Here is a 72,089-nt window from a genome sequence, read left to right as displayed (position 1 = left end):
ACAATTTTACAATCTCTTACACTACTGGTAAAAAGGTATCATTTGTTATGTCAAAGATCTAACCATGTGCAGACACTTGTTAATTCTTTGGTAATTTATGAAATGGTTATTTACAGGCCTTGAATCTGTAGCATAAAGAGGAACAAGGGGGTTTCGGTTTAATTGCTGTAGAGCAAAGTACACGACAGGGCCCAGGAAACTGGAGAGAAGCCAGATCCCCCCGCTGTCGGCCACTAATAACACATCACAATGACAGAGACGCGCCTCCTCTCTACCTTGCTGCATCGATCTCCCATCTTGCTGTTAATAGTGCTGTTAAACACCAGCTCCTGGCTCTTTACGCTGTCCATGCCCACTTAACAATAAACCCCCCCCCCCTCTTGCTCAGCTCTTAAAATGCCTGAGAGGTTGTGTGTGAGCAGGCACAGGGAAACTGTTGGTTGTGTTTCTACAGATGCACCTGCCTGTGGGATAATAACGTGTTCGCATGTGTAGTCTTTAAAAGTGTGTCCTCATTGGTTAAAGGCTCAAATGTGCTGCACATAATTTGCTCACATGAGGATCTACTTTTTGTTTAATTTATCTGCAACATCAAGGGAGGCAGAAAACGTGTGTTATTATGCACATTTAACAGTCACATGACAGGATGTTCAGTTTAACTAGGATTTCAACTTAACATAATGAACAGCTGAGAAATGATAGAGCTGACCTTTCAATCAGTGAAAGGCTTAAATTCCTGTACATGTATGAGAATGATAAGTCAAGTCTGTTAGGTTTTTCCATATCAATGGAAAGAGTCACTAATGCTAATGAATGCTTTTGCCTGGAACTACTGCTACAGTTTTAAGCCCTGGTAGAGGCAGGGCGAGATAGAGATGCTGTTAAGGTCATCATTCACTCTCTTCTCCACACATTTTTTTTCTCTCTTCCCTGTCCTGTCCAAAATAAAGGCAACATATATTTTAAGATGTAGTGTCTCATTCTCTATCTAACATGATTAAAAGAGATGCTTGTTTAGCAATTCAAGTTAAACATATTTTCAATGTAAATGTCTGGCTTGTTTAAGAAAAATTGGAACATGATGTTTCAAACGGCTTTACAGAAGAATTTTCTAATGTGGCGAGAAATCCAAATGATCACTAACATGAGTATCAAAAGCTACTATATACAGTAAATGAACATGTTCAGGCAGTAAAGGTACATTAGGTAACTGGCTGCTGTAGGATGAGATGGAGGCACACATAAGGCAAACAATTGCTGCCCATGTAGCAGACATCCAGAGGGAGTCCAAGTCTTTAGTCAAGGACTTGTGTTAAATTAGTTGAATGATATAAAACATGACAAAATGCCTACTCAAAGAAAATCAAAGATACCCAACCCTTCCCACGGGGATGTCTATATAGGCCAAGAGCTCCTTGCTTCTCTCTCTCTCTCTCTCTCTCTATCCTGGGTGGAGCAAAGGCATTGTTAGAAAAGGCATCTAAAAACCTCCCCCATCGACAGCAGCCATGAGCATCTAAACCAACATATGGTCACAACATTTTCCTACAATAGTTAAACACCCTCCAGAGAGGATCATCTGTACCACATGAAGATAGTTCAATCTTTTCAGTTGTTGTATACTGTATATTATGTAGTCTTAAAAAAAAAAAAAAAATTCTGCATGGCATAAAATGATTTATGATTTTAACTTGGCTTTGGCTTAACAATTAACCAGAGCTTTAGTGAAAATCTTCTACTGCTTGTGCAGCTAATCTTTTGTCGAGCATCCACTATGTAGAAAAGACAAACTGTTCACGTGTTTGCCTTGAGCATGCTGAGATAAGAGAGACAGAAAGTGATATATTCTTACAGGGGTCTCACATTTGTTTGTTTGTTTTCTGATATAAAACTTTTTTTTAGCGCAGCTCCTTTTCAGCAGAAAAAATAACATTTGAGTAACTTAACAGGAGCATAAGTGCGATGTTTGTTGTTTTTGATTTCACTGATGCCTCGGGTAGGAATTTCTAGCATTGGTGGAGAAGCTTTGAAGAGAGCTTTCTTAAAAGGTGTGCTTTTTTTTATTTATTTTTTTACCTCGTCTCAAAACAGCATTTGATTTTTATTTATCCTGCTCATGTGAGGCACACACTTTCTAAGACATGCATTATTTAGAGAAATATTAAAAACAGAATATACATGTGAGTATTGAGACTAGAAACCTCGATACATGGAGCAGAATAAGAAGTCAAAAAGGTTTTCACTGCTCTCTGGTCTTTTTTAAAACAACCTCCCTTTTTATGCTAACAGTGAAGGACAGGGCTTTTAACAAAATAGCCTTATATACACGTTCAGTACTGGAAAGATTCATTCGAAGAATTTGAATCACTTAATTGAACACATTACCTTGATTCGTCAATGTCCCTGACAGAATCTGGAGGTTTTGATGCTTCTCACCTCTGCCTGAGAACAAACTTTTTAGCTTTGGTCATTCTTGTATGATAAGTCCACTCTCATAAACAAACAGTGAAAAGGTAACTGAAAAAAACAAAACAAAAGCATACGGAAGCATATAGTAGCTTCATTAACATGCAAAGAGAGTTTCGTACATTCAGATCAAATCAGAGTAAGAAAAACATAACATCAATAAACTAACTAACTAGTACGGTAGATTCAGATGAGTGATCTAATGTGGTCAAGCAATAAGTATATAAACTAATTTGTCATCAAAGCAGACTGCCTGGGTTTAAATCCAATTTGTGGCTCCTTTTCCGGATGTCATTCCCCCCCCCCCCTCTCTCTCTCTCTCGCTCTCTCTCTCCCTCCAATGCCCTGTCTTTCATTAAAGGCATAAAAACAACTAAAAATAGATCTTAAATTACAAGCTTTGTAGATAAAACTGTCATTATCATTAACTAATAACCAGCACTCTGTACACTTATTTTCTCTCGTCCACACAGGCTGCATTGTTTGTCGGGGAAAAAAATGAGCGAGTTAATTTTGAACTGGTATTTTCAGAAAACGATGAATGCCATCTGAGTCATACTGACATTGACATCTCAAGGATTGACGTTATTTAGTCAAAGGCTATAATTGTCATCTCAAGTGTGTTTACTACTGTTATATGTTGATCATAAAATAAAGAATGCACTATCCACTTCAGTTTCAAAGCTTCTTTTGTGCTTGTCATTTTTTACTTTCTCTTTAAGCTGAAAATTGAACAGACACATAAAGGCATGATATTTGAGAGTTCCCCTTTTCCCAACAGCAGGAGCACCGTGCTTATCATGGAAATTTTATAAAAATAGAATAAGAGTTTTGTTTAAGAATATTTTGCAAAGTGGTAATGCAATGAGCGATCTCAAGTAGATGCGATTCTAATGGGAATCTTTTTATATTTGGAATTTTGGGGGCTTTCAATGCTTCTATTTAGAAATAGGACAGTAGATAGTGTAAGAAATTAGAAAGAGAAAGAAAGAGAGAGAGAGAGAGAGAGAGCGAGAGCGAGAGAGAGGACAAACATGTAGAAAAGGAGCCATGGGTTGGATTTGAACCCAGTTGCCTGCTTGGAGAACATCAACTTACGAACATGGAGTGCGCTAACCAGTAGGCCAAAGGGGCCCAAAAAGATTTTTTAATGAAACCTTTATTTAACTAGCTAAATAACCTACTGAGATCAAGATCTCTTTGACAAGGGTGACCTGGCCAAGGGGGCAGCAGCGCACTTCATCTTCGCATCAGTTGAAATTAAAGTGTATTTTTGTACCAATATACAACTCATCCATTGTATTATGTATTTCAGTGGATTTTTATTTTTCTCAAACCAGCTTTGATTCTTAGCTTACAGCTACTTTAATGACTTATAAGCTCCCCCATGTACATTAAACAACTCCCGGAGTTCTAGTCACTTCCATTGGGAAGGACACATATCTCAGAATTCTGTTGTAGTTCCTGATGGTGACCAACAGAGGTTGATAAAAATCATGATGACCTCATGTCCTGTGGAGCACATATTGATGCAAGTGCTGAACACATTAAGGTTATGTGATATTTACAGTCTGATGTGTGTCCTGCACTGCTTCCTATCTCTCTTCAGCTTTGCTTCAATTGTCTCCACTTTAATTGCTTTACTGCCCCCTGAATACCCTTCTCTTTTTTGAGCTTCTCCATCCTCTCTATCCTTCTCTGTCTCGTTTTCTTCCCCCTAAATCCTCAGCTCTCTCTCTCACGCACACACGCACGCACACATGCACAGAGACACACACACACACACACACACACACCCCTACACACACACACACACACACACTTCCTCTGGCCTCGAGTCAGGCAAGGCAGCTGCAAAAGGCCTCACCGATGCAGGCTGACGAGAAGTGACAGCTCTCTGTATCACTCCCTGGCACTGACAACTGACAGATGGATACCACTCACACACACTGCAGGGGGAGAGAGAGAAATAAAGGGAGAGATAGAGAGAGAGAGAGAGAGAGAGAGAGAGAGAGAGTGAGCAAGATCGAGAGAAAGAGAGAGAATCAGAGGTCAAAAAAGGAAAAGAAAAGTGCCAAGGAGGATGATTTTCCAGCATTATTCTCTTTTCATGAGGCTGCTTTGAGATTGAGAGCTGGGCAGAAAACAAGCTTGTCATGCCAACCTTTTTTCTTCAATGACAAATAGAATCATGGGCAAACACACAAACACAGTCAAACACTTAGAGACAACAAATACTGCATGCAGAACAAACTATATCTGCACTTGAGAAAGAAAAAGAGATTTACAAAATAGTGAGGCTACAACATTTTCCAGATTGACACATGTAGAAAGATCATCTATACCAGCCAATGGAACATATTCCCATGCGGAAGATGGGAAATTGCTTTCATGTCTTACTGCTGTGTTCCATGTTTTATGTCACAAATCTGAGCTACAGTTTTCCTCAAACAGCATCCAAATCTGGAGGAAAACAATGGTATCTGTACTTTCAAATTGAATTGTATTACAACTCCTTAATCATTGTAGCTAAAAATCATAGAATACTCTTGTTGAGATCCAATGATCCATCTGTGTTCAAATTGTTGAGCCAAATGAGCTGACAGTACCTGAACTACACTACTGTAAATGAGGAGATCAAAGTGCTGAAAAGTTAATCCACCGTTTATTCATTCATTCATTGTCTTACATGCAGAATTTGATGAGGGCAATATTGCAAATCCGGATCTTTCCATCGATCTCTCACCTGCCAGATGTTTATTGAACATGTTGTCGCTGATGAAAAAAAGTTGCTTCACTGATGCCAACACATTCAACTTGTGAATAAGAAGATATTTACACTTCTCCCTCCTGGCAGACTGGAGACACACATTGATCCATCAAGAGCTGACATCTATTTACCTTTTAACAACAATATCACAATGCTTCGTAAGATGTTCATCTGTTGACACGAGAGACACTTTTTTTTCTCCTTGTTGATATTGAGAGAGGATAATATTTCAAACCAATGACCAATATATATATATATATATCTCCATGTATACATCTGTCTGTATGGTTTAATATTTTTTGTTGTGTATTGTTCCTGACTTTACAACATTTCAGTTCCTTTTGTTGTTTATTTAGATTTGTTTTTAATAGATTATGTTTTATCCATTCAGCAAAATCCTTTGGAAAAAACAGATTATTGTTCTAAGGAGTTTTTTTGAGTAGTGTCTTACTTGAGGATAGGTACTGAGTCAGAAAATAAATCTATTTTGAACTCAGTTGTTTGAATCAATTGCCAGGTGTTTTCCCCTTTTCCCCATCTAAATGCAGCAAGAACAATAAAATGGGCTGTCGGAGGACGAGAAAACAGAAACCTTTGCTTCAATACTATGACTTTAATTCAAAGCTTCTGTAAAATCAAACAAAAAAAATGATCTTTTTCTTTGAATAACAGCACGATAAATTAACTAAACTCTCCCCACTCATCCGTCACTTTCACTGTGACTGTCGTTAAACCTCATTGCACTTTGAGAAGTCTCATTTTTACACTTAACTCTCAAAGCCACTTGAGGAGAAATCGCATCCAAGTGAAACGCGCTCAGACTTGATTTTAAGTTGGCACACACTAAGCATCCGTGCTGAATCTGATTGAACTAATAAGCTCATGCCTGAAACTGTAAGTGACACGCTAAAATAGCAACAGTGTCAAGTCTCAAATGGGCGCCGCCACACCAAGGCGATGATGACATGAGTATTGTGTATAGGAGGTGAGGAGTATGGTAATGTTGTCAGAGCACCCCGAGGCTTCACAGCCATCATACGGCGAAAAACAAGAACCCCGGCAATCTGCTGTCTCGTTACTGGCTGCCACATATTCTGTCAGTCTTCCTAATGCCAGACTGCTGCTCTGATTACTTCCTCTCCACTTCCTGCATCCCGTACAGGCTGCTTGACCTTTTGTAATTATGTAAAATGATATTTGTTTTACTCTCTTTCTGGAGGGTAAATCTCCCCAATGTGAAAACTCCTGATCATGATAGCTCGAGTCTCATGTGATCATCATAAAAACAGTCTCTCATGTGTGTTGATAGCTAACGGCAGCTTGTTTTCTCAGAGAGAACGCAGTCTGACGAGTTTGAATCACAGCCAGGAGGAGTGGACTGAAAGAGTCTGTCTTAAACCCGAAGAACGCTTCATACGCGCTCCAATTACTGTTCCTGTTTTCGCTCTTGTATCAATGATGTAACTGTTTTCTTTTGGAGATGATCTGTTTGACGTTTCTGCAACAAGAGAAAGTGTAAAGCAGCATGAAGGACGGAGGTGATATCAATGCAACATTACACAAAATGAGCTGCAACAGAAATGAGAATAATATGAAGAAATGGCTGCACTGTTGTCTGGCAGCAGTTCCTCAGAAACTTTGTTTTGTGCCTCAAACGACTTCATCCAACTTCCCTTTCTTTCTAACAAAGTCTGTTTTCTTTTTTTCAAAGTTCCAATTTGGAAAGTTAAAAGTACCTCAACTTGTGGATTGTCTGTATGTGGGGTAATGATGTCACATCACTTTGTCCTTGACCTGAAGGTGGAAAATGTGTTTTTCTTTTTATACAAATCAAAACAGACAAACTTAACAGTGGCTCCACTGCTGCAAATATCTGAAAGAACCCAGTCTAATGGAGAGAAAGAGTTCAGAAACAAGAGGCATAAAACTGGAAAGGGACGAAAGAAATGTCCCTTCAACTGAAGTGTCCTGTTTCATTCACCTTTTTCGAAAAAAGATGTTGTGAGAATGTTTTTTTCTTTTAAAAATGTTTTTTAAAAAACGTGACAGAGATGTCTGGATTCATGTTCAACCGGAGGAGCATAAAACCAATCATGGGCAAAGAGAGACTGACAGCTTGACCCAGACCACGGTTCATGGATGTGTAGCAATGAATGCCAGAGTTCATTTATTATGATTTTTTTAAGATAATGTAAGTAAAAGGATCCTACGTCCTAATGATTTTTTTTTTTTTAAAGGTTTATTTTTGGCCTTTTTGCCTTTATTGATAGGACAGTGGATAGAGTCGGAAACAGGGAGAGAGTGGGGAGAGACATGCGGGAAAGTGGCCACAGGCCGGACGCGAACCCAGGCCGCCCGCGCGAGGAGCAAAGCCTCGCAACATGGTGCGCGCGCGCTGCCACTGCGCTATCGGCGCCACCCGTCCTAATGATTTTTGATTGGAGGACCCTAATTTACCAAAAGCTTTGTTTGTTTGCTTGATTTATTTATTCTATTGGTGCAAAAAAACAACAAAACTTTATGTTGGTTTAGGTGCCAAAGCCATTTTAAAAGTTTGGGCACATCATGTCAACATTGTAACAATCCTCGGGTCAACTGAAAACCATTAATGCTTCGGTCGTGTTTAAAAGCATTTTGTTTTTTTCTTGCTGGTGATGAGACACAATCAGCTGTGGTTTGAATATTAAGCTCGTCAGATAAATTAACAGAACACATGTAACTGGTAAGATATGGAAAGATGAGTCTTTTTTTTTTAATTGATTGAAGCACAAAAAGTGCTTCAAATGATCTACATATATTGTCCTAAAGATATTAACAATCTGCATGGATACACTTCCAGCAAATCAGATTGTTGAATCTCAACCTAATCCACTATTCGATGAACGCACATTCACATATAAAGAATTATCTCCTGAACAGTACATGAAAGTACATGAGATCACTCATCAGGAGTCTGTCCTTTAAATAGCTTTGTTAAAAAGCAGTCCATTTTCAGTTTCCAAAATAAATCTCCCCCACGCATACATGCCCACACATATGCAGAAGAAATGTGCCATGAAACTTAATCACAAAAGGTCATGTTGGCGAGTGAGGAACAGATTAAATTAGCATAGTATTCGATATGGGAAATGACTTCTGTCAAATCGCACTGTAGCACAATTATAATATGTTAATTACTTATTTCATTAAGGAAGTTGATTGTGGTTCACAGATGAAATCATGCGGTAGAGACACCTGGAAAGAGGTGATGACACTTGAAACCCCCCCCACCCTCGATACCTTCCCATGTCCCTCGACATTGTTTCTCGTTTATTCTTGGTTTGGCGTTTCACGTACATATTTGTTGCCTGAGTGTGCCAAAGGAAAATGCTTCAAAGGGCTAAAGAATTTTCATATGTTCATCAAAGAGAAGATGATGAACTGTGTAAGATCATATGACCAACCCACAATCCTTCTGTTGGGAGCCAATGAGTCAGGGAGGCTGCCAAGGAAAACATCTGAAAATGAAAGCAAAGGAAACATGGACAAAGATTTGTCATTGAGCAGATGGAGTAAGGAGGATCAGATTTGAACAATTAGCTTTTAAAACATGGATTTTGTTTTCAAAATAGAAAAAGTCATCTGCGGGGGTTGTAAGTGGAGAAAATAAAGCAAAATATGAGTGAAAAGCAGAGAAAATGGAAAATATCCAGTCCGTCATCCAACTCATGGGGAAAAGATTAACTAAGGGAAATTGTTTGTGATGTTCACTCTTTCATATATATACATATATATATATATATATATATATATATATATATATATATATATATTATATATATATAATTACTGAAATCATCTGAACTTTTCAAATCAAACCACCAGCCCAAAACCAAAAGGGACAGAAAACTGCAACTAGTGGGAAATTTCGTCTAGGACAAATTTAAACCAGTAAATTGATTCGGTAAAAAGCAAGAAAAGAAGACTAAGACTACAATTTTAACTGTTTCACTATAATGTTACACACGAGTTAGACAACGTGTGTAATAAATACAGGTTTTTGTCATATTACTGATTCATGTTTGCATTTTAAGCTCGTTTCTCCTTATCTGCAAACAATTGACCCAATCAGATGAAAACTACAGGGTGCATCACACAGAAAAATACAGGCTTTGTGAAACGCATTGAAAAGACTCGATGTCAAAGGTTGATTTAAACTATCATTTAGGGATTTGGATTACTTTGAAGAGGTCAAATACAGATATATTCTGCAAACTGTGTCCACAGCAACACAAAGCTTACCTTCTGTGCACTACAGAGGAACAGAGGAGGGAGGTTTAACTCATGAACTATTGTTAGGTATCTCAAACAAGCCCACTAAAAACAAACATAAACAGTACTTTCCAGATTGGTTTGTGCATCAGCTCGATGAACTTTGACTTTGTCACAGCAACACTCCCCATGGTGTCATGTGTTTCCTGTCGCTGGTACTCCTTTCTTTCCTTTCCTTTCTTTTATGACTTTATAAATGTTCGGATAGTTCTTTCACAACGGCAGTAGAAAGGTCAGTATATGAGCTGATACGGTCATTCATTTAGAACATAAAAGGAAAATATGGTGACGCACTATTTAACAGTAAGAGACATGGGTTACTCTGTTGCACTGCTGCAGGACTTTAGTATATGCTGCTTAATCTATGGAGCCAAAAAACTACATCCACACACAACCAACTTTTCAGCTGTAAATCATCTTAAAAAGCCTTCATCTTTTGCCATATTGGACTCATTTCTAGCATAATTTATTATCTAATCAGCGGCCAGAAAAGTTTAAGCCGATCTGAACCCTCTTTGCTGATTGAAAGACTGACACGTCTTGTGTGAGTTACTGAAAGGCTGAAATACTGTGTGACGATGGCAGCGCTAAATGACATTCGCCTCTGACAAGTGGCGAATAGAGAGGATTAGCATGAGCCAGTGAGCTACAGAATGAATATATGTTCAAACCTCATTTGAAGTGGCATCTGTGACATTGCCATGCCAATTTAGAGGGAATTCAATCTGCCTGCATCAATTCTCTAAAACTGTGATTGGACTTGTGAAGAGACCAATTTGTTTCTAAATGTGAGCACTCGGGCCTCGCTGTGATTATGATACGATATCTGTATTTATTCTGCAGCTTCAACTGTATTCTTGACTCCATCAGCACTCAAATTAGCCTTTCTTATCGAGTATTTGAGTGAAGATTAGAACATAATGCAGTCTATCACTTTGAGAGGCAGGGTTAATGTCTGGAAGGATGTTTGAGAGGTTATCAGCTGTCAGTACAAATTGCTAGAAAGTTGATGAAGTCTGTGTTTCATTTGTGACCGGCAGTTAATCCAATGTACAAGATTTGGATTCTAGGATGAATTATTTTTCAAGGGCCTGCCAGTCCTTTTTTTGTCATTTTTCATGCATGTTTTACGTTCATTAAATGTGACTGTCACTGTCAGGGTTTGCCCATCTTTTCTGAACACTGCTACTTTCCAGAGTTGATATCGAACTTAACATGACATGCAACTCCTTTTCCATAATGCTGCTATACTTATATCAAAGTTATTCCAAAAAAAAAACAAAAAAAACCCCCTTGAGTTTCACCTAAAATTGAAAAGGAGTTGAGGTTATCTTGTCACATTTGTATTGGGATGACTGTCCTCACAGAAGAATATCTGAACCAGCTACAATGACTAAATGTTGACACTGATATTTGAGATGTCACGTCATTGAAAACATGAAGTATGACAATGGCTTATCACGCACAGTAAAGGGTTAGCTTGTAATCAAGGCAGTGATTCTTAACTGGCAGAGCAGGACTCAAAAGTGGGTCGTGGAGCGGTTTTTAGTGGGTTACAAAAAAAAAAGCTGTGAAAAAGCCAATGAAGCGCTTTTTAAACATTTTTGTTTCGTTCTCTTTCTTCATTTTGTATCATCGTCCAAACTGCTGAATTTTTCAATAAATACAACAGATTGGTTAAAAATATTACACACTTGGGTCGTGATTTTTCATGAAGCAGTTTGTGGTGAGTGACTCAAATTTTGATGTCCTTCACCCCTGATGCTGACTGTAATGTGAAGCAACTTTGTTTAAACCTTTGTGCTTGAATGTCACATTTTTTGCTTTACGTTTGCTTCCGTAAATGCCTATGTAAAAAATAACATATTGTCTTGTTTTTATTTGCATTTTTTATATACAAATTTAAAGAGTGGAAAAACTTGTGGGTTTATGGTGGAATAGAAGCAGTGGTTCAGGAAATCTGTGCACCCTGTTTCCAGTGCTTGTACATTTACTGTACAAACATGAAAACATCCTATCTTCTCATCTGCAAAGCCAAAAGTATTCCATAATTTAGGCTTCTGAAATGTATTCTGGCTTGTACAAAACCCCACAATGGAGTAACAGACATCCAGACTGTTATTTTCATAAAAACAGTGAAATATAATTCCTAATTCCTTCTTCACTTAAAATACTAATTTTAATGCAGTAAGCTGCATGAAGTCCTGCCTGTGTCTCATGCTTTGGTTATTGTGATAAATGATTTTCCTTTTTCTTGCTCTCTCAGGGTAGCAGAGTATGGGACTGACCAGTTTCTTACACTATTATCTCTCATCTGTTTGTGCAAACGGCACTTTAATGCTTCAGAGGAGACGTGTGTGAATAAAATTAGAATAACTAGATGTGAAAGAGGAGGTGCACTGGAGTGGGGCTGGGTGTTACAACCAAATGTGTTGTGTGTTTGGGTGTGTGTGTGTGTGTATGTGTGTGTGTGTGTGTAGAAGGAGACACGAGTGTGTGTGTGTGTTTACTTGTGTGTTCTGTGTGCAGGAGAGCTTGTGTACGCCCTGTCACATGATAAATGTTCTCTCTCTTATAATCTATGTGCTTCAAAATATGATGTATGTGAGGATGAACTTTGAATTATAACCCAAAGAGTGAATCATTAATCTTCTGACTTTGGAGGGGAGTGGACCAGAGGAATCCATTTTACGTGTTTATGTTTTATGAATAATGCAATATAGTGACTGGCTAGTGGATCAGGGCAGTCCCATTCAGACGTACAAAAGTCGACATGAAAAACAAACAGCTCTGTTTGCTTTGAGGAAAAGGAGGTGAATCTGTGTTGGCATTCACAAGGAAGGTCAAAAGATATTAAAGGGTGTCATGCAGTGTACCTGACCTTAGAGGGATGAAGACATACCATGATGATGCTAACTTTTATTGAGCACAATGTGTATTGTTTTCTGGAGAATTGGTTCATGTACATGTTAGCATGTACTAAGTGTGCTTATACAAAGAGATAAAGAATGCTGCAGGGTAAACTTATTTTTTGTAGACCAACCCAGAAGTTAGCATGGCATCCATCAACAAAAAGTCTAAATGTTTTTCTATGGGTTTGTTGGATTATTTCAGAAACATAAGCTCTTTTCACGAAAAAAAAATAATTACACATTGTGTTTATCAAGATAATCTTCATGAATTAACACTATGTTCATTATTTCTAAAGTCGACACAACGGGAAAAATTAAAATGCTAATGCTACGCTTTAAAGGAATGACACATGTTCAACTGACTTCAACGTCACCAACACAAAGATTCCAGCCAACAGATGAGTTTTCAAGTTCGGAACTAACAATACTGTAGTCATATGCTTCAAAATTCACAAGTGGGGCATTTCAAGATCTATTTTATGTCATAAAAAAAACATTAAAATCTTGTGTTTACCGCATAATTTAGGGCATCTAGAAGGAAAACACATTAAAAAATCCCAATTGAACCAGAAGTACTAAAATACAAATTAATTTCCGCGTTTTAGGACTGATTACTGCAACACTTGTTTGCGAAGAATTTGTGTAAATCCTGCACACAAAAAGTTGAGATACTTTCCATCCGTTTAGTTTTTTTACGTACAAGCTGTGCCTTGTTATAGTCATTTATGCGTCTTCTGGATCACTTATTGTATGCCATAGGGAGGACAAAAAGTGATGCAGAAATGGTCTATTCTGCAATTTTAAACAGCCATTTACATCCTCCTCCCTGTAGTGTCCTCAACTTGACAAAATGCTTCTCAAAGGGAAACATGGAAACACGCCACGTTATCAGGTGATCACATGAAGACAAAATGTAATAGGTGATTTAGTCTGAGCTGGATATGTGTCCGAGGGCATCTTTGTTTCCCTGAGGTCTATTTTGAACTTAAATTGCTTCTGTGAAGACTTGCAGAGCTTCTCATTATGCTGCCCCTCCTCTGGCTCAAACGTTTAGAGCCTCCTGACTTGTACTGTGTTCTAGTCTTAAACGGTAATGCCCTCTTTACCTCCATGTCTGTCAGACTGCTGAGGAGGTTTTATGAGTCCTACATTCCAGGTTATCATAAAAAAAAGGAAATGTGAAGAAACAACCTTTTTCTTTGAAACATGCCTTCTGTGTGGTTGCAATATATTTTACTCTTTACAGTTTTAGTGCTGAACTTTAATTATTCATTTGACTATCTGTACATTTTTACTGTTTGGTAACAATGAACTAAATTAGCATTATATTTTGGTAGAAGCAACCAGATAGTTCCATTTTAAGGTGAACTGGAAAGTGGATTTTTTAGCATTCTGACAATTTCCCCCCATGTTCCAGTCTTTCACTGGCTGCTAATAGAGCTCTATATAACACGTCCTACTGTGCAGTAGTATGCTGGCACATATTTCCAAATACTCTACTTTCCAGGCTTTTTGGCTGAGTTTATTTGAACCAAGAGGAAGAATACTCTTCATGTGCCTCAGTAAACTTTGATTTTGTGTTTGAACCCTGACCATGATTTTTAAACCTAACCCTGAACTATAACTTGTTTATGTTGCAAAAAATAAATTGACATTAGGTTTCCAATGAAACAACTTCTTTTTCTAATCACAATAGCGTACGATTTTACTGCACACAATTTCAAAGCCAGAAGAACACATGCAGCAATAACAAGAATAATATAATTTAAAGAAAGTGTTACAAATCTAAGACAAAAATATCAGAAAGTAAGTTGCTTCTTTGAGCTGCATGTCAGTTTTTGTTTGACCTTTTTATTTTACCATTAAGAGTGTATTTGGAAGAATTAATTAAATGAATATGAAAACAAAAATTGCCACCTTCACCAACTTTATCACAAGACTACTTTAAAAGATGACTTTACTGTCGCTCATCATCATCAAACAATCGTCTGCCTGCCCTGTCAGATGACTGACAGAAGTGCTCATTAGACGGCTTAAGAGCTTTATATGGCTCTGATAATTATTACCTACTGAGTTCACATACTTGAGAAACATGATAACACACGCACACACTAAATGCAAACGTGTGCCCTCACACACACACACACACACACACACACACACACGTCACACAGCATTCATCTGGAACAAGATAGAGAAGGATCTCGCTTGCAGGAAGTAAACATTAACAAACTTGTTACTGCCTCTCACACTTCCTGTGTACAGCCAGGCAGCCTATAGCTAGATGCATCACGCTCACATTACACATGTGAAGCCCGAGTATTTACTCCGGCGTGCAGCCACAGAGATTAGTTTAGCTGGAGAGTTGATTTATGGACGACAGAAAGTAATCCCTTCTTGTCCTGCGCGATGTAGTCGTGCTTCTTCCTCTGCCTCCACGCCGAGCTTACACAGTCTGAAAGCCCTTGATACCGTGTTCGCCCTAAGGTGTAATGTTTGATAATATAACTACTGCTTCTGTCACCTGGACCCACCACCACAGCAGAGCCTCCACAACCCCCACAAATACATTACCACCCCACAATGCTTTGAGATTTATGAGCGAGTAGTGGCACAGGAGAGAGAGAGAATCTGCATTGATTGAAAGCCCAAGATAGTCCCATCCAATCCCGCCCCAAAGAACATCAGTTATTTTGCATCCTGACACGGCGATTGATAACTGGTAAATGTGTGCGGGGGATGACGAATGCAGATGGAAAGTGACTCTGACAAAAATGATAACGGCATCGGTCTCGAGGGGGTGACGGAGGTGGAGGCAGGATGCTGCTTAAAATATTTAATAATTGATATGGAGGCAGCAAGATGTTGTTTGACCCTGAAGGAGTCTGAATGTCATCAGAAAATTGCCAGGACTTTGAAGTGAAATACATTAATGATGTGTGTGAGTGTGTGTGCAGTTGTGCATAAATGTGCTAGTGTTAATTTGTAGAGAAGGCCAATAGGTTACTGCCTGCAATGGTCACTATGTTCTATCACTTTTACATTCCTCTTTCAACCAATGATAAGAAAACAGATGAATTGTGAATATCATGTACACAAATTTTACAGGAAACTCCGTGCTTAAGGAACTCACTGCCTCTCAATATCAGAGAGACAAGCTCTCTCAGTCTAAAACAGAAAATAAAGACGCTTCTTTTTAATAAGGTTTTTTTTTAGTATGTTAAAACTTTGGAGTAAAACGTTGGTAACTTTACAAAATGTTCGTAAAATAAAACCAAGGAACTCTTTTGTGTAACCACATCTTCAAAGAACGTCTTTTTGCGTTTAATAATCAGACTTCAAAACACCATTTACATAGTTGTAGTTGATCAGGGGTCTCCAACCTTTCTTCATCTGACAGCTATATTTAAAAAAAATTTAAGTGGCCAAGAGCTACTTGCGTCACATCGCTTCCATTTATTTTCCCTTACACATCAGATGAATTAAGCTACTGTTTGTACACGTGTGAAACTGCAATGAGCCAATGTTATCAATAATTCTTGAATTCACACAAAAACACAAACAAAAAGAAAACTTATTTTTGTGCCACATAGTATAAGCGAAGTTATTGAAAGTTCATATCAATTTCCAACAAAACATTACAACTTTACTCTTGTTTTTATGGGCCAATAATATGAATAGTGGGAAGAGGTGCATGTTGTTGGATTTAAATTTTTTTTTTAACAGTCAGTCAATCTATAGGCCAGCTACTGAAAACCTGCCTGCGAGCTACCAGCAGCTCCCAAGCTACCTGTTGTAGATGATCTAACTTAAACATACTGATTTATCTACTGACACTTTCTTATTGATTAAAGAAGCAAAGTACAAAGCCGCAAATGTGTGGTTTTGGTTCGTCCTTGTCTCATATAAATAATCTTAAAATTAAACTTACAACATCAAAATCATTTGAAGATAATCTCATGCAATTTGAGTCGTGTGAATGATGAAATAAACATATCTGGAAAGTCCTGAAAAATGTGATTTATTTTATTATCCTCCAAAGATGATGGTGAAGGTAATGCAAAATGTTAGATTTTGGTTCCTGAGCCTTTTAAGGCAGCTATTTAACTGTCTGTAACAAAACAGTTTCAGCTCTAGTTCCAGCATCAAATTGATTCCTAACCCACTCCATGTAATACTATAATACGTCGCTGTGCTTTGGATTAGAGCAGCAGTCAAACATCTGAACTCGTCTCCATATGGTAAGACAACTCCCCTGTGGTGGAGCACTGTGGGAAGCTGGACAGCTCCAGCCCCATAAACCCCCCAAACCGTCAGCGGAACAGCCCTCAAAATCTTTATGCTGTCTAGTTTGGTATTAAGACAAATCAGTTTCAAATGTACAGAATGTGAAGCATTTCAATCCTCTTACAATTGTCTGATGTCTGAAAGGAAACAGACAATTAGGATTCTCCAATTAACAAAGTGGAGGATTAAGGATCAGTCCATTATGTAACTACAGGCAGGAAACAGAGACAGGTAAATGATGAAACAGATATATTTTAAAGCATTAGCAGTATGAGGTCAAATACATGTTGAAACGTTTCTTTTACTTGTAGTTCACCGCAGAATGAGTTCATCCTTTTAAGCTTCTAGTGCACTCTGTCTTTCCTAAAAAGATAGAAGAAAGAAGAATATAACGGCCAAACAAAAAGCCATTATCGCTGTAAACTGTGATCAGTCTTTGCCTTCATTGCATCGAGACATGAGGAACTTCAGTTGCCTAACCTTCAGCCTCATTGAGGGATTACTGATCAGGCCTGCATGGGACAGGTCGAGGGAAGCAAAGGGTAAGGGCCTCTTCCTGGCTTCACCTGTAAAAGTCTCAAACTGCATAGACACATACTGATGATGAGAAAATGTTTTTTTGTTGGTTTTTTTTACAAAAAAAGGCTAAAATAAAGAACAAAATTGTGTGCATTGAACTAAACAACTACAACAAAAACGATCAAAAAAAGGGACACCAAAGAGAACAAACTACTGCAACAGTCTCCTCTAAGGATCATTATCAAAGTCACTTAGGAAACTTCAACACATTCAGAGCTCCGTTGCCTATCACCTCACACACACCCGCACCAGAGACCACATCACCACTATCATTCACGACCTCCACTGGTTCCCCATCTCCCAGTGTATCCCCATCTCCACCGGCACACCCCCACTCGCACCCTCAGATCTGCAGGTGCAATCCTCCTGTCCCCACCCTGTCGGAAAATCTATCGGTCCTGGGGGGACAGGACCTTCTCCATTGCTGCTCCCACCCTCTGGAACTCCGTCCCAAAAAACAGACTACCCCACACTCAACTCCTTCAAGAAATCTCTGAAAATTCACCTTTTCAACAATGCCTACAATTATTAACTCCCATACTTTCCCCATACATTGATTGTTTTTTGTTTTATTTATTGTTTATTGTTTGTTTTTTTATTGTCAAAGCGTCTTTTAGTATTTAGAACAGAGCTATATAAAACAAATGTATTATTATTACCATGACACAAAAAGACTTTATAAACAACTTCAAAGAGAAACATGAAAGCTGTGTCCTGAAAAAAAACCTGACAGAAATTAAACAAATTTGTTGTTATGCCTTCACTTCAAAGAGACACACATTGGCTACAAAGAGACACAAAACAACCACAAAGCTGCAAAATGACAACGAGAAGTAAAGCTATCAAAACGACCATTAATGACTGAGAGAAAAGGAAAACAACCACAAAGAGAAAAAAAAAGTGTGAAACAACACAAAACCACAAAGAAACACACACGGTCACAAGGATGAAAAACAAACAAACCCTTCAAGGTGACAATACAGTGAGACACAATAACCCTCAGCTACAAAAAGAAGCATACAAACAAATGGATACAATATGACGACAAAAAGGGGCAAAACTACTGGGGAGAAAGTTAAAACAGCAACTAAGAGACACACAATGACTTCAAAGAGACAGAAATGGTTCACAAAGTGGTGCAAAGTAAACACAAAAAGGCACAAAAATCCTAAATTCTCAGTGTTTTAATTTGTATGCAGGAGAAATGAAAGCGTTTTACGTGTCCGCGTCTAGGGGCAGATTGTCTACATTCTAATTTGCACTTAGTCAGCTCCATGCTCAGCGAAGTGGTGGAAAGAGTACTACACATGCAAGTTCCTAACGTATGGAGAAGTGGGAATGATCGTCTTGTCCTCCCTTGGGAATGAAAGAACAGGTGCAGGATGATACAAATACCATCACTTTAATAAATGATCTCCTCCACAAAGCTACACTAAAATTCAGATTAAAGCTGGACTGATGTTCCTCAGAAGTTAGTTCAAGCTTTCTTTCTTTCTTTAATATGTTTGACGACGCCTACATCTCCAAGCAGAGGAGGTAAAAAGAGACTGAAGGAGCAAAGGAGAGGGAGCCGACAGGAGCAGGATGTGAAGAGACATTAAAACATTTCAAATGAAAGGTGCGTCAGAAGAGCTTGTCAGTGCATTACCGCCAAGATTAAAGGGGTCTCGGTGTCTTCTGTCGGGTTCAAGGGAGACTGCACGAGGATTTGGCTCAGACTCTTAAATACCTCTGTCGCCTGATATTCAAACAAACACTTCCACAATAATTACAAGTTGACTTTTCTTCATTGCTACAGGGGAAGGTGAATTTTTAAAATGAAACTCCCACATTGTCATCATAAGGACCTGCTGCTGTTTATTTAAGTCCAAGCGTTTTATAGACCATTATTCTCTGATTAGGGCACATTGCATTAAAAAACATAATGCTAGCATATTTTAAAGCCTTTGGAGTTCAAGGGGAAGAAGGTATTTAGTTCAGGTATTAGCGAGGAAATGAAAGTGCCATTGGTTGTCATCAGGAAATAGGCAGCCATGCCAAACTTCTCTTCAAGGTTTCCAGGCTTATAGCCTTTTATATATATATATTCTGTGCGAAGTTTGCAGTTTTGAGCCTATATAGGACTTACATACACATACATGACAAATACTCACAATCCTCCCAAAGTGATTGGTGTACCATATCCTCGTGTCCTCCTTGTAAACACTAGAACAGTACAAAAAAACATTTTCATGAGGGGAAAAGGAACAATGAAAATTCTGAAATATATGGAATAAATCAAAAATAAATACAACATAGGTAAAACTTGCTGCAAAGATTAAGTAAAAAAACTTAAAAGAAATGCAAACACAAAACATACTACAAAATAAATAACCATGACGAATAAAATAATGCAACAACAAAAAAATAACATATTCCAACTCTTCCAGGCCTGTAAGGGGGGACTAAAGTTTTCTAATGTATTTTATCGAAAAAGTAATTTACAGTAAAAAGAAGAACTGGGCCCACAAGAAGACAAAGCTTTAAGACAAAGTTTTTAGTACAAATTATTTTAAGTTATATTGTTGCACATTAGTCGTGGGGGGCTTGCCCTTATTATAACACTTCACATCTAACAAATTGGCAATTGGTACATTTACTTTACAAAAGAAGTGCTTGGTCCTTTACCATTTGAAATAATAGCAGTATCACTTAGCTACCCCTGCAGGCCTGGAGGACATTGGTTGTGATGACTGGATTGCAGCGTTTCTATTTGCTTTTTTTTAACTTCATAATTCTTATATTTTCTGTGTTTGCTTTTGATGCATTTCTTTTCTTCTTCTTCTTTTTTTGTTTTCGCCCCAACATTTTTTGAATACCACCCCCATTACAAATGTTGTATTTAATCTGGCTTTTTGCATTTGTATTTGTATTTCTCACCATGCATGAATCTACAGCTTTTTTCTCCCATCAGAAATCTTTTCGGACATTTAAGTGTGTTGTCCATCAATGTAGCTTTAACCTGTCTGTAGTTAGAAAACATCCCTGCAATGATCAATGCAGGAGGGAAGTTATTTTAATGTCTTTTCTTTTCACGCTTAAGATGTTCAAGAAGAAGTTTAGAGAAAACACTCACACTGTGTTCTCTTAACCAGTCAGCAGCTCAGTAGGAGGTTGTGGACTCACTGCTGGTGTCCTTAAAAGCACAAGCTGTCAGCACAGACAGGGTGGCTGAACTCTTAGACGGAGCCTGTCAGACGTCCAAGCAGCTGTGACTGCTGCTGCTGAATGCAAACACGAGCAGTCATTTGTTTGAACTTGGCAGGCTGAGAGGTGACTGTCAGAACCTGGATGGAAGAAAGAGACGCACAGTACCTTATGGTGGACAAGACGTGAAATACTGACAGATAATGAAAGATTTTTATGGTGTTTGGATCGTGTCTTGACTTTTGACGTCAAGACAAAAAATCTTAATTCCCTCACCCATATCACTCAGTCTGAGTCAACTCAATGTGCTATCACAGCTTCAGACTACCTAATAATTGGACCTTAATAGGACGTTAATAGCCTCTGATTTCCCCTTGTACGTTTCTCTACATAGTCTATACTGCAAATCCCCCTTTCTATAACATCACTATTAACATGTGATGTATGTTCATGGTTAGGCGATTACAGTAAGGATCATCACAATTCATCACAGGGCGGCTGAGGCTCAGTAAGTGCAGTCGGCTGTCACTTTAACCGAAAGGTTGGGGGTTTGATCCCCAGCTCCTGGAGCAACATGTCTGATGTATCCTTGGGCAAGACGCCGAACCTTGAATTTCTCCTGCTGCTTCATCATTGGCGTACAAGTGTGTATAAATGGGGTTAGCGACTTCTGATGGTCACTTCACATAGCAACCACTGCCATCAGTGTGTGAATGTGTAGGTGTGACATGAGGTCAAAAAGCGCTTTCAGTAGTGCAAGAAAAGCTATATACTGTTTAAGTTTAAGCCAATTCAGCATTATTTGAAGAAAAAAAACAAACACATGCCTGATTTTCATCAGTTTTGTCGATCCATTTGACATGGGCCAAGAGGAGAAACCATTATATTTGGTTTATGACTAACAAATAAGCACTTTAAAATCAGGTCTGGATCTGATTCCACAAAAACACACTACTCAAAAACAACCACAGTGTCTGAATATAAGTGGATCCTATTCACCTACCAGTTCACATTTCTGCCTTGTGAAGAGTTTTTGTAATTTCAGGCCTGTATGATTATCTTATTTCAGTCTTAACATCAACCTTTTGCATTTTTGTACTCGGTAAACATACACTTCAACGATTTATGATGTACGTATGCAAACTTTACTTATTTGAATATTTTGCACAGCTTCTCAAATAACTTGTCTCTAATAGGAAGTATGCTTTATATGATGCACAGCTTTTGTGTGGCAAAATAAATAATTTATCATCCACACAGGTTAAAACATGTGACTTAGTACTACCCTTCCCTTACAGATGGCTTATTTCTGCCTCTAATGTATCCTGATGGGAGGCAGCTGAATTATATCTGCTTTGACTTTCTTGTCAGCCACAAGTACACAACACATCCCTGTTATGTTTGAGGTTAATAACGCAGAGTGCATCATGTGGATAAAACAGAACAACATTTCACAGAAGAGACACTAATTCAAACGCTTTATAATAAAACAGTCAACAGAGTATTCCAGATGTCAGCGTTTGGAAAACCTTCCAAAAACAAATGGACGTATCTTTCCCACAGAAATGAAAAATGGCAGCACATAATAACCCAGAGTGATGCTAAGCTACTTAATGTAAATTCTGCCCTGGAGAAGGGGAAACTGTGCAGGCTTTAGTTGACCGGTACAAGGACGTACACACATCACAACAATGCAGACAAAAAGGAGCTGGAATTAGCTTGAAAAACTGAAACAGAAGTGGCTGAAAATTGATTTCAAGTTCTGTCAGTGTCTGTGAACACAAAAAACAAAATCTCTGCACACACTGCCGCCAGAAAACAAAAAGTGTGCCATTAAAAGTATAATAGGATTAAGGTTTCTGTTTGTTTGTCACGGTGGATCAAGAAAATTAGAGTTAAGAGAAGAGCTTAGAGCCACATTGTTATCGCTGTTTAAAAAAAAAATGAGGCGCAGACACACAACATTTACATATTCATTTATTGCTTTTGAAATGCACCTTTATTTTTTTTTTAATTAGCCCGTGTGTAACAATCGCTTCATATCTGAAAAAAATACTTTGACACCAAGAGCTGTATAAAACATCCTCGGCTGCCACATGCTTAACACTGGGTCAGCACACAGCAGGGAAGTTACACAACACTGAGTGATGTCTGAGTGGGAGGAAGAGAAACAGAATGAAGACTAACAATCACTCGCAAGGTTGTGGGAGCTCGGTTTGTTGGTTTGTTTGTTTTTAGTGTAAAGAAGAAAAACAACAAGCAGACAAAAGTGTCAAGACAGGAGGCTGTGTTGTCTGGTTGGTTGTTTGTTTTCCGCTTGTGGCAGCAGAGCGTGACAGGGACCTCGCCTGACACAGCACCGGACCATCCCGTCTCTTTTTAAGGGCTTCTCTTGTCGTAATTATGCTTCAGGGCAAACTTTGTGTGATAAGGGGGTGTGCAAGGACAGAAAAAAAGGAGGAAGATTCAGGACAATGTGTGCTGCTTTAGGCCAGTGGCTCCAAAGAAAATGTGTTTCTAATTATGTGGAGCTGGCAGGGAGATATTGTTTTTCTTACACTACCTTGATTTAAAGTAAAAGTTCAAATAGTACTCTCAAACATCAATTAGGAGAATGTATCAGAAATGGATTTCTATAATATGTTAGATTAAAGTGTGTATGAGCTTAAACATACAATGTATAAAGATACGTACATTGGTGAAATAGGTTTAATTTTACCTGAACAACTAAGCTAACAGCTCCAGTGGTTGCAGGTTCCACTCTCAGTCCTGACACTTTTTAGTTGCATCTCACCCCCTGCTTTCTCTGCCCACATTTCCTGTCTGTCTACAGTTGTCCTGTCAAATAAAACCCAAAAGCCCCCAAAAAACAATCTTAAAAATAAAATACAACAAACATCTGTTCTCTGCTTTACGTTTGCTGTTTTCTATCAGATTTCATTATTTCTGTTTTTTTTCTGATTTCTTATGAAGTGTATTATTATTCATCTTATCTATTTAAGTTTCACCTCTCGTGTTTATCTTCTTTACATAAAATATTAAGTCGGTTATATTCTCAATTCTGCACCTGTTTTGAATTATCATTGATCTGTTTTCCGTTCAATGCACTAAATTGTCTTTCAGTAAAACATTGTATGCTCATTTCTTGTGGGAAAAGATCCATAGAAAGCAAGACACGTTCAGAACTATTGTTATCATCTTATCAGGTTAACTTTACATTTATAAAATATCATTAAAGCTAACTTGACCTGCCTTTTATTTGATCGCAGGCAATGCTGACTTTATATGCAGTAATGTCAGTGTTACATTCTTAAGGTTTCAAGCTTTGTTATGTTTTAATTTATCCATAAAAGAAAGCTGCTCCGAAACCTAAAAGCACCATCTTGACATAAACACTTTTATGTTTCATTCATCGACTAAACCCTCTTTCTAGCAAATTGACTAATGTGTTCGGACATTTCCGTGTTGTTTTATTTCAGACATAATTTGGAGCAGGATGACGGCTGTCACTCAAAGCTCTGTGATGTCTGTCAGAGCTGCAGAGTCGCTCTACAGCTCTACTGACAGTTGGTGTTATAATGATGATCAGCAGTGACAGATGTACAGATAATGAACAGACAGAGCAGCACAAATACATTTTCATCAAACTGAGTCTCTCTTGTTGTCATCATTGGTTTCAATAATACTCTGTGCTCTGATGAACAACTGTTTACATGAGACTTGAATGGGGAAAAAGCAAATTATATGAAACTGGCTGTGCTGTCTTACAGTATGTCTGCTGCATGTGATTTATGTCCCACTGAGGATGAGGAGGATTCCATAAGTATGTTCACCTGCAAATGAGATGTAAGGGACTTTTTTTTTTATACTTCTTGTTATAACTTTTGTCTTAAATCCACCAAAGCAATACAACTTGTTCCGCTTTAAAGATACAAAATATAGTGGAGAGATGTTGGTTATATATCTCTTGATTTTCACAGGATTAGGCACCATTTTTTAAAACCTAAATGTTTGGTTTGTTTTCATAAAAGCTCTCAGTTGGGCATTGTATTGGGTCTATCTTTGTAAAGATAATCTTGGCTGAATTTCAGAACTGAAAACAAAACTGAAGTCACAATGGATAAAACATTCAGCCTCTGAAATAAATCCCTGACTAAAGTTGAAAAGATTTATCAAAACCAATGTTAATCAAAATTATAAAAAAGAATCATTTGTCTTCACCAATTTGTGGCTTAAAACTATTCAAATAATTTAGTGCATCAATTTTTTTTGCCTCCATTGTTCACACAGATGATAGCTCGGCTTCTCTGACAGGCAGTTAGACTCAGATGACATGACAGATGTTATTTCATTTATGTTCCTTGTTTTCCGCTGTTTGGACAGACGATTATAATTGGATCGATTGAATGTGATCTCCTCCAATGCTTTCACTCAGTCTGTTTTTCAGCTCCACAGTGCTTTCAACACTGCTTTTGACACTGCGTTTAGGCCAATCTTTCGCAGCAAAGACGGGGACAAATTAACATGTTTAAATAGCGATCAATGCTTAAGTCAAAGGGTTTAAAAGCCACAGTGGCTTCAAGCTTGTCCAAGTTTGTCATGAATACTTTTCTTCCATCAACTGTTTTAAAGAAACTATGGACCCCATTTCCGTTTTTGGAAAGGGTATTCCCTGCATTTCTGTCAGATACACAGTCAGTTCACAGCGTACTGTGTAACCAAACCTCTGTTATTCTTAGCGGCCGCCATGTAGCACTTCCTGACATGTTTGATGTGTTTGCACGTCTCGGTGTGATGTGTGTGTGCATCACACAACTCTGAATGTTTCCCTGTGAGTGTGTGTACAGTCGGGAGGGGGACATCTTCCTGCGGCGTCGTCTTGTCGCCGTGTTCCTTCTGACAGGTCTGATCAGAAAGTGATGACAGCCTATGATTGTCAAAACGCCCGTAGATGAGTGGCAGCTCAGCGCTGGGCTCTGCCTTATTTTCCATCTCCCTTCCCCCCTGGTTTTTGTCACATCTCTTTCCTAGCAGTCGTTGGGTCGGCTTAACTCAGAGTGAAGGTAAGAAGAGACTCGAATGTGCAGCGTGAGGAACTCAATCTCGGCGTGTTGTGTTGAGGCCGTTGTAGATGTCAGGCGTTAATACTCCCACGGCAGTGCAGGAGCGAGCTGGGTAGTGACAGTGTGGGAGTTATAGCAGGAAATGGAGCTGAGTTTGGTGTGTGTCGAGACAAACAACACGCTGCTTTGCACTGTGTGCTGGACAGGTATGACAAGAGCAATGTGGAGATTTACTGGAAAACTAAGAGCTTCGAAAGGTGCTCCAGGAGTCTCCTTTCACAGTAAAGTTGTTCTTTTATTGTGAAAGGATTGACCGTTTTTAAGACCCCAAGTCAATGAAGGATTTTGAAGAGTCCACAGGTGTGTTTAGGTGTTAATGGATACAGTATGTTCCTGTAAGTTTTAACATGTTTGATGGAGGATTTAGTTTCGTTTATGAGATTTTCAGTTTAAGATGTTTAGATGAAGAGTCATTTGGAATTCCAAAAAGGGAGCTGGATTTGAATCGAAGAAAAACAATGCTTTAAGTGCTTGAAAAGACGTCTAGATAGAGCATCTAATGGGATGAAGTCATGAATGATGCTGCACTTACTTGCAGAACCTTCAGAGAACTTTCTATAGAATCATCAGATGACACCATGCTGCTGCATTTGGGGATAAAGTGGCTTTGGCAGGTATCATGATTTATTCAACTGACATTTTAAATCCATTCAATTCCAACACATGTTGATGATTTCCAATAAAATGTGACTGCTCCACAGCAGAACACGAATGCAAAATAAAAATCTGCAATATTAGGAGAATCAGTGTGCTCATTAAAAGAAAAGTTAATTAACAAAAACTCACCTTTTGCAGTTCTGCCAGACTGTAATGGTTGTTGAAGACTCGAGGTTTCCCTTGAAGTCAGTGCTGAGAAAAAAAAGAAAAAGAAAACTGCACGAGGAGAAGCACAGAACCATTACCAGATTATCAACGTTGTTTAAACATAAAACACAAAACCTGATCAATCATGAATCATGCAACAGAACTGCATACCCTGCCAGTTCTATCTTATTGCAAATGACAATTTAATCAATCACATTTTCTTTACCTGACTAGCTCAAAAAAGGCATTATATATATATATATATATATATATATATATATATATATATATATATACATATATATATACATACATACATATATACATACATACATACATAAACTGTGATGTAAAACAAAGACCAAAAAAACCAACGTTTTGTGTTACTTTTGTTTCCTCCCCTAAATGACATACATAACTGCAGATAACTAAGTCTCACAATCTGACTTTTTAATGAAAACCACACAATAAATATCATCATTCAAAATACAAGGACACAGCTGTTTGTTCAGGGTACACACAGCTGCTTGGGAGTGTTTGTCTGGTGAGTCTTATGAGACTAACTTGTCTTTTTTATACAATTTAGTGCGGAGTCCACACACGTCACCAAGCTGCCGCTCCTCTCACACCCTCCTGTCATTTCATAGTCAATTTAGTCCAACTGTGATCAGTATTGTTGGACTATTAATTAAAGAGATGTCAAACTCATGCTGGCAACAGCAGCTTAATTTGGGGCTATAACAGCGGTATATGAAGTGTGAAAAAGAAAGATGGAGGCCTTGTTTGACTCTGCAGGGATCGAGGACAACTTCCCCTCAGTGGAGATGTTAAGCAATGCTAAAGTGACAGACCAACATCCATCCGCCTCCTCAACCTGTCTATTTATATGCATATTCATATTCATGAGCTATTGGACCATGGGCTGTTGGCGATGCATTTAGCATTATTGGAAAAACGGAATCTCACTCCTTCCCCCTGGCGACTGACAGAGAAAGATTGCAGTGCCCAAGTGACGAAGGACTGGCAGTGCCTGGTGCTAAATCATGGACCTGACGTGGGCAATGAAAGCACAATCTCTGCCCCAAACTTGTAAAAACCACTCTACCCTTCACTTTGGGCATAAAGTGGACTGTTGGTTCTTCTAAAAACACATCTGTAAAAGATGTTAAAGTCTTCGAGCAGCTGTTTGAAGTCTGAAGATGTGGAAAACAGATGATGTGATATTTACTCCCTTTTTTCAAAAGTCTCTAAAACTTTTACCTTTAAGTCTGGATGAGAGAAAGTATTGAGGTCGGAAAGCAAAGTGTGCATACATCAGAGAGGATGGCAGTTAACCTTTAAGTCAGCCTGTAATTAAAAAAACAAACAGAAACAAAGAGACTCTGTAATTATCAGTGTCTTGTACAAAAAGAAAGCCTCACTTCTGTAGCTGAGCGCCTACTTATATCGTTTTACAAATGCACTCATTGAAAAGACGTTTACAGTAATGAACGCGACTTGTGACATTTTTGTTCTTGTACAAAGTAAACAAAACAATAAAAAGAATCATGTAGAAGTGAATGTATATTGAAATGAAATTGACTTTTAAAAGGATATTATATTGTGCAGTGACATTTCCAAACGACAAAGTATACAACACAGTTCTGCTATCCATAAAGTTCAACCAATAGTTCATAACACTTAGGACGCAAAAAAAGCGCTGGCCCATCATTAAAGGTGCATGATGGGTAAGGAAAGAGCCTGGCTACTTTTCCTTTAAACATTTAATATAGTGGGTGATTGTCCATGGGGGAAATGTTCTCACTAATGGGAATCCAGTGACTGTTTCTGGGTTAAAATCCCTTTGACATGTCCATGTCTGTATAAACAAGTACAGTACAAAAAGAATATCAGAAAACATGATACAGACAACCAAAGTTGACAGAATAAAAGGCACAGAGCCTCTGCTCATTGTGAACCAGGCGTCCACTTTATTGTTGTAAACTGGTCAATGACCTACTGCCTTCAAACATCTAAGTTTAAGGTCTGAGTGAACCAATTTCATAGTCTGTTTGATAGATTAAAACTGAAAAGAAAATTGTGTTACAAATACAATTTATTTCTATGATTTTAACTATTGTGACCAATATTAGTCTTTATTATACTTATATACAGCCCTCATCACGCACAGGGTGGGGAAGGTTTCAAACTTGTGCTTCTTTGAGGTGTACAGCATTCTTTCATGTGTTCAACACCACCTCAAATACTACAGCGATATAAACACTGCCCTCTGCTCTCTTTTCCCTGTCAGACACATGTCATGTAGTTCATGACTTAAATGTTGCTTTGCTGCAGCATTAAATCAGACTTGTGTCCCTCCTGTGCCTTTAAGTTGAACACAGTCCGTTGAAAGTGAATCATCCAAATGCCAGGGTGCAAAGGTGAGAGAAGAAAAACAACTGTTGTGTTGAGAAAATGCCATCACAAATCCACTTACTGTCAAAGAGAGCTCATTTTTTGGAGTTCATTTTCTTAAATCACAAGCAAGAACACCCCCCCCAACCCCCCCCCCCCCCCAAAAAAAACAACCCCAAAAACAAAAAGAAAAAACAAACAAACAAACGAACTTGACTTTCACAAATGGCTAGTAGAGAGGTTATGTTAGTCAAGGCTAAAAAAAAATAAATACAATCAGTGTTCTTATAATTACATGTATTGTAACATCAGTTTGGGCCAGAAATGGAGTCAGAATTGGTATCAGGACAAAAAGAAGGAATCAGATTATGTCTACATAAAATTAAAATCAATGTGATTAATGTTTTATTTCCTATGCTGCAGTAATTAATATTAAAGTTTTTGTGAAAGTTGTCATTTATTTCAAATAAACAAGCTGTTTGGACTTATTTATCACTTCACACAGACTCCTCCGCTTCTTTCTCTCCATGTCTGTTCCTCCCCCTCCTCTCTCTCTCTCTCTACCCCTGCACTTCTCTCAGTTCCTCCTTCCCGCCCTGACAGTAGAGCTGCACATAAAGACACTGGTACCTTTGCATAATGCGGATGCTCTTTCTGTAGGTTGAATGAAGCTCCTTCGACATGTGTCAGAAGCTTGCCGTGTAGGTTTGGACTAATGATGGCACAGCGGCCAGCCCACTGCCCCACAGCATATGCCCACTCTCACACACCTATGTGTGTGTGTTTGCGTGTAGGGGGTGGCAGGGGATCGTCATGCTGATTAAAAGCAAGCCCCCCCCCTCCTTTCCTTCACAAAGCCCCTCAGAAAAAGACAGCAGGGAACATGAACCACTGTCAGGTCGGCCCAGATGAGGACACAGGATCCGTGTCACCTGAATTTACCGGCCTAATATGACAGCCGAGTTGTGATCCCTTGTCTGGGACATGTCACGTTTGCAGAGTTTTGGTGCTTATTCTCATGCAAATGATGTCAGGTTTGGACAGAATGTGAATGAGACTCGTCACACTGTCCAAGGGTCTAAACCAAAAAACACATGACAACGGTTTTCTCGCACAGCTCAAGATGAAATGAATACGACATTTGACATTCAAACCTGGCAACCAGATACCCGGAATAGTTCAAAATAATGAGGAATTTGTGAAAGGAACCACAGCAGCATGAGTGTAACCTATTTACCTTTTCTTAGGGCCTAAATAGCACATTTCCAGACTCCAAAAAGAATGCATGGAGTGCAACAGGCGGGAGGCAAGGGAGGGGGCTAGTCGGATTGAAAGCTGCCATACAAAAAGACTGTGCTCCCCTTTCTTCCCACAGTAATTATGTGATAAATAATATTTAGGGAAAAATGCATTTAAATGTATATGTGTGAAAAATGTCTCTGGCATTGATTAAACCTAGATTCACATTTGATATTTACGTATTCAAGAGTTGCAAGTTTACCATTCCTGCTTATTAAGGCATTAGTTGAATGGTTGGTTTGCTTTTGTATGCGTTTTGATGCTGCATTCTGCTTTAGGTTAGTGAAGTGAGCTGAAAGCAAGCTACTTTTATCACTTGAGTTTGCATTTAGGGTCAGCTAGTAGTCATCTGTTAGCTAGCAAGCAGACGTTTTCTCTTTTGCAAATTGAAGATATATTTCCTGATTTTTTACATTCTACTTTATATTATTGATAAAAAAAATCCTTTATTCTATTTTATTTCATTTAGGTACTCACTATTTAGCCTTATTTCAAGTTAACTGTTGTTTTTTGCACCAATACACCAAGACAAATTCCATATGTAAATGTACTTGGCAATAAAAAAACTTTGATCGTATCAACAGCCTTCCACTGGAGCCCTCCCATTGGTTCAATAAATGAGATTAAAAATGTTTAACTTATGGTATCCACTAAAAATGACATACCTGTGTATACATATCTTAATATTTGAGACACTTTGACACAACCGTGACATTTCCACACATCACACCTATGTGCTCTGCAGCAATAGAGAAGAGGCTTTGATAGATCCTAAAAGACACTCTATTCATTCAGCATGCTGGCAGCCATCATTATTCTCAAATGAGCGACTTTGTCACTTCTCCATTCTTCAAGAGCCTCTGTCTTGGCCTGATGAATTATGTCGTGTGTATCTTCCGAAACAAGGCTCGTCACTGACAGGTACACAACACTTTACACGATGGTTCTGACTGCCTGCAGATTTCAGCAGGGACGAGTGTGTCAACAAGCGATCTGATTGAACTCTCTGTCCATGATGAGACGTCTCAGGTGATTTTAAAGCTTCAGCTTCTCGTCAAATCCTGCGTCGAAGCTTAATGTTGCAACAAAAATCTAAGGTGCTATATTGTTTTGCCGTCAGAATGGCAGCAGCAGAGGGACGCCGGTCTGACATCTCACATCAAATTATTTATGTGGGAAAGAAACCTTAATACCTTGTAACTTCCAAAACAATCATTCAATTAATCAGTCAATAATGATTTCAGCTAATAATTAACGTTTTAAACACTCAACAGCAAAGGAACGGTAAACATTTTGTGAAACCACTTTAATTTATGTGAGAAGATTCTAGCGTGTTAAAGAGCAATACACACTGACAGAATAATTTACGTTATGTGTTAGGTACTGAAAAATACTCTGACAACTTTAAAGAAACCTTCAATTTAATTAAATTGAAGATGAAAAATGGGCTTAAGAAAAACACATTACATTCTGGAGGAGTTCCTGATCTGAATATACAAGACTGATGGCCTGATAATAGGTGGTTATGCATCTCGAGATAAAAGTTTTGACTCGTAATAACGAAATATCTGAGGCTTGTGCCAAATATGAAGAATGATCCCCTTTCATTTGTTGTTTAATCCTGATGTTGGAGTTTCAATCTAAACAAAGGATTTAAAAGCCTCCAACCTCAGATTCTGAATCTGGAAATTCAATAACTAAAGCTTTAAAGATCGGTCAATATGATTAGAATCACTTTTAAGGGGTGCTTAGTGGTTAAGTCGCATGCCCCTGGTACGGAGGCTGTAGTCCTTGTGGCAGCTGCTGTGGGTTCAAATCTGACATTAGCCCTTTGCTGCATGTCATCCCTAACTCTTTCCTCACAATGTTTCCTGCCTTTCTTCAGTTATCCTATTTGTATAGGCAAAAGGTCCCAAATTATCCTTGAAAAAATAAGAGATTCTTTTAAGACTGTTTCTTTTTTTTAAGCTACATTTTTTGGGCGGATCACACAATTTTTGGAGCGACAGGACAGTGGATAGATTCGGAAACTTGGGAGAGAGATGGGTAATGAAAAGCAGGAGAGGAACCACAGGTCAGATTTGACTTGTGTTCCCTACATAAACCTGCCCTTATTGGATAATTATTTATTTCGTTTTATGTAAAAAAGAAAAAAAGAAAGAAAAAAAGGCTACCGAAATCAAACCTGAAATCATTCTATCAATTATAAAATCAAATTTTAAAAAGGATTATTACTTCCACAACCGGAAATACCAGCGCACAAACGAAGGGAGGTAATGTACCCATAACTAAATTTAGTGAAAGAGTGGCGTCTGTCTGACACGAGCTAAAATGTTTGGGAACCACTGATGCAACAAATTTGTCCATCTGTGATCTTCTCTGTGCCCTGTCTTGTAGATTCTCCTGTGAGATGTATTTTAATTGTAAAATATGTTTTATGTTGTGCAACTGCTATAGGACTAAGGTGAATGGAATATGGCTATTTTTCTAATTCTGACATATTTACACTAAAGCCTATGGCTAATATGTTCAATGTGCACTGTCCATATTCAACAAATTCCATGACAAATAACATTTCGGTGCAGAGGAATCTCAAAGCATAAAGCATGTGCTTAAAAATGGTCTTGTGGTAAACAGCTGATCAACGGAGGGTTGAAGCACAAGTAAGGACAACAGAGCACCAGGTTAATTTAGCGACTCCATGCTGTCGGTTTGATTCCACTTCAAATGCATGTGACAAAGATCACACCTTCCAGTGAATTCTGCTGACATACTATAACCCTTCATGCATGAACAGATGTTACTACACAGTAGAACAGCTTACAGTAACTCAAGGGTTTCTGTGTTGATTATTTTAAATGGATGGCAAGGCCTCTTGACATAAACACCCGTTTGTTCCACATCAGATTGGTGCGGTTGTCTCGTGGGTCTCTAACCTGCCTATGGTGTTGACATGGAGCAAATTTATCTTATTACGATTGTTTTTGAAACCATGTGTTAAAAAGAAAACTGACAGATTTATCCATTTATTTAGTTTACAAAATCTGTTATAAATTAGACACTATATAGTAATTATATTTATACAAGTTTTACATATAGTTAGATATATGATCTAAATATTTACTTGATATTTTGACATACATTCATTTTAAAGGTAAAATAAAGTTGAGTAAATTTAACTTCTTTATCCTTTACTGTGAAGCCCAAAGGGAGCTTTCAACCATGATTCATTTCCAGGAGGTTAGACTAACCACCTATTCACTTACTAGGCCAGTCAAACGATAAACATGTTTAATTGTGATAAATTACTTTATTAGTTAATCAGGATTCTCTGGATAATGTTGACATAAACCCAGCCACAGAATACACAAGATGTTTTTTTTTTTTTTTTAAACAAAAATAATATTCCGTGTTTTGAGATTGCTAATCTATTAAAGAGATTTATTGTGATTTTATAATAGAAATCAAGATAACTTTGTTGGAAGCAATCACATATTTTTTTGGTTTTCTTTGTATTGAGTTGCAGGTTGTTTTCTTTGCACAATAGAGAAAATGTTGATAGACTGGCATCCTGTGAGCTGCCTCATTGTTGTTAAAAACAAACCTAAAATACACATTTGAGGAAAGCGTTGAAGCTAAGAGTGGGTATGCAGTCATTGGTGTACAGGGGTAGAGGATGCAACCCTGATGTACACCAGTGTTGAGAATGATGGTGGAGGAGAAGGTGTTTCCCCATTTCTGAGATCACTTTCTCAGAAAGCCCTTGATCCATTAACAGATGGGGTTCCTAGCTGCAGTGTATGCAGCTTGCTAGTTTGCGAGGGTTGACAGAGTTAAAAGTAGAACTGAAATCGTCAAATGGCATTCTGACATAAGCAGACTTTATTGCGGACTGTGCTGTGTCGGGCCCTTTTGAACTGATCGGCCCTGCAGAATAAGTGGCCAAGGGCTCTCTGAAACACACTTGTGGGTAAGTAACAAAAAAGATTCAAATAACGTCCATCAAAGTATAGTTAAATTTTTATCTTTCAATTTGACCAGCCTCATTGCGGAAATTCACCATACAAGAACATTTAGGGGGGGGAAATGTTCTGAGCATAAATTGTCCTTTGAACTACTTTATAAGCCATTTTTTTCACAGTATGAGTTTTTTTTTCTTTTATATGACTTCATATTTTCCTAAATAAGACAATTATGCATAAAAGTAAAAGGTCCTTAATATTCCTAACATAGCCTGTGCATTACATGAGTCCCTCCCTTGCTCACAGTACCTTCTATCATGTTCCTGAATGTCGCTGTTTAGCGTCTGTGACTTCTATTGTACATGACTCTTTTCTGCATGTCTCACCGTGGATTCTTAAATTTCACAGAGCATGCTGTGGGGCTCTGGAACTCTATTGTTTCTCGGGAAAAGTGCCTCAGGCTCGCGTTCAAGAGCTGCGTGGGGTGGGAGCATGTCGACTTAAATACCGTCAGTAGAGACATGCCACGGCCTCTTTTATCAGGTGTCTCATAGCTGAACTATAAAGCTTAGCTCTAAGTTAAACCATAAAGTCAAATCCTGTTTTTTTCATGACAACGTTTTAATCACTTTTTTCCCCCTAAAAGGGATTACGTCGATATTTGAAATTGCTCGTACACGTTTACTGATTTGGAGTTCATCATTGGGTCTGAATTTAAAATGTATTCATTTAACACTTATTTGAAAAGGTGTCATACCAACATGGTTACTTCAAGGAAAAAACAACATAAATATAAGTTTGAAGTTGCATTCAGAAGACACAAGGCAACATGTCCAACTTTTACAAGGATTGGAGCTTATTTCTTGGATTTGTTAATATTTGGATATTGAATGCTGCAGTGTTTTTTGTTAATGTATTCATTTAAGCATTTTGCAACAAGTTTTACATCCATTTGTTGAAAACCTGCAACATTTCTGAAGCTGTAGCATGCGTCTCCAAAAAGAAATTATTGATGTTACTGCACATTTGTCAACTTTTGACAGATTTGAAGACCCGAAAAAGCTTCAGTGCTCCAAACAGCCATTTTATATTGATCTGTGTTGGTGTCATTTCCCTTATTTTGTGTTTTGCTACATCTCTGTATATGACAGCATGTGTTAATCCAAATGTAACTGCAAAGCAAAACCATACCTTTCTAAAAGCATGAATGGATTGTGTGAAAATAGTTTGACTTCCAGTTAGATGTATGCCAAATTAACGTAGATGACTTTCATGTGAAAAACATCCCAATTAATTGATAAAATACTTTCTAAAGTATTTCTGCATCATTGTGTCTATCAAATTATAATTATGTTGTTACTCATAGTTATAGTGTTAAAGTATAATGTTGCGTCTCAATTTCAATCTTCATGACATCGGTATAGACTTTCTAAATCACTCAAACGACACCAGGTAAGTCCAGGACAATGAGTTTATTTTACAACTGAGGATAAAAGAACATTCTGAATAACTGAGTGGACGATAAAACCTGGATATCTATTTTTTGTGAGAACGATCTTTTTTTTAAACGTTATATACAGTACCATGCATCAGAGAAGATGCCAGTAAAGTTCTGTCATTATGTAAAGCACATTGAAGGACCTACTTCTCACTGAAAAAGGACAATGTGGTCCATCAGAATTCTGCAGTTGGATACATTTCTCCATAATTGTCTAGAAAATAACATTATAAAAATGCACACAGTACAAATTATGTTGAACTGTATAGAGCAAGATATGCTGACATACATGATACATACTTGCCATTATTCATACAATAAGTTTTAAACTTCATTAATTTTAATTTTAGTAACTAACTGTAGTTGGACAATAATAAAATTGGTAGCCTACAAATGCAAATACTGTACATGTGGAAACAACCAGGAAATAATATTTACTAGAGAAACACATATGTTAACCATTTTTAAGATTGTATGTGATTTAATTTCAATATAAAACAATATCACTGTTAGTACTCAAAGTTTCAATGTTGATCAAGGGAATTAAGACTCAAAGGGGTTGTTGTCAATCTGACCCACACATTTCTTCATCAATGTTCACTTCTTTAAAGTGCTGAACCACCCCAACTTTATTATTTTTTCAAACTTTTATCCATATACCTTCATCTGAACGCCAATAGATCTCGACGGGGATATTCGTTTTTTCACATCATGGTTGAAATTTATGAAGTTTACATAATATGCTTTCCTTTTTTTTTCCATTAAAAAAATCATGCACAAACTGTCTTATAAATAATATGCAGGTTGTGTTGAATCTTTTTTTTTTTTTTTTATCTTAACAAAACCATTCAAAAACAGTGATCAAAATAGGAGCATGGTCCAGTTTCAACACAACGAATGGGCATTTCCCAAAGGCTCAGATAAGATGTAGTGCATTAGAAAAGCACCAATCAGTCAGTGACTACAAAGTGCCACGTCTGCTGCACTTATTTGGTAAGCTTGTGTTACCAAAAGTTCACTTTTGCAACATAGCTTTAAGCCTCAGCAATGCAGTCCTGTCAGTTGTGGATAACTCAATTATTACAGTATGTGGTATTAAAGCTACCATGTTTTCTTTACAACATGTGACACAACAATACCATTTATAGTCGTGGCACTATCTGTTATGACAGATTGTAGCTTATAGTGCAACAGTAAACTGTCCTGCTATCAGCTTTAACTTCATTGCTTGTCAATCTTTTCCACCTCTTTCACAAAGATAAGATGGTCCTCTGGTGACTTTCCATGTGTTTTGCAAAGGTGCAATTTGATTGCATGTTTGCTCACAAACGTCCGATTGCACAGTTTGCACTGATATATTGAGCCAGTGTCTTCTTCAGTAAGTCCAGAGAGAGTGAACGTCTTGTCCTCTATTCTGCTCACTGCTTGCTGCTCCAACAAATCTATTGAAAGCTTTGAGAGGTCCTTCAAGGTAAACCCAAGATGGGTCTCCAAATGGTGAATGTAGGAGGAGGGAGTCCTAAACTGGGAAGCACAGTCACTGCACAAAAACAATGGTTGACTAGAGTCAATGTTTTTCAGGAACTTAGTGCTCCCTGTCCGCTTTAACTGATATTTTACATTGGCCAGCCAATGAGAGATAGTAGTCATGGAGAGACCAGTAAATTTACAGATGTGGACCCGTTCTTGGGGCCCCAAGTCACTAATCACCAACTTTCCCTCAGGAGTTTCCCTGAGACTAGAGGCAAACTGTGCCTGAAGAATCAGGAGGTGCTGAGGGTTCCAGTTGGACTGTCTGCCTTTCCGTCTCTGGATGGGCGATAACTCTTCCAAACTGTCTTCGAAAGCACAGCCGTCGAGGTCTGATTTTTCAGATACAGAAGACGGGGTCGTAGACTTCGGTGTCAGGTGGCCTGTCAGATTTTTGACCATGTCCGAAATATCCATCAGAGCATTCTCCCGCAGAGGAGACGACGAAGACTGGGAGAAATTTTTGAAGGCTGGTTTGTTATTGTTGACACTGCCATTGCTGTTTGGTGTTGAGATACCTTTAAGTTTACATCCATTAGTGTTTCTGGATTTGGTCAAGTCCATTGGCTGATTATCGTCATCATCGTGGTACTGACTTAAAGGCTCTGCTGGCTTTATCTGAGCAGAGTTGTTGTTGATCTTATACAGCATTGCAAATGGGTCTGTGAAGTGTGTTGCTACTTTTGCAGCTTTCCCCAAGTGGTTGTTCATGATGGACTGCAAAGCACTGAGAGGATTGACAAGGGGTTGTTCAGGCAAGTGATCTGTGATAATACTCAGGTTGTTGCAGCCTTTGCTTACAGGCCTTTTTGGTGAATTGACTTCACTTTTTATCTGTGCCTCTGATTTAGTCTCCGTCTGCTCTCCTTTGCTTTTGGACACAATCTGGTCCTCTGCTGCAGTAATGTGCACTGTCTTTAAGACAGTATCTGAATTGGCTGAAGCCTGTTTGTCTTTCGGATTTGGCAATGGAGACTTTGCAGACCTGCACTTACCTTCTGCAATATTTTCTTCTTTTTCGTTTTTTATTGAGGTTTTTCCTGTGACTTTCTCAACCAGCTCCTCCATGGCCAACACATTACTCTTATGACTTGGAGGTGGAGAGGGGCTGTTCGGTGAATGAATCAGAGTGCCAATTTCCGAGGAGAGTACCTTCAGACTGTTGCTGCTGAACAAAGGTTGAACCTGTGTACATGAATTCAAAGTTGACTTTGATGATCCATGGAGTTGATAGGCAGCATGAATGCTGGGGTATCCCCCCCAGGTTGGCGTGCCAGTTTGGGCCTTGCTGATTGCACTTGACACCGTATTCTCCAGAGACTTAAGGATGTCCAAGCCTCCTTTTGGCGTCTCTTCCAAGTCTTCCTCTCTCAGATATTGGTAAGATCTGGCCTTTCCAGGTTTTCCAGCTTTTTCTGGGAGATCTTCCTTCTCTTCTTTAATTGTTTTCACTGGTTCCCTAGCTTCCAGGTCATTGTCATCTGCCTCTTTGCTTTCCTCATCAGGGCTAGCAGGCTGCATCGGGGACTCAGGCTGTGACTTCTCATTTGGTGCTGGGAGTCGCGTGGTCGTCGGTGGCAGAGGAATTGACTGAATTTTCTCCTCAACCACAGGATCAAAAACTAACTGCTTACCCTTTTTGGAGGCTGAATGAGTTACTTTGAGAAAGTGTCCTGTGACCATCATATGGGCTGTGAGTTGTTGCAAGGTGTCGTGTGAACTTCCACATTCCATACATTTGAGAATTTGTGCCTTGCGTGCCTCAAACTGCCAGGTATAACTGGCACCATTTTGGTAACCATATCGATTGTTTGGAGTGACATAAGGATTGGCCACTTTTTGGTCTTTGGGAGACTCTCCTATAAGTATACCAGATGTGACAGACTCTGGTGACCCTGGGGATATCATCAAGTCTTGAAATGTTCTTTTTTTGGTTGGGGGTACCAGCTTTGAGGCAAGGGCTGGCATTGGTTCTTTGAGAGGCACTTTCTGATAGTGTTTTGTTTTGATCATGTGGACACTTAAGTCTTGAAGAGATTCAAATGAGTGGCCACAGTACATGCATTTAAGAACTTTCTGGGCATCTTCCTTGCCCTCCATCTCCATCAGAGAACGTTTACGTGGCTTGGACCACTTCTTACTTCGATCATCCTCGGTATCCTTATTGTCATCACGGTAATGACCTGTTTCATTCATGTGCACCGTCAGGCCAACCAGAGTGTCATAGGCTCCACTGCAATCCTTGCACCTGAACTTGCTAGCACCTGTAAACACAGGGCCATAGAGCTTATTGTTTTGCCTGTAAAGTTGCACTGTGCTGAACAGACTTGGCTCAGGAAGGAGCTGGTACGGGGTATGCTGCAGGGTTTTGGCCAATGCTGCCTGGTGCCAATCGTAGGCTAATCCTGTGCTACCAGAGCTGACACTGGTGCCACTGTTGCTGTTGTTTGATACTGTTCTGGTGGTAGTACTGCTGGTGTTGATATTAGTGGTGGCTGAAGCATTGCTATTGCTACATCTGCTCTTCACATTGCCATTGCCTGGGCTAGGACTGTTCAAAAATCCATTGCTCCCTTTATGATTACTTCCATTTCCATTGCTAGCTGTGAAATTGTTCCCTTGTTTACTTTTAAGCATATCCATAGCAATGCTGGACCAGGAAGCATCGGAGATCAGGTTTGCATAGACGGCTTTCATTTGTGCCAGACTGTCCTGTAGCGAGAGGCCATTGATGGACTCTGTGCTGTCCCCTAACTTCTCCTTCATTTCTTCCTGATCACTGACGGAGGGCGTGGTTTTATGGTCCACCATTTGATCGCTGGTGGTGCTGAGTGGAGACGCATACCCAGCATCTGGGTTAGTGCCATTGCTAAGTGGAGAGTTCTGGCAGCTAAAATGATCTCCTGCATCCTCATCATCATTAAAAAGGTAGTCTGCATCTTGACCATCCAGGGACAGGCCATCATCTTGCAGATGTTCCTCTTCAACATTCTTATCCACTTTAAATTCATCATCAGGTCCGTAAGCTGGAAAACATAAAAGAGGGGAAATTGAACATGAGACACTTTCGTATGAATATTTGTAATACATCAGAATGAAACCAACTAGGCATCTACCACTCTTAGTATATGAAGGTGGTATGTGCAATAATCCTCAAGAGTTTTTTTGTCAATAGTCCTAAGAGAGGACACAAGTTTGTAATAATAAAGTGGCAAACGTCCATATCTTGACAATGACAGATAGTCCTTTTCACTGTACTGCCTAATGAAGCTGTTGAACAATGCAACTCACATTTTGAAATTACAAAGGAGAAATCTGAAAAGGAAAATAAGCCTTGTTTTTTTTTTCTAAATAAGAATCAGTGTTACTGGCCAGGTAGGTTTAACAGACAAGGAATTTAACATTGGTAGACTGTGCTCTCTCTGTACAATGTAAACATTAAATATGAACAATTAACGGGGCGCCGGTGGCGCAGTGGCAGCACGCGCGTGCCATGTGGCGAGGCTTTGCTCCTCGCGCGGGCGGCCCGGGTTCGCGTCCGGCCTGTGGCCCATTTCCCGCATGTCTCTCCCTGCTCTCTCCCTGTTTCTGACTCTATCCACTTTCCTCTCACTATCAATAAAGGCAATAAAGGCCAAAAATAAATCTTTAAAAAAAAAAAAAAGAACAATTAACTACAAATAATTTACTGCTCGAGTAAAGATTAAGTTTGATGTCCTAAAAAATGGTCAGAGTGGTATCAATGAATTGTAAGATATAGTTATGCACATACATCTCTTATCAGGAATTTAAAATGCAAACAGCAGCATATAGCCAAATAGTGCATGCTGGGTATTTCATTTTATATTTTGCTGCTGGTGGCAATGGATCTATTTCTTCAACATGCCACACATGCTATGGATTCAAAAGTAAGAGACAGTGGACGAAAATGCCAGCTGCATTTGCCTTGCCAAGCCACGGTTGGCTGGAGTCAACTTGGCATCGGCTGTGGAAGTCCTCGCAGCGTGATGCTAGGAAACGGCCAGTGGACATGACAGGCTGTGTTGTTACTGCCTGTGCTCCTCGAGTACCCACAGCTTCAAGTGTGCCATTTTAAAGAAACACAAAAAATTATAGTATCAATGGAAAATGGCTGTCCACTTTTTTTCTGTCTACCGATTCAACAAATCATTTGATAAAATCGGAACTTTTGCTGAAACAGTTTTTACTTCAGATTGCAGTCGTAAATAATACAAAATTAAGAGATATAAATAAAAGGTTGAAATGTTTAAATATGAATCCAATGGCAGATAAAGAGAGAAGTATTACAGATAGGCAGGGGGAGAGAAAAATAGAGGGTTAAATATGCTAAGGCAGCTCCCTCAACCCATTCCCCGTAAGATGCTTGTCTGAGGTGCCAGAATCAGTCTCTACTGAGGAGGCAGATGTGCTGTCAACTTCAAACAGCATGTAGCGCTCTATCCCATAATCGGAATGGACATAATACCTGATGTTTGTGAGGTGCCAGTTACTGCTGCCTGGGAAAAGCTGGAGGACCAACAGCTGCAACGCTCTGCCTTGTATGTGTGTGAAAGTGTGTGCGTGTGAGACACGCTCCACCTTTCGGTTTTTAATAACACTATTCCTGTGCTAATTCTACTTTCAATTGTAAGGTTTTCATCAAACACAGGCCCCGGTTAAACCACACACTTGTGTCATCCAGTAAATTAGTCGATTTTAACCTTTTGCCAACGCAGCTGCACAGCTTTCTTTCAACCTGTCTTCTTATCGAGATGCAGCCCACTGCATTGAAATAAATACGAAACTAAACCTATTCAAAGTCAATGTGGTGAGAGGAGTTAAAGACAAAGCAGCTTAGCTGACAAAGTGAGGGAAACCTGACAGCACAACAAACACACACACAGTCACACGAAGAGCACACATAAATTGTACTCTTTCCCTGCCATCCTCCGTAGATGTCGACTTGACAGGCATCAGTGTCAGGAGTGTGTCAGTGTCGGCCTGAGGTGTCAGTGTCCACACAAACAACCCGGAGAGGAGGTGGGAGGGGAAAGCAACAACAACAAACACAAGTCAGCCATTTTTTCTCCCTCCTCCTCCTCCTCCTGCACCATCTGTGTCAGAAAAGCTGCGGGTGCCACCGCCGGCTAATAAGGCAATCAGAGATGGAAAAGATGCTGACACGGCAGCTTTCCAGCGTCACTCAGAACAAAAGAGGAAGAGGAGAGGGAGGGAGAAAGGGGTAGGGAGGGGATTAAAAACGGGTGTGGAGGGGAGGAGGATGGGGGAGAGGTGTCTGTTGTGGTTGTCAGTCAAAAACGTAAGCCCACTTTGTGCTGTCAGGGAGGATAGGAATAAGAGGGGAAGTTTTTTGAAAAGAGAGGAGAAAAGATGTGGAGTCCAGCGAACAAGAGGTGTGTGTATCTCAGTGGAAAAACATGAAGGGGAAACAAGTTTAACAACTTCCAGCTAACAAAGTGTAGGGTATGAAGACAGAATAAGCAGGTCTTGTATTTTTTTTTTCAAAATGTTTGTTTTGTAGGTGTGTTTACAATCTGTGGCTTATCACTTATTTCTATGTGGGTTTGTCTCAAGTGTCACTGTGTGTCAGGTGCATGCAGGGATGCAATGTGGCTGGCGGGGGGAAAGCAAAGCCATCTGCGTTGTGAGAGGAGGTCTGTCACTATTGTTGTGCCCAGAGTCCAGGATTTCCTGCTGCAGACAGGTGACACCCCAGTGGGACATTCCCCAGTCACACAGTCACACACACACACACACACACGCACGCACACACAGGCACGCACTGACATGCCCACCCTTCTCCCCAAACGACAACCCTCCCTGAGGCAGGAAACAGTGTGAGGTCCACACATACATACAAACACTACACCTCAATTTGTGTACTGATTTACAGTGAAAGGAAAATAATGTGACCGTTGCTACAGACATTGAGCAGCTCCAGTATGCTGGCACTGAATGTTTGCTCGAATTGACAATCTTTTTTTTTAAATGGTTTATTTTTAAGCTTTTCATGACTTGATCTAGAGACAGCAAACTAGATAGAGTCAGAAGTGGGATTCTAACCTGAGCCACCCACTCGGAGGACTATAGCTTCTATAAAGTGGTGCACGCGCACAAAGGACTTGGTTACCGGTGCCCCAGTCAAATCAACAGACTTGTCTTCAAACTCTAACCTCCATCATTTTGCCGGCTAAAAGAAAACTTTGGTAAAAGCACTTTTTGTTTGGTTGCTTTGGTTAGACGAGAAAAACTTTTTTTCCCCCCAAAGAACTTATATTATGCTATTCATTTGTAACTTTATAAATGTTTATAGTAAATAAGAAACACTTCATTTATTATTTAAAAAAAGATGATACTTTAAGGTGAGCTGGTGAGAAAATGCAAGTCTCCATTGCATAATCAACACAACTCTCGAGGAATCTACAGTACAAACACAATAAGCACAGACTTTTCCCTACAAACCGTCTTCATTTATTCATGTTGTCTCAGAGTAGAGGGCAATCCTGGCTCTCATTTGCAGTGCTAATGTCCAATTCCGCTAGCTTTCACCCTGCTGATTTACCCTGCATTGCGGAGCGCTGCATTCGGAGCGGGGTGACTGGCGAGTTTCCCCCTCACACCATTTAGTGTGCCTTCAAAATGGGAGCTTTGGCATGGCAGTCTTATTTCTCTCTCCCGTTTCGCTTTGTCGCCGACCCCTCCATTCCCTGCCACTCACCTCTGATGACTTTAGACAGGCCTGATCAGTGTGTGTCATTGACCTGTACACCATGCATGAGTGTGTGTGTGTTTCGCCAGAGAGAAAGCTGTAAATAAAATGACATTATTATTTCCTCTGTCCTATCATGTAGAAAAGCCAATTACGATAATGCTTAGTATGTCAGGCAATCTCTATCTTTCTGTGCTCTCCCGTCCTCTTCATTCTTGCTCTCTTTTCTCTCTCTGGGATAGTCGTGGCTGTGGTTTCATAGGACCTGACACTCTGTTAGGATGCCCAAAACTGAGGCAAACTGGCACAGACCAAGAGTCTGTACTCATCCTTAAGACAAGCTTTGACAGCTGTGAGAGGATTCATTTAGAATCTATATGTCATCAAACTATTTGACTAAATATCTTACTCATAAAAAAACAAAACAAAGTATAAGAAAACACAGAGATGTGGAATGAACATGGATAATAATGTGATGCCTTAAATGTATGCCAGAAGTCGCTTGTGCACCTCCAAAGACTACAAAGCCACATACAAATGTGTTACCAAAGATACCAATCATTAGCCATAATCCATCCTGCATCTTGCCTGACCAGACATGTAAAACCCAACTCACAGTCCCCCCCTCCCCTTTTAACCCACATGGAATAGTCCACCATATGGCACAATAGCTCAAGGGCTTCTAATAGCTTATGTGTGGTGCAAATCAACCTTCTCGTCCTCCGTGACTCTTCCTGGTTGTGGAAAACAATGCATTCAGTTGTCTACAGTCTGCTCTGCATGCTGCTGGTTACATATAAAAACATGCTTTTGCTTTGGATTTCATCACAAGAGATAAATGACCTTTTCCCAAAGAGTTTGATTGTCCTTAGGGCTTTCACATATGTTTCAACTAATATGCTATTACTCTATATCATATTATGTTAATAGGCTTTCTAAATGGGTCACACAGACAGTGAATTTTACCTCTGGCTCAGCTTCATTACGCCACTTAGAAATATAGTGTGCTTAAATCACGAAGACCAAAAGATAGCTGCTTACAGAACACATCAACAATGAGAGAGAGAAAACAATCTAAAGAACTGCAACTATTTATTTGAAATAAGGTTGTTTTTTTCCCCCCTTTCTCCCTTGCTCTGTCCCTGTTTGTTCCGATTTCCCGTGAGCCACTTTTGAAACGCCATGACAGTGACTGTGGTCTATAAATCACCTTTTCCCTGAACTGTCAGTGCGTGCTTGTTCTAAGATGAAACAACAGCCATTAGCTCATCGCCAGCACATATTCCAGCCTTCTCTGCTCGACTTTCCTGCCAAACCCCCCCACCACACACACACACCCAACAATCGAACGTTGCTCTTGTGCTGCACACACATTTCAAACCATCTGGTTTGTTTTCAGGCAAAGAACAGATAAAGCATTACTAATGCTAATTAAAGATGATGTGAGTGAAATCTACTCAACCAGTGCCAGCACTGATTCAATGTAGGCCGCAATAGACAGATGTCAGTTATTAAAACAGATTTTTCAGAGCAAATATTGCCACTTTCTTTTTTATGGGTACTTCGCCTTTTGAAATTGTAATTAAATTTCTGTATTTTTCTTATTGTTGAGTACTTTGGGGACTTCTAACCTTAAAACATAAAATGCAAGTGAAGTCGTTAAAACATTTTTTTTTTTCATACTTGGCAGAAAGTTGAAAAAAAAAGTAGAAAATTCAGGCAAATAACATGCAAACAAAATAACCTTTCTTCATCAACGCTGTCTTCTGAATTCACCTGCGCTGCCCCTGACAGCAGAGCTTCCCCCGACTAAACAACAGCTGCTCCCATCACCTAGCAACAACCAGTTGATGGATGACCCCAAAGATGGATAATTACCATAAATCACTGTGGTTGTGTGGAGAAAAGAAGCAGAAAATCATTGATGGAAAAAAACAAGCGGAACCACAGTTTACACAAGTGTGCTTGGTGTTAAGGCTAACTTTAGTCTCTCCTGTTATGATTTGTGGTGCGCTGTACAATCTTTTACTGGCAAGACCTGATTGGTGACCCTTAAACTTCACAAAATGTTAAACCTCTCTGCGTTCATCTATTAAGACCGTGTTTCTTCACAGTGAACAATTTTTTACAGACTTTTGAATAAAGGCTGTAAAATGAAATCTGGTGAAATGAGTCATGGCACAAAACCTGTCTTGAAGGAGCAGCGAGAAAGAAAACAAAGTGGCCAGAGGAAGGGAGAAAGGAAACTGCCAAAAATGAATGATGGCTACCATGATGAGTTTAGTGCAGACAAAAGCAGACAAAGAAGGAGGTTTGAGGAAAAGACGCAGGCAGGGGAAGTGTTAACAGCCTATACTTGTGTGTATTTTTCTGCACTTTGTTTGTCTGACTACGCTTGCACCACAGTGACATAGGGTGACGGTAACATATAGGGAGAATGAGAGAAATATTGGTAAGCATAAGAGGAAGATGATGATAGGCCACAAGGCTAAAACAGGGTCAAATCCTGACCAGTTCGGTCTAGCCGAGTCCAGTTACCCAATAAGCCATCAATCAACCTTCTCTGTGCTGTCACATCTCCCCTCAATTCACAGAGGCCATCCACTTTGTACAAGCTAAGGAATGAAACATAGAGAAGAGAAAAAATACACGCACAGCTGCTTGAATCAGTTCCTTTACTTTTTAGAACAGAAAATAAAAGTGGTGAAATCTACCCATTAGTCTATTCTCAATATTTTGTTCTAGGCGTTTGTGGGAAGACTAGCCAGTTTGTAGCACGATAATGCAAGTCAGTCAAAACAGCTTCTCTTAAATGGCAACTGACTCTCCTTGACATTCTCTTTTGCTAAAATATGCTTAAAAAAGGGTAGCACAAAGAAATGTACCTATGTGTGTTGGCAAAATGTTTGGCTGCCAAAAGTTCTTGAAGACCTTCAGAGTACTGCTACTGCTAGCTAGCTTAATGCTCACAGGTAATCTAGCCAAGAATACAGCACTGCACAACAGCATGTGTTTCTTTACATTGGACAGTTAACTCTTCTTTAGCATTTCACATATACATATTCACAGCCAAAGATATGCTTACCAGAAATTATTTCAGTAAAAGTCTTCACTTGTGATCTTTGCTAGCGTAGGTGGCTAGTTGGTTAGATATTTAAAAAGTTAACTACAATTCCCTCTACTACACAGCTATAAGTTAATACAGTTTATTCAAGCCATATAGGCTACAATGATACCATATCATATAGAAATATATTCTGTTTTTAAGTTGTTTTTTTTTTTTTCTCAAACAGACATTACACAGGTAGCTTAAGCACAGCTAATTGGTCATTGGTCAACTGAACATTTCCTACATTCAAACTTGATTTTCCTTTCAACAGATCTCTGAACAACAACATTTTGAGTCAGACTAATTTGTATCGTATTAACATTTGTATTAGATCAAAACAGCACCAACTTTTCTTTCTCCTTATCTACTTCTTGGTAAGACATAAACCTCAACAACACATGCCTGGACTTAAGGATGCAGAGTACTTTCTGAGAATGGGACCTCAGAGACTTGACTTGCATCCCTTTCCCAACATAAACACAGACAAAGAAATCAGAAGTTTAAAAACCATAAAGTCACTTCAGGGAAATTAATTAGAACCGCAAACCCTCAGGGCAGGAGGCTGCTCAGGACAACCAAACGTCCCCGAACATTTTAGTGCTTTTAACTGCATGTGTCACCAGGGAAATTCCAGCAATTGTGCACCATCAAAACAGTTATCCTTTATGCATCGCCACATTTTCTTTCTAATTCTGCCTGCTTAAGTGACGAGTTGGTACTGATGTCTGGTGCTCCATTAAACAAAGTTCTACTGTTTCATTTCAACACTGGTTTAGGATTTAACGTGTGATGAATAGCATAGGGGCGTAACAAAAAATTTCTAACAAAAGCATACGCAGTTAAGAATGTGCTTGTGTGTGTGTGTGTGTGTGTGTGTGGATCTCTTTTTTCTACTCTTCCTGATGACCGTAGCAATACTGTGACAAAAGAAGAAATGATAGGAGGGAGGAGGGATTAGGGGCTGGAAAAGGGTCCCTGGAGTAAGTCAGTAAATTATGTACTGGGGTTCTCAAAGTGGACTAGTATCAGTAGCTATCTCAGCCTAATTGCGTGTGTGTATGTGTGCGAGTATGCATGCCTGCCTGTGTGTGTGTAAGTGCACAATGGCTGTGAACAGCTACACAGTCAGGGGGAGAGGCAGGAAGAAAGGAAGCGATCCTTCAACGGAGCACAATATCAGACCGCGGACAGACAACCAACGGCTGGAAGGTTCTGGAAACGAGAGAAAAAACTTGCCTCCCTCACATTTCAGCTCTCAAAGTGCCCTCCATCTAACGCTCGCACATGCACACACACACACATAAATGGCACCATAACTCTATATCCGCAATCAATCTCCCCTATGAAGACACATCCATCTTCAGTAATGTTAATGGGAGGCTTTTGTGGGGTTGGAGGGGGTGGAGGACAAGGGGTAAAACAGAGGGTATGTGACTGCAGCGCTGACCTCAGAGCAGTGTGAGGTAATACTGTATGTGTGTGTGTGTGTCTTATAGAGACATACTAAATGAATAAAAAGTGAGAAAGGAGCGACATGTTAGTGTGTCTGTCTGCTGTCGCGAGGTCAGGTGTGTGTGGGAGAGACTGATGGCTGTCAGCTTGCATCTGGCAGCAAAAATAAATTCGGCTTATGAAGACAAATGAACAGGCAATGGAAAGAGCAAACGGGGGATGGGGGGGGGTGATCGAGACATAAGAGAAAGGGAAGAGGGAAGGGAAGGAATGAAGAAGAGGAGATATAATGACAGAGAAACAAAAAGGGAGGGATATGGTGGAGTACGATGGCATTGATGTGAAAGGAAGGAGATGGAGTCGCGGTGCCAACTAAGAGAGAGTTCCTTTCGGCAGCCAGTGACCGTTCATTAAGAAGGACGGGCACACAGACAGGCCTACTGCTGGCAACAGGAGAAGCTTTGGCTGTGGGTCCTCTGGCTGGGAGGGAAACATATATGTGGGTGTATGTGTGGGTATGTGTGTCGGAAAACTGGGTGCCAACTCGTCTTGTTTGTTTGTTTGTTTTTTTTTAGAATGTTTTAAATTCTTTACACAACTTTTCTTGTCTTTTTTTAAGCCACAACGTATCAAGAATGTATTGCCTTATCCCTCGGTTCGTATCTGTGCTGGAAGTACCTCTCAGTGTGTGTTTCCTCTGCTTGTGTGTCGATGTCAGCGTGTATCCATTTGTGTTCTATCTCCGCAGATTTGTCAGTGTCTATCCCATGACACACTCCCCTCGCTGTAAGAGGAGGCGAGCTCTCCGGGGGCTTTGTCACGCGGCGGTCTGTTCTTTTCCTGAGGCTTGGTGCCCCTCGTTTGATAAATGACACATGTCATTCTGTCAGCCCCTGCCATCCGGGTTGGGAGGCCCCCTAGCTGATGTATGGCCGTTCAGGCTAAAGGAAATCAGAGTGTTTTGGCAGCGCCCTGAGAACATGGCCTCTTATAAGGGGGTTTGTGTCCCTGTGTGTGTTTATGCTTGTCTGTCTGCGATACCGAGTGCATGTTTAGTTGTGTGTGTGTGTGTGTGTGCTTATAAGTGCATGTCTGTATCTCCCCTAAGTGTGTAAGTGTGTGTGCATGCTCTCAACCTGTCAGGCGGACGGGCAGAGGGAGACAAATCATCGTCATGGCCACCCCAGCTGTTCCCCAAATTTGGTGCGAGGAGGAGAGCAGAGGGAAAAAAAATCCTGCCGTTAGAATTTTAAATGGCTGATGCTTCCCAGAAACGGGAATGAGTGAGAGGACAAGTGGCGATAAATACGCATACGCGCAAAACTGAATCAAAGTCTAACACTGGAATAGGAATTAAACCGATCCCAGACGGAAGCAACAGACAGCCAGAGTGTTTTCTTCAAAAACAAGTACGAACATAAACACACATGCTCCAAACAGGAACACGTTTACACAACTGTCATACTTAAAAAAAAGAATAAAAAAAAAAGAAAAGCTTGCAGGACTTCATTTTTGCAGGTAAGCAAGCTTTTTTTTGTATTTACCATCGCTTTAGTCGTAATATGAATGCTTAAAGTTAAAAACTTGCAAATTCACGTGCGATATTCATTTAAAATGTATGCACTAAATTATCTCCTTGTCAAGCCACACACACTAAACACACGCTTAAATGTTTCCCTAGTGGAGGACAGTCCCACCTGGAGGTTGTGAACTCTATACGACCCCGCTGGATTGGGCGCGGGCCCAACTCCCTCCCCCATCTCCCATGGAAAAGAAGAGGGAGAAGGAGAAAAAAAACAGCGTCATTAAGCTGTGAGTGATGAGTGGCAGCCATGGGTGACATCCTCCCTTCTCTCTCTCACTCACTCCCGTCTTTTTTTTTTCTTCATTGCCTTGATACTTTTCTCCGTCCCTCGCTTTATTCACCTCTCTCTCTCTCTCTCCATCCCTCAACCCCTTAAGTCATTTCTCTTTCACTCCTCTGTTGCTTTGCCTCCTTTTTCCACTCCCCCACCCTCTTTCCTCCCTGCTTCTTTTTTGTCTGCTGTCACTCTCTTTTTCTCCTCCTTTTTTTTTTTTTCTCAACCCTTTATGCTCCTCCTCACACACACCCACACACTCGCACACAATGGTGCCTTACTCAGTCCTGTCTAGCTCCCTGGACGTGGTCATGTAGACACTCAGCTTCTCCATACATAATAGATCCAGAATATTGAGAGGAGGGGGTCATTCTTTTCACCCGCTCAGGATTGTGCCATCAGCTCTGCTTCCACAGTGGATCCACTGTCTGCTTCAAGACCAACAATGTCTGACAGTAGTTTTAAAGAGAGTTCATATGAATATGAGACCACTGTGAGGTCAGCTTTTATTTCTCTTTGTGCAATTTATGACAACTTACCCAGTGCTTTCAAGCTAATACATATATCAAGCTGTTAACAAAATCTCAAAGCATGATGTTATTGTTTCTCCTTACAGGTACATACTGGTACATTCATTCTTTTTAATGCTCAATGCAACCAACCAGTATCCTCTCCTAAAAGTACTATTACACGACCTGTAGTAAAGATTTCTATAAAAAAGGGCAAATAAATAAATGTATTGTATCAGTAGATTTTAAAGTATTCCAGTCTGTCTCTGTCTGGTTAATATGAAATACTGTGGTTAAGTCACTGGGTGAGAGAGTATAATAAGGTAATTGACTGAACTTACTAAACTTGATGCTGATCTGTGCAAACTATTTAGCTCTTTGATCTTTTTTAGACCAACTTCCTGACATGCGCTAAACTCCTGACAACTTACAGCTTTGCCTTATTCACACAATAAAAACAATCGGTTTTCTACAACACTGTCAGTCCAAAGCTTTCCAATCATACATCACTCAAAGTCTTCAGTGTCCTCCTCCTCTCGCATAGTGGACTCTTTTCACGCTGCCGTTTCTCACCCTGATAGGCTGAGAGGAGAAGTTTTCTTCAACAACAGGCAGCTTTAAAGTTGAAAACGTTTCGCAGTCTTGTTAATAGAAAAGTGATACAGATGTGAACTTTTGTTGTGTTAGCAAATGATGGTGAAACACATTGACTCATATGCGATCCATTTTGATGTGTATGCTGTGATTGATGTGATGAATGTTACATGTCATTATGATTCATCAAGCGTCTTAAATATCTTTTTTTTTTGGAAAGTATTTCCAATTATTTTAAAGTGAATCACTCGAGTTCTGGCGAACTAAGCCGTACCCCGGTTAACATAATGGGTGATCAAATCTGGTATGTGTTTGGAGTATGCTTTTAGCTTCCTAAATGTAAGTATTCACCACTATGAACCTCTGTTTTTTTTAAATATGCACATCATTACTTTTCTAAGCACATTTTCTCTTTCCTAAATTCTGTCAGCAGCTTTAGTTGAACCGGAGAAGTTTAAGAACTACTCTCCAACTATGAGGCACGACTGGGAGACAAACTAAGACGATGGAAGAACAGACTAGTCCAGTACAAAAAGGAGTACGTCACAGTCACCTAGAAATGACTCACAAACTGGGAATATGGTCACGCTTTTCCACTAACACTTGGGTGAATTATATGACCAGTAGTATGTGTGTGCTCCAGCTCCAACCAGTGGCAGAAGAAGATTCAGAATCTTAAAGTGAAGTATAGCAATAACACAACAATTACTAAAATGTAGAATTAGAAAAGTTACTTGATAAAACCAAAATATACTCTGAATATACTCTGCATCTTGGAAACAGCCTTTTGGTGGTTGATTGGCTATTTGGGTATTTGATATATTTTTTTAGCTTGTTATAAAGATTACATGAAAAAGCTAAATGAATAGTTTGGGGAAATCCACCTATTCAGTTTCATTAATCTTTTGACAACATCCAAACAGTTCTGTGATGCGATTACGAGGCTGCAGCTCTTTAGCTTAACCAGTTCCATGCTAACCTATATCAGCACTAAAGCTGAAAAACTAACACCATATATTGTGTTTTTCATTCATGCAACAAAATACAAAACCACCTAGTTACAGTTGTAAGCGAGGGTGTGATATTCATTTCCCCGGTACAGTCGTTTCCTGGAGTGTCATCGGTTTGCCTGTCAACGTCACAGTGATGACAAACCTGAAGTATGATTAAAAAAAAAAAAAAGTTTAAGTCTGTCTGTGGGATAAACAGCGCAGCTTGGAAAACGTGTGAATAGATAGTACTAAGTGTAAGGGGCATGTCTAGAATATTTTTCAATGGGTTGGTCCAACTTAGGCACAGGCTTATGCAGGGACATCATTGAGTTGTTACACTCCTGTTTATTGGTTTGATAGAAAAAAAACATCATAATAGGTCACTGATGTTCAATTCTTGAAAGTCTCAAAACATGGTTTTAATGAAATGCTGTTTGCACTTTGTTGTAACAAAGCTAAGCAGGTTGGAGTGACAGCTATCGTAGCCAGTCAGGTATTAGGGAGGTTGAGCCCCGGCCTACCTGTCCCCTGTAAATGCCCATGTGAAGTAGTGTTACACGATGTACCATTGACTACATCAATGTTACACACACTATGATACAAATATTATTCAATGCCAAAATGTTTTGCAGAGGCAGTCCTGTCATCATGTACTGTCTAAGAGTCAGACAGATGAGTGAAAGAGTTTACAGTGCAACAGTTGGGTCAGACAGATGCACAGAGCAGACAGGTGATCAGAAAACAGATGCTCAGGTAGACAGTGAGTTAGACAGACGGAGCAGATCTGCTTTGACAGGGCCTGAGTGACGATCAGGACGCTGTCAGTGGAGACATTTGGATGTTTGAGAGGCCTCCCGCTGCTCTCTCTGAGACAGACGACTTAGAGGGACAGAGCCGAGCTTAGACCCCCTGTGACTGTCACTGTCTGAGACAAGACGGCGGCTCAGGACAGATTTAGGAGGAATTTTTTTCGAGAGCGGGGTGGGTGGGGGTGAATGCAGTGTTGTTTAGTCGAGTGTGATCCCGAGACATTATACCCCCTTTCAACTGCCCATCAAGATGACAACTGTTAAGTGATTACTTTGTGTAACCTCGAGCAAATTGTGGTCAATGGCTGCTTTGATGCCTGATCCCATGCAGCTTGCTTTTTTTTTCATAACTGTGTGTTTAATGGGAATGAAAATGGCTCTTGGAAAATATGTGAAAGTCATGTGTTTAGACATCAAAGAAGATGATACAAGACTTAACTAGCCTGTGACCTTTCAGATTTTTACAACTCAAAAAAAAAAAAAAGATGTCGCTGAAAATGCGGCTATTGTGAAAGAAAAGAGGTTATTGAAATATAAGAACAAGACCAGGGAGCCTATTTCGCTTTCCTTTTCACATGCTGAGTTCATGTTCTTGTAACCAGTTCACTGACTCTTGAGCGTCCAGAGAGAGAGAGAACGAGGGAGAGAGAGAGAGAGAGAGAGCGATAGATGAGAGCTGCGAGACAGGGAGGAGGATGAAAGAAAATATGAGCAGGGTAGAGGAGAATTGAGTCAGTAAGATAGAGATTGATGACAGATAGGAAGATGAGAAAAGGCTTAGAGGGAGGGAGGGAGGGAGAGGGAGAGAGAGAGAGAGAGAGAGAGAGAGAGAGAAAGAGAGAGAGGGCCGGTAATCCCAAAAAAAAAAAAAAAAACGAGGGATGGTGTGGGAGTAGGTTGAGATAAAGATGAAGAGGTAAGAAGGGGAGAGAGAGATGGTTGTGGCACCACTCCAGACTGCAGCATGACCTTCCCCAACGTCCGCTCTCAAGGACAAAGTGTCACCTGGTAACTGTATCTGTTCCCAGATGGCTTATCTGCAGTGAACTAGTGTCTAAAAAAATGATATTCATTGCTTCTCAACACACTTTATCAGACAAATAAACACTCCCTTAGGGATAGTCATTTCCACCCTCTGACTTTAGCCCACTTGCACTGTTAGGATATGCTGACTCCAGCTTTTATCAGTCTCCATGAAATACAAACAAGTACCTTTCTTCTCCTGATGAACAAGAAGGCAAGTGTTAGATACAGCAAAATCACACGGCCTTTCTGAGAGTCGTGAAGGGAAAATACACTCTCTCTGTAGCTCCTGCTTATTCGGCACATGTTTAATTAATGCTAATGTTCTTCTGGTGTGTACAGGGGGGATTAAATGCAAAAGCACCAACAGGGCACAGCTATCGTGTGTATATGTATATGAGCCCATATCCAGCCTTTACCTTGGGAGCCAAAAAACACAAACAAAATATACTAATTCTGTTTGCAAGCCTCAGGCCTTTTCACAGTCGTCTACTTTTATGGTTTAGCGTGAACAATTGATGCAACCGTTCATTAAAAAAAGTTTTCATTTTGCTGGTCGAAAGAAGTTCAACAGAAACGGTGGCAAGAAGAGACTGATTTCTCGTCACTTGGCAGTTGATTTTGATGGTCCTGTAAAGTGGTACAGTAGCTATTCCAATCATATATGAATTCTCTTTTAAACCAAAAGAAGATTTTTCAGTATAAGTTTTCAATTCAAAAATTACATTAGTAAAGAAAGATAACCAGGGATGCAACAATTCAACCTTTTTGCAATTTTTTTTATCATGTTGTAATCTCTAATACTTCCATTTAGGGTATATGTTATGATTGTTTTCCTAATCTTTTTTTTTCCTCACAAGATTTGGCATCATGTAGAATGCATTGGGGTCTGAACAATAGTAATCAAATAAGACTAATATTTAATCAAATATTTAGCTCCTAGGATAAAACACCCGGTAACAATAAAGTAAGTGTTTGTGTTACAGTCTGTGTGTGTGTTGGCACTAAAGCACAGCCACATGTAATCAGCAGCCAATAACAAGAAGGTGGGAGTCGCTCCCCACCGTAAATCAATGGGCAAAATAATTGCTAATACACTGGTTATCGATTAGCATGCCCGCCATGCTCTCATTTTCTGGGGCGACTGTGCTAAGCGCTAAAGCAGTGACAAGGGTAAAGTGTTATTTCTCCAAAAGGCACACAGGCGGACAGCTGGGCATGGAAAAAAATGACTACAGGGCCTCGGCAGTAATTCTTAATTGACACCTGTCAGAGCAATGGCAGCAGTCACAGCTGCTGCGGGAGAATGTCTACCGGAGTCCTGTTCATCTGTCACTTTTAATACCTTTTCTTCACGGGCACTCTTTTCCTCCCTCCGTTGTCTTTTTTCACCCTCACAAGCCCCCTCTGTTAGCCACAAAGCTTCAAGCCCAGATGTTCAAGACAGGCTAACAGGAGCGACACAATGTCAGGGCTGGGTAGCACTGGGCCTCCCATGGTAAGATGACTTAAAAGGGCAAAAGTGCCTCAACAAAAGATGCAAAAACCTTTGTGTAGCAAAAGAAAACATGAAAAAAGAAAAATGTTTTTCCCCACATTACAGCACTTTTCTGCAGTTGTATTTGTTATGGACATTTATATGTGCTTTTAAACGTATAGGCCGTGTCTCTGATATCTTTGCGGCTATTATTGAAGAATGTTTGCCCTTCTTAGCCACCGTAGAATAGCCAGTTATTCAGCTCAATAATTTTGTCATGTGTCATGGGCAGTTTTTCAGTTTTAGAATAGAATCTCTTTGTTTTGGATACATCTGATCACAGCATCCAACGCTGGCTAACCGTGTCTCTCCTGTAGTGGTGTCTCGCTGGCAAACAGTGCATCAATCATTCAAAGACACACACCTAATGATGCAACAACACATCTGAGTTTGTAACTAAAAACATGAAGTGCATTTATGCTGACATAGACGACAAAGAGTCACAAGACATCTGTAGTCCAAAAGTAACAAATACAGCTACAACAAAACACACATGGAAAGCAGACTGTGGAAAAGAGGCAGTCGAGACAGGGACTCCCCTGAGTGCACACTGACCTCTGAGTGTACCCGGACCTCCCATCTTCATGCCTTAAATCACCATTGGCCATTTTTCTCCTTTTTTCTCATCTCTCTCAACACTAAGCCTCAGTCGTTCGGTCTTTGACTGTCTGTTAAAAAAAACACTAATGGTTACTCAAACCTAAAGTTAAAACATTTTCTGTTTGAATAGTCGGTTTCCAAAAAAAACTTCACATCCAGGTTAAATAATAAAAAGAGCTTTAACTATCTGTTGATTTATCCCTAATCAGACATTTAAATCGGCAACTATTTTCATATAAATAAACTATTCATCATTCCACATTAAATGCTTGATTTGTTATATTTGATGATAAATTCCAGACTTTCAGTTTTAGATTATTGCAAGATCATTTGAAGCAGCATTCTTTTTTAAAATTCAGTCTATGAAAAAAAAAAAGTGTGTTAACTGAGAAATGTATTAAAATGGAAGTATGACGACATACAAACACATACCTGCTGTGTGTGTAATAAGTACATATGTGTTCAGGATACAAAGTTGAATACGTTTCCAGTTAGCGTAGAATCAAAAGCCATTATTTCAACAAAGCAGGCCTTTACTCTCAATCAGCAGGAAAACGTTGCCAGTACAGCCTGAAAGCTTCACATTAATCAGTAACTTGTGCCCTCAACCCCTCATGAACGGACATTTGGAGAACTGCTCGTTCTTCACTTACAAAACCTATGGAGACAATAAGCCCATGCAGTGTGCTTTAAAGAGCACGAGGATGCTAGTGAGTTTTATTCCTCTAAATACGACCTTGTTTTCTTTACAAATGTTAAGCCTCCTTGTGTTGCGCTTGAGTGAAAATCCAGGTTTTCCTGCTCCCTCTGAACCTCGTTAAGCTCGGGGATAGTTTTACCTCGCGTCTGCATCGAAGCACGCCTTTACTTCGTCACCTGTCCTCTGCGCCTTATTCACACATATTTTCAATCGGACCCTCTCTTTTCCATAAGAGCAGTCATCGATCTTCATTTGTCACTTAACCTCCACCGAGATGAGGACAAAGAGGACTGTAGTGCGAGTGTGCGTGGTAGTGTGCGTCTTTGATTTCCTGAAGGCCTCCTGGCTCTGACACAACATGCAAATGAACGTGCGGGTGCAGTCGAGAGTGTGGGGTATAGCAAATATATCCACTGACTCCTTCAGTCAATGTCACCTGTTAATGACACTTTACATACACAGCCTTATCACCAGATCAGAATATCTCACAGACACACATGGTTGCTCTAACTCCTGCACTTGCTCTGCAACACACACATACATACACACACACACGCAGGCTCCGCTCTCATCTGCAGACTTCAAACAGTATCTTTTTTTTTTTCTCACTGTGCAGTTTCAAGTCTCGACAAATGTCATTAAATGCTTTATCAGAGGCATCCTGATAAAACCAACACAAGTTTCTGAGGTTCTGCCTTCTTAGTTGACATGTGCCGTGAGCTAAAACTTCCTGAGGAGGAAATACGATGAAAAAAAACAACAACAACAATAACAACAACAGAACATGGCTTAGAACGTTGTTCCTCTTCTGTCAAACATCCCAAAAAAAAAAAGCTTTAACAAGAAAGATCAGAGCAAAAATATGAAGAAAATCTTCCACAGTAGACAGAAGCTACGTCTACTCTCAGACTTTCAAACACTACCTGCGTTTGAATTAATTTGTCACAAGGCTGTTTGTGCCCAGTCTGTTGTTAGCTGAGCGTTGGTCACACTGTTAGCAACCTCTGCTGTTGGGTATACACTGGAACCACAAGGGTTGTGTTTGTGAGGAGTGGCTAACACCAAGTTGATTATATCAAGGCAGCTTGCACGCTTGACACCTTTCTGAATTTGTAAGCATTAATCGCTGTAGCCCTGTCACTGATCCGTCAGCTGGATAATTAGGGACCACGGCTAACGATGCCGTCTGGAGAAGGAGAAGCTCAACTTCTACCCACACCCACCAACCTTCAAGTCATAATTAAAAGACTGCTTTAAGCATTGATGTAATGGTAGAGGCAGTAAAGGGTGATGTGTTTAGGAGATGTCACTGGCTCTGTGTGTGTGCATCCTGTTCAATCAGTTTGGCTACATTCGGACATGTTGCAAGGTGCTTTAATTAGCCAAGCTAAGCTATACAGACAGATCATTAAAATTCAGCTGTGTAGTTCGTTTACTGGAGAATCATACATGTTCAAGAAAGGAACAGCATCCACAGTCTCTCATTGTCACTAGAAGAGCGCTAAACTTTTTAATTAGCAGCGTAAGTAGCTAGCTAGCTGGCTTACATTTCTATCGAGAACGCAGACCAAGGCAAACTAATTACCATCCTCTGCAATGGAGGAACACATTTCCACATGTGAGATAGCATCACAACATGTCCCTTCCTGATCCTTCATGACTGAACTAACTCCATCAGGGTAAATGCTTTTTAAACGTTTACATCCCAAGTCTTTTGAACCACACGTACACTTAGATGTTTGGCTGCGTCATCAACGTAAAAGTTCACATAATTGCCTTTGAACAAGGCGTGTGACTGGAAGATTACCCATAAATCAAACCACGTAAAACACACACACACAACTATAGATTGCACATTTGTATTGTGAACAAACATGGTGACACTCAAGACGGTTGTTATAAGGTTAACTGTCAAATCACTTGGACTTCTTCTATAAACTTTTTTTTTTACAAACTTTCCATAGTAGCAGCTCTTTGGGGTCTCTGATGTTCAACCCTACACTTCTCCAAGCAGTTATATGCATATTGCATTATGCGTTCACATAGCGTTAATTTCTCAGGACGTGCACAACCAACGCTCAAAACCACAGCACAGTTAGAAGCAGGTACAACCAGGACTTTACAGTGAAAGTGATTCAAACTTAAGTGATCTTTAACCTTCGAGCATTACATTAATATACTTATGTTACGATCATACACTTGTCTCCTGGTTCATTCCTCTCTGGATTTGTCACCCACACTCTGCTTACTTCTTCCTACATCTATAAAACTAAATATTACGCTGGAAAGGTAATAAAGAATGATATTTTTCTGCATCGAGACCTTTTTAACGCCCGCTGAATAAATCTAACACAGTGTCGCACTGTAATCACACTGACATGTTGAATGATTAGTTGACAGATTCATTACGTAGAGTGACACTGTTTGATTTAAGATATCGCGGCTGCTGAAGTAAAAGCAGGAGTAGACGTACACGCAGCCATTAATTTTCCAAGAGCAATCAAAACTGCATCCTCAGTATCCGAGCAACTGCAGAACTATGGCTTCTATCGCATACTTTAATATCTAACATTGGCTAATTAAACTATTATTATCTACCTGTTAAGTCTAAAGCATGGTGCTTTACTTGAACAACATCATGTTAATGATGCAAACAGTTTCACAAGATGCACAATCAGAAAATATTGGCTTCTTTGATAGCTTTCCTCGATCTAGGGAGAATTCTGTATTTTTACATCATCCATTAAAGCGTCTAAAACGAACAATTGCTTGTGATAAATCAGTGAGGCTTAGATATTTACAAAATTTCTTCTGAACTTCCCTCCTTCCATTGTGCTGTCTGCAAATGGTTTGTTTTGATGGACTATTAGCCAATAAAATAGATAAAAGTGAGAAATCTTCACATCTGAAAAAGCTTGAAGCAAAGAATGCATCTGCTTTTATAAATCACAAAAAAATGATGTTCATTAAAAAAATTGCTGGCGATCTATTAACGACTTGTTTCTGCTTTGCACCAAAGCAAAACTACAAATGTAACATCTGTTTAACTCATTCCTGTTGTCTTTTTCTTAAGAGGGTAAATAATACATACCATTTATGAAAGATCGACAAAAAACAAAACAAAAACAAAAACACAAGTTGCTGCCTGATACTTTTTGTTGCCTTCTACTTTCCCACAAACATCTTTATCCTTATCATATTGCTTTCTGTATTGTTAACCTCACATTAATGACATGAGATGCAATAAGAAATGAACCCACGCAACTCCTTTCAGTGAGAAGACAACTTATAGACTGAAAATGACGACAAATGACTGCAGCAAAAGTCTCTGCTGCTCAAATTGCACTGCACTAAAGTCAACTGCCAAAACTAACAGATGCAGTAATGCTGTTCCAAATGAACTAACACTGATGTATTGTCACTGGTCGTAAAGTAGATAGGGCGCAGCGCCATTACAGGGTCTGAAATCATCAGTGTGACTGATGAAACAGAGTCCATTTGAAATGGCATACAAAGAGCCATTGAATCCCTGACTCTCTCTGTATGTTGTGTTTTATTTTAGTGCAACTACAAAGTGACACATTTCAATACTGTTAGCTCTCTGGTAAAGCACTGTGAGAAATAGCTTGTGTTTATAGGTGTTTCAAAGGGGAGAGAATTCAGTGGAGGTGTTAAAGTTTTTGCATTGACCATATGTCACACACTGGAAATAATGCAGAGACAAAGCCTGCCAAGCTGGGATTGACCATTACTGCGTGTGATGTATGTGTCTGTCACAAAAACAGACAATTAAATCAATATTCAAAAGCGGAGCCAGAATGGGGGCACTTCCGAGCTCAGCTGAACGACCGAAACTGGCTTGAAAACAGGAAAACGCTACACATTTTCTTACGCCCCCTTTTGGGGGGGGGGTAACCAATATTTTGTGGCAAAGGTATAAAAACTGACGGTATTCAATTTCGTTTCTTCAAACACATTTCTCTCCATCCATCACCAAAGCCTCGCGTCAATTAGAAATTACAGCCCCACCGAGTTCAAAGTCTTTCTGTCACAACCTTGATTAAGTCTGCTTAACCTCACATTTCCAACCGCCTGCTTAACATTCTGCAGCTGTTTTATTCGGCTTTGGTCATTACTGCACAAACTTCAAAGGCTCCTCTTTTTTTTTTTCTCTTCTCCCCCTCTCGTCATTTTGAAAATGCATGTCAATCACACACATCTCTCAGGGACATCAAATGGATTCAGTCGAACATGTGACGCTCTCTCGGAACAGTTCACGTCTGGTCAACTTAGCTACAACATGTGGGCACGGCTGTCAAAAAGAAACACATATTCTGGAATTGGATTTTTTTTGCTGAGGTCCTATATATAAGGAGACAAAAACAAGTGCTGTTGTTGAATGCAAATAAATGTTTTAATTTTAACCCTTTGGGTGTGTATTATTCACCTGATAGACACATAAGATATTTTAATTCATCTTTTGGAATTAATATATTTGTAATAAATGGCTCCTTAAGGGCCACTAAATGTTCTTGTTATGATCAGTTGGTATCAAAATATATTCATGTGGTGATTCAGAGGTTCTAGGTGAGACAAGGTTGTTGTTGTTTTTTTGTTTTTGTTTTTTTTACATCATTTAATGCCTTATATCCCCCTTTAAATGTTTTGGTTAAATGTGTGCATACGTGTGTTAGTTTTATGACTATAAACTGCTTCCTATTCTAACAAATGAACCCAGAGGTCATGAGCTTAAAGTGACCATCACACTCACCTCCCTACTTCACCCTTCACCGTTTTCCATCGTTTCTCTGTGATCTCGCTACGCCCCAGCACCCCCCCCCCCCCCTCCCTTGTTCCCTCCCCCTTGGTGTATTAATCGCAAAGTATTTATCCCGCTTGAGAACTTTTCTTTCAATTTGTCTTTTCTTTAACTCCTCCGCAGGGGCACAAAAAAAAAAAAAAAAAGTTACTCCCTTTGAGGGCGTCCAGCTGCCGCGGCGCATGCGCGTTTGCGTGCTGAATGATTTACTGATGTTTATCAGGAATGAATAGATCAAAGGCGGTCGCATGACAGGCGATCAATCAAGCATCAAATCAAGGATGGCAATCCCGGAGCGGAACACAGGCTCAAAATGCGCCACTTTTTCCCCCCTTTCTTTCTCTTTCACTGGCACCGACACATCAAACAGCCTGTTAAAATGAGATAAGATGAGCTTTGTTTGCTGAACTTGGATGCTTGTGGAGGAATCGGCTTTTAAAGCTTGGAAAGTGAAGTGGCTTCGTGAAGCACGAGAGGGATTGGCTATCAGGCACTGCTGCGTTAGAGTCAAACATGCAGAAATACACTCCTGATGGTCCTTTAGTAAAGTGTGACAAAGTGCTACATGAACACAACAGACACTGTAGTCCTTGTTTTGATCCTGCGTTGGGCCTTGACGCTGCTGTGTAAACTTGTCTGCATAAGAGAGCCCTGTCTGGTTCATAATTATCCTGACTGTTGTTGGAACAAAGTGTGTGTGTGTGTGTGTGTGTGTGTGTGTGTGTGTGTGTGTGTGTGTTTGAAGTGCCGGGGCTTACCTACTGACCGCCGCGGTGCTTGCTGCTTTCTCCTCGGCATGCTGCTGCAGGACTTTCCGCTTGACTTTTCATGCAGAGATCAAAAAATAGCGACCCGAGCAGGAGAAGGAAACCGGTGCGACGAGGAGAGGAAATCAAAAGGCAAGCAGCAGTTTCCCTCACTTCTTCTTCAGCGGAACGAGAGAAGGAAAGTGTAGATCCCTCGCAGGGTGAGGAAGTCTGTTTTTTTTTTTTGGCGTTGTGACTTGGAGGTTTTAATCTCTATCGATCTTTTTTTTTTAGAATCGGCATGTCCGGTAAGAGGAACTAGGTCGAAAGCACACGGGGCTCGTCCGGGAAGTTCTGCGGATCAGAGAAACTCATCGCAGGCTGGAGGGAAGGGGGGGGGGGAGGAAGCTCCGTGAGGATCTCAGTCTATCGAGGGGGGTAAACAGACAGATTCCATCAGAATAGGTTCACAACCCCCTTTGGACTATTTCATACCTCTATTCACAGCGAAATGAGAGAAATCGGGGATCCTCTTCTTTCGTTTAAGTGTCCAAACTGCGCCGTGCAGCCTCGCTCTCTCTGTCCGTCCAGGTGCCAGAGCTCCGGCGGTCTCCAAACCTTTTTGCTACAGTCTTTATGAAGGAAAAAGAGAGAAGAGAGTGAAACGTTAGCCCGGATGTTGTGTGTGTGTGTATCAATCACCCCCACATTTTCTCTGTAAACACACTCTGAATAAAGAAATACTCACATTAGGGGCGACGCTGACCGCCCGATTGTCATCACGGACACTTGACGAATTCCTCACAAACTCATCCCAAAAAAACACAGCGAGCAGGCCCTTCCCTCTGAGTCGCACCCTGCACCCTTATTGTCTCCCTATCAAAATGAAATGAAATATGATTTAATAGAAAGAGCGCTAACGAGCCGGTCCGTTTGGTTTTTTTCCTCCGCAGTGATATGTGCGCACGTTGGGGTTGTGATGCGCGTTGCGTTCAGACAGCTCCCACTGATAGACAGACACATCCAGCTGCCTTTCCGGCCTCTCCTTTACTCCACCCCTCCGCGAGCGTCACCCTGACAGTCAAAGCCCACCTGTCAATCTGCGGCTCTAATTGTTCGCTGGGATGGCTTTCATTTCAACGCCTTCCTTGTCCCCCCGCACGAGCGCGCGCGCGAGAAAGAGAGAGAGAGAGAGAGAGAGAGGCGCGAGCTGCTCTTGAATACACACCGTTTTTTTTACTGAACTTTAACACCCAAACAACAGAATGAGAGGTGTCTTACAAAGTTGACGTGCAGATGAGGCTTCGTGAGATTGGGGGGGGGGAATAAATAGATTGGATGAGGATAAGAAACGGTGATTTTCATCGGCAGTACAAGAAGCATCTGCAGCTTTATTTGAATGAAAAAAAAAATATTAATGATCAAAATCTCAATTTTAAAGTCTCTAAAATCAACCAATAAACCTTTTACACTTTGTTTATCCTGTCTCTGAGGATAATCTCTGCTTGCTTGACCGATTATTGGGATTATACAATAAAACATCACTCACTAACAAGCCATGTAAACATGTTTTGTCTTTTATTAAACACCCACATTTCCTGCCTTCTGATTATTTATTGGTGCCATAAAATGTGTTACATTCCCTAAAACAGTCTAAAGTGTGCAGTGCTGATCAGCCTTTTACTCTGCTCCAAACTTTGCTGAAATGTGGATCTTTGTCGTGACCTCTTTAGCGGGACAAAGGAGGCTGCAGATCGATTCGTTACACCTTTTTAGTGAAGGCTTCTGCTGAAGGGGAGGGGCTCTGAATCCACCAGAGGCTCCATTAATAGCCTACAACACTCCATCCTTAACTATTATCCGGCATAAAGTGTTTATAAAAGGGCTCACAACTGGGCTAATGTTGGCTCCAAACAGACAGCATGATATATCCTTTTACTACTGCAGAGGAAAAGTAAGAAGAGAGAAGAGAAACGTTTAAAGTTATTTTTTTTTTAAAACAACAACAACAATCTTGAATAGAAGTGAATGGAGAGCTGATTCGGTTCAGACTGGATAGGACTAGTTTAGAACCGTTAAACCGGGTCCTTAGTCCAGCTCCCCTCGGATCATTTACAAGAGATTGGATTACAAACTTTCTGCAAACCCTCGAGACAATCCTGGTTCAACTGAAACTGGTAAGTCTGTCAATTTTAAAGAATCATAAAAAAATAAAAAATAAAACGTTTAGCCGGATGTCGCCACCTTGTTACGCACAACATCTAGACTTTCTTGGCGTTCGGGGTGTTTTGTCTATAAGAACTGATGCACTGCACAGAGAAGGTGTCTGAGGTCGTTGTTATTCGGCAATAGAAAGACCAAGTACCGCCCCAACATCTGTCTGTCCCCGTCTGTCAGAGCGGCCCGCGCGCTGATTGATGGAGCCAGATTACGTCACTAATATTTCCATCCCCTCGGACAGACAGACGGACAGACAGGAGGAGCTGTCTATTAACTTATTGTTCATATTCTTAGAGAGGCTAGTGATCTTTAATAGCTTCAAAATCTAAACAACCAGTTTCCATTTGTATGAAGAATATCCTTGTTGAGCGCTGGCTATAAATACTATTGTTGTTGAATGACAGGGACTTTTGGAATCAGGGTTTTTGTGATATAATTCAGGTGTAACTTTCCAGTGTATGACTGTGTTTGTCACTGCAGCTCAATTTTTAACCAAAAAAGAAATCAGACTGAAGCTTATTATATGGATGTAAACTGCTTTTTGTTACTGAAGTTATTTTTTAAATGCTTAATGAAGAATGTAAAACAGTGCTTATACAGGGCAGAGTAAGTAAAATAAGGTGATATTTTACTTAAATTAAAGGACACTTTCAAACTGTTTTCAAGCTGCAGAGTTTAGGGAACAGTAGAGGTTGGTGACTAAAAACTAAGAGTAAAACAAACCTGCAATCTGTCACAAATACACCGTTTAAACTAGACAACACTCATGTATAAATTATTTACAGGTTTCTGTTCGTATTGTGTTTTAGTTAGTAAGAAATTCCTTTAGCTTCAAAGATTGCAGGTTTGTAGGGGTCACACACAAACACACAGAGCAGAGTTTTGACCGAAAAGAAGCCTGTGCAAGGTCTGAATCTGGACCAGCAGGGGGGGGACATGAGGCTCAAGAGGCAGGGGTTTTGACAGTCTCTGTTTGGAAGGATTTCTACAGAAAGAATGCATGCTCTAATTTCCTCATTTCAAATGACAACTTGCTGATTTTACATACAACTTTTTGCACAAGTAGTCAATGTCTTTTACAGCGCCTCACTTGTGTCAATAGGTTTCTTGCATTCATTTAGTTTCCTTTATTTTTTTCTTTCTTCTTAGGTATTGTACACACACTTTATTTCTATGAGAGTCATTAGATGTACATTTGTGACCCCACACACAGCTCTGGTTCAAATTAATAATAAGTATAAGAGTGTTCAGCTTCTCCCTTTGAAACTCTCCAGCCGTGACAGGGAATACTATCTTAAGCAAATAACTGATCCTCTGATTTATGATCTAATCTATAAATACACCGTGCTCCTTTTACATTTACATTGACTTATATCTGTGTATTTTCTGAGCAGTTACTCATGTGCGATGAGGACATTATGATCCAAATTGCTTTGTACAGTAGTCCCAGTCCCCGTGATGCAACCACCCGTGTCCGTGTTCATGTACGACAAAAGCCGAACACACAAACAGTTGTTCCTCCCCCCCCTCCAGCCCCCAACACGTATACATGAAGCCCCTCTCCCACATACTGAGGCAGTGTGACAGCATGATGACATGTCAACCTGTTTCCTTCTCTTCTGGGCGACGATCCTCCCTCAGACATCATCCATGTAGTCCTCGAGTACATTTACATACATTATTCTCCACTTTTCTTTGTCTCCGTCTGTTTGTTTTTTTTTTCCTTCTAGGTCTGGCGTTATTATCTGAAGAGAAGCTGTTCTTAAAATACACTGGGTGATCGTGTGAAAGGAGTCCTGCAGGGAGGCAAAGCAGGTGAGGGGACTTTCAAAGAACTTCTTCAAACTTTGACCCGAATCATTACAAAAAATCTTTGACTTTGAGAATCCTGTAAGTGTGTCAATGAGGTGACATAATAGTCTTTGTTAAAAAGAAAATTATTGATATTAAGGAGGCCCTACATGTGAGATATAAATGTTATGGTAGCAGGTGTGTAGATCGTCCAACACAGTTCACAACACTTTTTGACCCTGAAAATGATAAAGTCTGACTGAGCTATATTTGTATTTGGACGTGTTTTATTTCGCATCAACAAATACAGAATATTTTGCACAAAATAAAAAAAAAAATCACAACAATCTAAGTTGTCCTTTTCATTTTTTGTGTTTTCATTTTTGTTGGAATCCTGAAACAAGTTGTAGTGTGATTCAAAGTTTGTGTGCGTTTAAAAAAAAACGCTGGAGCCACTGTTATTTCTTTTATTATTATTATTTGTATTAACTTCTTTTCTTGTTTCTTCCTCTTTGCCTTGATTATTCTTCAAGACTTTTCCTTTTTTTTTGTAATTCTTTCCCCCCCTTCCTCCTCACGTGATTTTCTTAAAAACCTTTACTGTGAAATAATTTATTCTAAAATACAATAAAACACGATAACATGGCTTCCTGACCTTGTTTTTCACCCGCGCACCAGTTGCAAAACATTTTGTTTAAAGCATTTGCTGTGCAGTAAAGAAGCTTGTTTTTGTTGTAAAAGTCCAACGATGCCGACAGAGTGTTTTATTCATTCGGTATCATTAGTCAAGTCGTTTTCGGTGGTTTAATCGAAGCCTTTCAGTCTTTTTTCAGGGTTTATTTGCAATATTCTTGGTTATAGCAAAGTGGATCAACTAAAGTCATGGTGACACAAACCAAGATTTTAATGCTCACCTCTTAACATTCATACATTATTAACGCTGTATTGCAGATTTTGGCCTGTGGCTAACCACACAAACTATTTTGCTGCCGTAAACCTCTGATGTCAAAAGGTACGAGCCCACTGGCAGGCGAGCGCCACAAAAGCTCCCTAGGTGGTCTGTGGTGTTTAACGTCCTGTGTTTTGACAGACCTTTACTTTTTTTTTTTTTTTTCCATTTAAACGTTAGCTTTGTCTAAACTTCGGCTGAAATAAAATGTTTCCTTTAGTCTCATTGAAAAGAAGTAAGATGTGATTATGATAATACCTCTCCTCATAATCTGCAGTCATCTTCAATCAATGCTGGGCCCTATCAGATTCCACACACTCATTGACAGCCGGAATATAAGAATATATCATAAAGAATTAATAAAGAAGAGGCTCTAACTTTGACATGAGCTATATCTCCACATCTATCAGATAAGTCTGCATAATTAAAATGCCAAGAGTGAGTATGCAGAGAGAAAGAGTGAGAGGGTTTTTTTTTTTTTTTTGATATTTTAGAGAGATTTACTTTAGACGTTCAAGAGAAAAGAAAAAAAGATGTGTTGCTGTAGTTTTGACAATGCAATTAAAGCTTTGTAATCCCTACCTGACGAGGATTTTGTCAGTTTGGACGAAGGATGTGATGAAACGCTGTGCAGCTGAGACGGGTCCAGGTTTATTAAAGGACTCAAGTCTCTCAGGGATCCGGGGTGTTATTTTATAGCATCAGGAAAAACTGATAGGAGAGATTAAACAAAACAAAACAAACAAAAATGTCAGCCTGTTTACATGAACTGTGAAATAATTGTTAAGCAGAATATATAAAGAGTGTCAGAGGGCAACAGAGAAGCATTTAGGCTGGGTTTTTTTCTCTCCCTGCAGTAAAGTTAACTGAATGCTAAACTTTATCCGTGCATTCCTGTTTCCTCGCTCAGAATCTCCCCCAACTCAGAGAAATTAAGTGACATATTTCACGTTCAAAAATACCAGCCGCCCTGACATGCATGCTCCTTCCCTATCCTCCTCCCTTTGCCTTTTGTTTTCTCTGACACGTGCACTCCAATTAGCATTTTTCAGCCATTAAGGAGGAGAGAGGAAGCAGCCAAATGTTTGTCTCGGAGAGCTCCCCTTTTCTTCCGACGAGACACTTTTGAGCCTCTGTTCAGGAAAAAGAAATAAATGAAGCCGTGAGACAGACTCAATATTGCCCTCAATGCTAACATGATCTTCTTCACAGAGCGATTACGGACAGCTTTGTGCGGAGAAGTGACGTGACAATGCAGCAGCACGCGTTTACGAGAGCTGTCGTCAGTCTGCGTTTTGGAGCAATTAAAATGATTAAAATGAGTTTTTATGAGAGAACACAAGCAACGAGGATTATAGTTTCTGCCTGTGACATCCTCTAATCTGTTTAACATTTCCATTTTGTCAATATTTCTATTCCCTAAGATCGAGAGATACATTTCCATGCACATAAGGAGCTTCCTTTAACCTTTTGAGCTGAAACACAAAAGTCCCTTGAGGATTACACGCAAAATCAGAATCCTAATGTTCAGTTTTCCAGCCATAAGTCGAGCTATTTTGCTATCAGTCCTCTTACATGTCAAATTAGTGCGCCCTAATCTTCAGCTTTATTCCTAAATGTAAATCTGCGATCCTCAAACTGCTAAGATCTCTCACTGCAGGCGTCGGCAGCCGAAATCTGTCTCTGCCCATAGTTGCCGTACAATAATGGCAAAAAACGATCCTAAAAAGGTGCTTTTGTGACATTAAAATGACTTGTGTGCACAGCGCATGTCGATGTGCATAGTTTGAGGCATATATTTATGAATAGGAACCTTTAATTAGGGCTTGTGTTTCCTCCCTAGTCACATTGAGGGATGGTCCTCCCCGACATTCATTAATGATAATCACCAAGAGCGATGGCATAGCTACAGGCCAAGTCTCGGGGGAGCCGACACTTGAAAAGAAGCATTAAATTACACAGAGGGACTCTTTAATTGCAAAAAGGAAAATATATAGCCATCATTGTTAAATATGATCTTTTGTAAGCCGTTACCGGTTCAAGGATTTGTCTAAGGGTTTTCTTCTTCGCAGACCCTTTCAAAAGGAATCTGCAGCCACATATCTGTGAATAATGCACCACAGGGCCTTTTTTTTTTTTTTTTAAAAACACTCCTTGTTACCGGATTGTTTTCTTTTTGCAAACCGAGCAAAATTTGGAAGACAACGGGCATCAATGTGTTTGCATTTGGTTGTAAATTCAGGTTTGTAATGGGATTCAAATACAAGACGCTGATACATTCCCACTGTCGAGAGAACTTAGATAATCGCACGAGATGTTGAAGAGAACAAATCTCAGAGCGTTCTAAAGCCAAAATAATACATTGTAACATGCTTACTGTCACTCTCTGTCTTAAACGTGCAGTTCTTTTCAAAATAAGTTGTGTGAGAGAGCGGTGTGGGAAGACCAATCCATCCATGCATCTTTGTAAACTCCAACATAAAGACTCCAAAATGTAGAAATGTGAGACTGTTTGCCACACAGGATGTTTCCATGAGGGTCGCCGAGGACGATGTGAATGATTCTGTTTGAATTGAAATGAGACTTTGGTGTTGTTGTGTCCATTTCTTTCCTTCCTCATGTTGAAACAGATTACTTACATAAAATCTAATGTAAAAAGACATTGGCATTATTGTCCCTCCTGTCTGAGTTAAAGGCGCTGGTCCTTGTGGGGACATTAAAGGAAGATAAATAGTCCTCTGCTGTTTGAGAATTCCAGGGTTGAGATATATATATATATAAAAAAAAAATAAAAAAAGTTGTGCATGAACACACATGCTTACACACGTTTGTGCTCACACACACACACACACACACCCAAACTCCTGACCTAATTGCTCGCTCTCACTCAACTAATTAATCACAGCTGACTTAACATGGTGACAAGGTTTTGTAGGTGACATTCTACAAAAATCTGTTTTTCTGCCTTCTTGCTGCTTTCTTTCTGGTCTTCCCCCTCTTTTACTTTGCTGATTGTACATTTTTCTTATTTTTTCATGAACTCCTCTTTCTATTTTTCTTCTTCTTTTCCCTCCGCGTCTGTCAATCTTTTTTTTTTTTGCTCAAGCCCCAATTCTTACGTTCACTTTTTCCACATTTCTTTCTCCCATACTTTCCTTCCTTTTCTACTTTTTTTTTCCCCCCAAGAGTTTGAATCCAAATGAAGATAATAACTTAGCTCACATCTATTTTTACCTGGTGTCTGTGTGTGTGTGTGTGTGTGTGTGTGTGTTGGGGAGGCTTTGCAGAGGTGAGAGTGGGCATGCTGGGAGAGAAGGAGGGTTAGGGGCGGGGTCACGATGCTCCATTAATCAAAAAGAATGACACTCATGTCGTTGCTGACAACCATCCTGCCAACCGTGTGTCTCTTCCCCTCCTCCTTCATCCCACTCAAACGGGACAAGTTTAGTGATGGGGGGGGAATAAAAGAGGAGGGGGGGTTATTAATCAAGCATCTCAGATTAATTGTTATGAAGTGTCACCCATAAATTCTCCATTTGGATTTAATAATCTTGGAGGTAGACTTAACAATCTTTGTCCTGATTTGAGTTTTATTGAAGAGGCTGCAGAGACAGAGGGAGAGAGAGAGAGAGAGAGAGAGAGATGCAGTGACACAAATAGCTTCTCAGCGGACAGTCCCTCTCTGTGTGACAGTTATGAAATACAATTATCAGCCAGATCTGCTTAAGAATTCATCAACTGCACCCCTGCCTTCCAAGGAGAGAAGTAGAAGAAAAAAAAAACCCCTACATACAAAAGCAAGTCTAAACTGATAAGACTTCTCTTTTCCCCGCAGCCCTTAAACTATCATTTCAATTTTTCTCCAGCTCCGACATGTGACGTCGCTCTAAAGGTGTGCTATATTGCTTTGAAAGGACCGCCACGCTTTATATTAAAGCATAAATCATGAGGTAATCAGGGAATATGGTAAATGACACACCACATGCAAATCAGCCAGATAGTGAGTAGTTTGTTTGAAATGTATTACCCGTTGCTTTGCATCAGGGTCAGTAATAGCAGTTAATCTCCCCGCACAGTGAAAATATACTGTCACCAAATCACACGGCACCCTGTCAGCGCTCAAAAGGAACCGAATCATAAAACGCAAATGATTTCAATCAATTGTCGTCTAATTGCAGTCGTATCTTTTGAAAATGAACGAAGAACAGCCACTATGTAGGTTGACAGTATGCATAACATTAGCATAGCTTTGCATATTGCAACAGCATTAATGTGAGTTTTATCGGAGGTCCGGGTTTTCCTTATTTTTTTTTTTTTTTGGCACGTTAGTCTTAAAGGAACAAGGACAAAACAGGCCACTTGATAGTAATAGAAACGGAAACTATCATTAAGACGATTTAACAAAATGAGGCCAATTTCTGACTCAAAGTGGAGCATGTGGCCTGGTTTCTATCCGAGGACAATATTTTGTCTGATCCCGGGAAAGCTATTTCCAAAGAAAAGTAATCTTTGCTGACAAAAGACAGATC

At 39.8% G+C, this 72,089-nt stretch overlaps 1 protein-coding gene across 1 annotated transcript; it reads right to left on the bottom strand.

Moving 5' to 3' along the window:
* Nucleotides 1–35,556: 35,556 nt before the first annotated feature.
* On the bottom strand, nt 35,557–63,154 carry tshz1 (teashirt zinc finger homeobox 1). Its single transcript, XM_079368241.1, has 2 exons — nt 62,613–63,154; nt 35,557–40,147 (listed from the first exon to the last, which is right to left on the bottom strand). Exons 1-2 carry the CDS (start codon nt 62,650–62,652, stop codon nt 36,813–36,815), a joined length of 3,375 nt encoding a protein of 1,124 aa, XP_079224367.1. The 5' UTR covers nt 62,653–63,154; the 3' UTR covers nt 35,557–36,812.
* Nucleotides 63,155–72,089: the final 8,935 nt, after the last annotated feature.

Source organism: Symphodus melops (genome assembly GCF_947650265.1).
Source record: "Symphodus melops genome assembly, chromosome: 18".
NCBI lineage: Eukaryota > Metazoa > Chordata > Actinopteri > Labriformes > Labridae > Symphodus > Symphodus melops.
This window is presented reverse-complemented; position numbering and strand designations above follow the sequence as displayed.

What these genes read in the sequence shown, in the direction of transcription:
- tshz1 (XM_079368241.1), bottom strand. Translation starts at nt 62,652, where the DNA reads ATGCCGAGGAGAAAGCAGCAAGCACCGCGGCGGTCAGTAG. An exon ending in AGCACCGCGGCGGTCAGTAG is followed by an intron (nt 40,148 to 62,612) that starts GTAAGCCCCGGC and finishes TATGTTTTCCAG; the next exon opens with CTTACGGACCTGATGATGAA.